General features: G+C 41.1%; 3 protein-coding genes across 3 annotated transcripts in view; all 3 read right to left on the bottom strand.

Moving 5' to 3' along the window:
- The window catches only part of LOC145390633 (pikachurin-like), a 131,492-nt gene extending 121,697 nt beyond the window's left edge, over positions 1–9,795 (bottom strand). The window contains exon 1 of the mRNA XM_080265426.1: positions 9,344–9,795. Coding sequence (XP_080121552.1) covers positions 9,344–9,473 — 130 coding nt within the window. The 5' untranslated portion in view covers positions 9,474–9,795. The remainder of the gene's footprint in view (positions 1–9,343) is intronic.
- Positions 9,796–23,644: 13,849 nt separating this feature from the next.
- LOC145390741 (uncharacterized) lies at positions 23,645–37,463 on the bottom strand. The gene is made up of 14 exons (XM_080265537.1): positions 37,100–37,463; positions 36,060–36,092; positions 35,626–35,845; positions 34,784–34,976; positions 33,511–33,609; positions 32,781–32,884; positions 30,726–30,995; positions 29,663–29,792; positions 28,369–28,461; positions 27,881–28,060; positions 26,967–27,227; positions 25,713–25,817; positions 24,748–24,884; positions 23,645–23,975 (listed from the first exon to the last, which is right to left on the bottom strand). The coding sequence occupies exons 1-14, from the start codon at positions 37,461–37,463 to the stop codon at positions 23,645–23,647; spliced, it is 2,520 nt and encodes an 839-aa protein (XP_080121663.1).
- A 20,140-nt stretch (positions 37,464–57,603) lies between these two features.
- On the bottom strand, positions 57,604–60,409 carry LOC145390635 (melatonin receptor pdcr-1-like). The gene is made up of 3 exons (XM_080265427.1): positions 60,286–60,409; positions 58,947–59,178; positions 57,604–58,299 (listed from the first exon to the last, which is right to left on the bottom strand). The coding sequence occupies exons 1-3, from the start codon at positions 60,407–60,409 to the stop codon at positions 57,705–57,707; spliced, it is 951 nt and encodes a 316-aa protein (XP_080121553.1). The 3' UTR covers positions 57,604–57,704.
- Between the last annotated feature and the right edge of the window lie 6,273 nt (positions 60,410–66,682).

The following is a 66,682-nucleotide window of genomic DNA, read 5'->3' on the forward strand; positions in this document are numbered from 1 at the left end:
AAGGATGGAAGGTAGGGAGGGAGGGAAGAATAGAATAAATGAAGGAAGGAGGAAGAATACATGAAGGGAGGAAGAATAAGGAAGGAAAAAAGGGAGGAAAGAATAAATGAAGGAAGGAAGGAAGGATAAATGAAGGGAGGAAGGAAGGAAGGATAAATGAAGGGAGGAAGGAGGAAGGGTGAATGGAAGAATAATGTAGGAAGGAAGGGAGGAAGGAAGAATAAATGAAGGAAGAATGATGAAGGAAAGAAGGGAGGAAAGAATAAATGAAGGAAGGAAGGAATGATGGAAGAAGAAATGAAGGAAGGAAGAATAACTGAAGGAAGGAAAGGGGGAAGAATAAATGAAGGAAGGAAGGAGGGAAGGACGGAAGCAAGCAAGGAAGGAACGAATGATAGAAATGGAAGACGGAAGGAAGTAAGGAAGGAAGGGATGAAGGAAGGAAGGAAAATTAAGGATGGAGGGACAAGAGGGAGGAAAGAAATAAGTAATATGAGAGGACAGAGAGAGACATAGAAGAAGTGAGAAGAGAACGGAGGAGCTAAATGGAAGGAAGGAATAAAGGAGGGAAGGAAAGAAGGAAGAAGGAAAAGATGGAGAGAACGAAAGAAAACGAAATATGGAGGGAAAGAAGAAAAAAGGGAGGGAAAGGAAGGAAAAGGAAGGAAGGAAGAAAAAGGAAGGAAGGAAGAGAAAGGAAGGAAGGAAGAAAAAGGAAGGAAGGAAGGAAGGAAGGAAGAAAAAGGAAGGAAGACGAATGAGGGAAGGAGGAATGATAATGACTACGAGTAAGAGAAAAACGGAGAGGGAAGGAAAGGAAGTGAGAGAGGGAGGAAGGAAGGAGAGAGAAAAAGGAAGTGAGTGAGGGGAGCAGGAAAGGAAGGAGGGAGGGGAAAGGGGGTAGAGAGAGTAGATGAGTAATGGAGAGGAAGGGGAGGGGAGGGGAGGGGAAGGAGAGAGTGTTCAATGAAATCTAATATTGAAACCACCATCACCATCACTACCATCCCTACCACAACAACCACCATCACTACTGCCACAACAACCACCATCATTACCACCCCTACCAAAACAACCACCATCACTACTACCATAGCTACCAACATCACTACTGCCACAGCAACCACCATCACCACTAGCCTACCACCATCACTGCCACAAAAACCACCATCACTACCACCCCTACCACGATAACCACCATCACTACTACCACAACGACCACCATCACTACCACACCAACTACCATCACTACTGCCACAGCTACCACCATCACTACTACCGCAACAACTACCACCACCCCTATCACAACAACCACCATCACTACTACCATAGCTACCACCATCACTACTACCACAACAACCACCATCACTACTACCTCTACCAAAACACCACTACCATGACAAAGGCACATCCATCACTATTTTCTCCTCCAATAACTAGACTACCATACCTACTAACCAACCACAACTACCACTACCTCAGCTACCACCATCACTAGTATTATCAGTTACCGCCACAACTACCAACATCACGACTACCACCACACACCCACCAGAACTACTATTACTACGACCACAATCATCACTATACCTACTACAAAGACAACCACCATCTAACCACAACTACCACTATAACCACACAGTAGTAGTAGTGGTGGTGGCAGTGATAGCAGCCCAGTAGTAGTAGTAACAACAATAATAGCAGTAGTGGTGGTACTAGCAGTAGCAGTGGGTGCAGTAGTACCGTAGTAGTAGTAATAGTAGTAGCAGTAAGGTAGTAGTAGTAGTACGGTGGTGGTGGCAGTAGTAGTAGTAGCTGCAGCACTAGTAGTAGTAGTGGTCCTCCTACTACTACTACCACTCTAATACTACTACTACCATCGCTACCAAAATTACTACCACCATTAGCTTGACCCACCACTACCCCACACATGAGAGAGAGAGAGAGAGAGAGAGAGAGAGAGCGTGTGTCGAATGTAATCAAACACCACCACACCTACCACAACTACCACAATCACCACAACCACCATTGTCAGGGCAGCATTCATGGCCATACCCACCACAACAACCACAATCCACACTACCAACCACTACCACAATCGATACTACCAACATCACTACCGTTGCTACTACTACTATTATTACAACTACCAACAATACTACAGCCACCAACATTACAACCACAACTACCACCATTACTACCACAACTAATCCCTACTACTACCACAACTACCATCAGCTACCACAACTACCAACATTACTTCCACTTAGTCACAATAACATTCTCTCTCTCTCTCTCACTTTCTCTACTCCTTCCTCCTCCCTCCCTCACTCTCCCCCCCCTGTACCCCCTCCTCCCTCTCATGCTTTATCACTCCCTCTCTCTCTCTCTCTCTCTCCCTCTCTCTCCCTCCATTCCTACGCACACCTCCTTTCATAATTTATCAACTTCTATCACACATTCCTTCGACCAAATGTCAAGGAAAGGTGAGAGAGAGAGAGAGAGAGAGAGAGAGAGAGAGAGAGAGAGAGAGAGAGAGCGTGAGTGGTAGGAAAGCTGATGTGGTTAAATGTTAGTGATGGTGGTAGTTGTGGTAGTTGAATGGTAGTAATTCTGGTAGAGATAATGGTAGCCAATTTAGTCTATGGTAATTTACTACTACTACTACTTCTACTACTACTAACACTACTACCATTCACTTGACACCTTCTACTATCCCATCCTTCACTACCGACAATATATTAATCTCCAAAGTTCTCTCTCTCTCTCTCTCTCTCTCTCTCTCTCTCTCTCTCCAATACGTATCACCCACTCTCTTCTCATTTTCCCCTCCTCTCTCAACGTTCAATATGTTTCACACCCACTTTTCTTGCTCTCTCTCTCTTCCCTTGTTCCACCCACTCATCCCTCTCAACGTCCAATATACATCACCCTCTCTCCCTCTCTCTCTCTCTCTCCCTTAAAGTGCTAAGCAACTCTCAATCAATACATCGCCAGCGCGTTTTTTCACTCCATCTCTTTGTTATTTGACCTTGCCACCAGCGGTACGCGTGTGGTAGTAGTGGTGGTAGGAATGGTATGGTGTGGTATGAAGGCAGGATGTGGTGGTGGTGGTGGTGGTAGGAAGATGATCGTGGTGGTGGGTGGTTGTGATAGTGGTTGGTAGGTAGGTAGGTAGGTAGGTAAGTAGGTAGGTTGGCAGGCAGGTAGGTAGCTAGGTAGGTAAGCAGGCAGGCAGGTAGGTAGGTAAGCAGGTAGGTAGGTAGGTAGGTGGTGGTAGCTGGGTGGTTGTGGTAGGTAGGAATGGTATGGTAATCATGATAGTAGGTGGTGGTGGTAGTTGTGGTAGGTATGTAGGTGGTGGTGGTAGTGGTATGTCACAATAGTAAAAATATGGTAGCCGGATGTAACGTTGATGTGGTAGTACTGGTGGGTGTGGTAGGGGTGGTTATGGTAGGTCCAATACTAGTAGCGATATAGTGGCGCAGGGTGTGGTATAATGGTAGCTGTGGTTGGCGGCGGTGTGGCAGTGATGGTGGTTGATTGTGGTGGTGGTGGAGGTGGTAATTTGATGAATGGATGGAAGGATGGATGGTTAGTTAGCCTGATGGATGAATATTACAAGCTACATGAATGGATGGATGGATGGATGGATGCGTGGACGGATTTGTTTCGTTAAATGGACTGAAATACGGTTATCTATATGGATGGATGGATAGATGGATGGCTGGTTAGAAGAATGGAAGGAAGGAAGGATGGATGGATGGAGAGTTGTCTGACTGGCTAGGGAACAGAAGTAAGGATAGATGGATAGATAGATGGATGGACAGGTGGTTGACTGGTTAAAAAAAGGAAGGATGGAAGGAAAGGAAGGATGGATGGATGGATAGACAGACGGATATGTAGATGGATGGATAGATGGTTGGTTGGTCTCTACAAAATGACTTTAAATGCCAGCATTTCCTTAATCAATTCCTTCCCATGCACAGGAAATGCCAGAGAGAGAGAGAGAGAGAGAGAGAGAGAATTATGACATCACTGGATTAATGTATTCAGAAATCACACGACCCAGTTGTGTGTGTGTGTGTGTGTGTGTGTGTGTGTGTGTGTGTGTGTGTGTGTGTGTGTGTGAGAGAGAGAGAGAGAGAGAGAGAATTATGACATCACTGGATTAATGTATTCAGAAATCACACGACCCAGTTGTGTGTGTGTGTGTGTGTGAGAGAGAGAGAGAGAGAGAGAGAGAGAGAGAGAGCGTGGGCGGCTTAGCAAGAACAGCAGAGGAATATAAGCATGAAATAGGAGCATGAGAGAGAGAGAGAGAGGGCAGCTAAGCAAGAACAAAGGAAAATAAGCATGAAACAGGAGGATGAGAGAGAGAGAGAGAGAGAGAGAGAGAGAGAGAGAGGGCAGCTAAGCAAGAACAAAGGAAAATAAGCATAAAACAGGAGGATGAGAGAGAGAGAGAGAGACTTAATACCCTCTACAGGACTAATATATACAGACATCACACGCACGAGTTGTATTAGAGAGAGAAGTATAATGATTCTCTCTCTCCCTCTACTCTCTCTTGTTTTTGCTCTTCTATCCCTATTCTTTCCTCTCTCCATTTTTGTCATTTTTCTACACACACACACACACACACACACATTATTCTTCTCACTTATTTCTCCCTCCCAATCCTCTCTCTCTCTCTCTCTCTCTCTCTTTCTTCTGTTGTTTTCCTCTATTTCCTATTTTTCCTCCTTCCATTTTTACCCGCCAATTCCTCTCCAAACACGCTCTCTCTCTCTCTCTCTCTCTCGTCTCAAAACACAATTCTGGATTCTGATGCACTAAGTACCCAAATTGAGAGAGAGAGAGAGAGAGAGAGAGAGAGCACTGAAATCATCCTCTCTACATTATGCAACAAATCCAAACACCTGATATGCAATTCCCATATCCCTGTTCATTAACGATCTTGAACTAACATTTTCTACGGTCACGAGGCGCCTACATGTGGTGATACTGTGGCCCTGGGTGGAGCAGCTGCGAGGTCCACCCATGAGCCAAACCCCTTATTTTCCTGCACCTGGCCGTGGGAAGGGCCCTGGTGAAGCACTATCACAAGGGGGCGCCATATCTCTACATGGTATTTACTCTAGTATACTTGCAGGACGGCCACACATAAGCAGTTGTTTCCTGTGGTCAACGGGTCCGCTCGGTCAGATAGATCAAGGAAGATGAGGTAGGAGGAGGAAGAGGAGGAGGAAGCAGAGGAAGAGGAAGAGGAAGAAAACAACGGAGCTGGACAGGGACGCCTTCACGTGGTGTCACCGATATAACTGGACCGGGTCACTATCAAATAATAATAATAATAATAATAATAATAATAAATACAGGCCAGGACTAACTGCAATATAACTACCGGCATGCTATATTCCTGAACTACCGCCATATATATTTTTCAAAGGTCTCCACGTACGGAAATAAAATACCGGGGCAGCACTTTTTTCCCGGCCACCACGCAGACGAAAAAACTACCAGTGTACAATTTTTATTTATTCATTAATTAATTATGGCTGATATATTATGGCAAACTACAATTCAATCATTTTTAAATTAGAAGATTTTTCCGCCCTTTTTTTTGTTTTAGACTATTTTCCCTTAAAGGCAGAATGACACTACAGCTCTACACTTTTCAAAGCACTTCTTCGTGACTATCATCTTGGCCCAGATTTTTCTTCTTGCAGTTTACTTCATGCAGTTCATTTTTTTTTTTCTTTTTAAGGGAACAATTTGCGGGCTCCTGGCCTTTGGTTCCTTCTTCCTTGCATAAAAAAAAAAAAAGTTCAGCAGCAGAATAAGACAATTCTACGGCTCTACTCGTATATCTTTTCCACAGCACTTCTTCGTGACTTTATTTCTGGTCCAAATTTTCGTGTTTTTGCTGCTTAAATCCCGTTGCTCACTGGCAGAGTATGATAACACAACATCCTTTCCACTGCACTTCCTCGTGACTATGTTCTTAGCCTGGATTTTCTTTCTATTTTTTTTTTTCCCCAGACTATTTCCTCTCGCTCAGTGGCAGAATAAGACATTGCTACGGTTCTACATCCTTTCCATAGCACTTCTTCGTGACTATCCTCTATCTTAACTTGGCCCAGATTTTCCTCATTTTGCAGCTAATTCTATGTACAACTACAGTGCCTAACCCTCCTGTTCGAAATGACTCCAACACAGAATAAAACTGTGTGAAGATGGTAAGAATGTAACGACAACGACTGCCAACATTCCCAGGGGAGTGCAGTATGGTCTCCACAAACAAATATCTATCTCATTGAGATGATTGTTTTCATCCCTCCTCGTTAAAGTTGGTAAAGTCTACGGATTTTGTTGCCACGTTTTACTAAACATGTTTGCATGGTCTGACCTTGAACTCCAGAAAATACTTTGAGATGCATACCTACTGTACCTCCATACCTACCTACTTGCCTACCTATCTACCTATCTACAAAGTGTCGGAGGTATCTGTCCAAGGGATAATACCGGTACTGTAAGATACCAAGGTTGTAGTCGCCTGGCAAAGGAATGGAATGGCACCAAATTGAAATGCTTGGAGGAAATAAAGACATAAATATAGTGACGTTTTGGCCATTGTGTACAGATATTAAACACGTGATGGAATGAAAAGCATGAAGGGAGTTGTAGTGAAGAGGTGAAATAGCTAAAATCCATTAATTATCCTTGTATCTTTTCCTGTCTCATTTCTTCCTACAGACAGACGATTTTATCCACGGGAGACGTGACGAAGAGAGGGGGAGGTTAAAAAGCAAAATCTATTCATCCCTTCCCTATTATATCGTCATTATTTTTATCCCTGAGACTGACTTGCGATTTCACTGACCTGGGAAAGTCGTGGGGATGTCAATGTTAAAAAAGTGCTTCCCTTCCTTAAGAGAAAGAGAGAGAGAGAGAGAGAGAGAGAGAGAGATGTGTGGGCGGCTAAGAGGAAAATCATGAAACAGGAGCATGAGAGAGAGAGAGAGAGAGAGAGAGAGAGAGAGAGAGAGAGAGAGAGAGAGAGAGAGAGAGAGGCATGGGCGGCTAAGCAAGCAAGAACAGAGGAAAACAATCATGAAATAGAAGCATCAGAGAGAGAGAGAGAGAGAGAGAGAGACTCAATGTCAAATAATTAAACTAATAAATTTATAATCGTCTAAGCTTCTTTTCGTCTTTAGCCAGTGTTTGCAGTTTTATTATTTACCAAACTTCCTGCCTCTTTTCCTTCTCTCTCCTCAATGCCAATCATCTAAACTTTACACACACACACAACCTTAACACTTTTCAATCCCTCCTTAACCATACCAATCACAGAAGCTCCTACATCCTAACAACTGTTTTGTTAACCTGAAATAATACAAATATCAGATCAGTCCAGAAACAGTGCCTCTACAACAGTGGGTTTTTTAATCTTTGCAATAGGTCACAAAATTTTCACGGCCCACCTAGCTTTTTTCATTACAATAATAATGTAAAAGTGTGTATAGTAACTGTGGTACACTTTGGGAATCGCTGTTTTTAAATAATCTAAGTTTAATGTCATTTTTCATCACATCAATCATATTTCTGGACATCTAGGCAACAATGAAATTCCCTTACATCATGAAAGGGGCATCAAAAACCAAGAACGTTACTTAATTAAAAAATAATAATAGTATAATCTATTTATTTCCTTTTAAATAATTTGAGTTACTTTGTACACAAAAATCTAATACAAGCTAATCAATTATGACGTTTTTCCTTTTCAATAATTTCAATTTTGTGTTAATAATATAACCCCTACCTTTCCTTGAAGACAGTTAACGTAAAAATATCCCAAAATTGTTTATACTTTTTCTCACAAACACTTTTCTAAGCATCTAGGCAGCAACATAACCCTTTACCATGGGAAAAAATAAACGTCAAAGAATCAATAACATTTCTATTATAATCTATCTATTGCCAGACGCTACAATCCCGTAAGGGGTGGCCATTCGACTCCGAGTTATTTGTTTTACAGGGAGGGGCACTAACCCTCCACCAAACCACTTGTTGACACGTAGGGAGCACGTATGGTTTGGTTATATGGTTACCACCCAGCGTTGTAAATGGTTTCTTAGCTTACAGGAAACCATTTGGCTTGTCACTCTAATCAATATTTTACGGTAGGCTTATCTTTCCTTCACAATGTCAAGACAATATTAACCTTTTATATACATATATTTTTTTTAATCGAGGCGAAGATGCACGTGACAGATTGGTGATTATTGGCTGAATCCAACATTACTTCATAATCTAGCATTATTAACTGACAACAAATATCTGAGGGGTAAATTTGGATTAGTAAATATTTTTTGGACACGTTGCATTCAGCCAATCATCACCAACCTGTCCAGTGCATCGTCGCCTCGATAAAAATAAAAATAAAAATAATAAAAGAGTACAGACAGCAATACAACTTTTCCTTACCTTGAAAAAATAGTTCCAAATGACCTACACTTATCACCGCACTAACTTTCCTTTTAAACATAATTTTCTAACATTGTACTGTACTTTACCACATGGGCAGGTCCTTCAAATGTCCTATTCCAGTGGTCTTTTACAGGCTGATTACAATTGGTCTGGGTGGAAGTATTGGTCTGGGGGGAACTGGGGCTTCCAATAAGTGTAGTGGCAGTCCTAGGTGGTTATCACAGTGGGGTGGATAAAATACGGGGTCTGGGGTGATAAAATAAGGGGTCTGGGGTGGATAAAATAAGGGTCTGGGGTGATAAAATAAGGATCTGGGGTGATAAAATAAGGGTCTGGGGTGATAAAATAAGGGTCTGGGGTGATAAAATAAGGGTCTGGGGTGATAAAATAAGGGGTCTGGGGTGGATAATACATGGGGTCTGGAGTCAAAGGTCAGGCTGTTAAGATGGTCAGTTAACACTACTTTGGGCGTTCAGGTAGCTTCCCTAAATACCCTAAAATGGATATAATTCTTTCTATATACTTGTTGTAACCTAAAATCAACAAGCAGTTATATGTTACATATTGTACTACTAAAACCAGTACACAAGTCCTGTATGAGACAGCCCTGGCATGTATTCAATATGGATGGTGGGTGTTAGCGCCGAAGTGGTGACACGTGGAGACTACTGGGCCCCAAGAAGGACTTGGGAATAGGCACTGAAGCCTTTGCCCAGAGTCGGACACGTAAAAAAGAAAAAAGAAAAAAAAAAAGTTACTTTCCTTCATTGTGAGAATTATTGCGCCCTTGTGGAAAAATCTGACCCCTAACTGTAAAAGCATCTAGGAAATTAAGAAAATCCTTCCTTACCTTGAAAAACGGCCTCAAACGGTTTCTTCTCCTTATTTTCCTTGACGGTGGAGGAGGACTGTGTGGGCGACCCGAGCGCCACCACCACCACAGCGGCCAATCCCACAACTAACCGACCACTGTTGCACATGGTCTCTCCTTTAACGCCGCCTATCACAGCATCACCATTATCTAGCCTTTTTTAAAACTCCCGCCTAGTTCCCGTGGAGTTCTAAGTTTGTTTTGGCAGGCTGACTTTACGCCGTGACCGTTATTTCCCGTTAAAACCGTTAGGAGAGGAGGGGTTTGAATTTGAAAAGGGTAGGGTAAGGTTAGGGTGGGGTTGGGTCGGGTTGGGTTAGGTTAGGTTGATTCTGTAGTTCCGTTTTTAATCTCAGTTCTTTCATCTGCTTAATCTTCCTTCCAAAATACTTAGGTTTTCGGCTTATCACTATTTTTCGTTCAGATGCTTAGTTTTTCTCAGAGTAACTGCTTAGATTTCCACACCATTTCCTTAGTTTCCGCTCAATTTCATAGTTTTCTGCTTATTTTTCACTTTATTTCGGTTATTCTCTTCACTTAACGTTTCTTTCCTTGATTATAATTTCTAAGTGTGTTGTTGGAAGAGAGGGAACTTTGAAAATTTAAAAGTTTACATACTAGCCTCCCCTTTCTCTTCGTCACTTTCCCAAATTTCTTCGCCTTTCTAGGGGCTTGGGGCAATTTTCTCCTCCCCCTCTTTCTCTCTCTCCCGGGATGTGAGCGAGGGGAGGGGTGTGACCTCTCTCTATCTCACTCTCTCAACTCCGGTTTTAGGTCACTGTGTTATCGATCAAAAACCAATCACAATGGCCCCCTCTCCCTCATCCAACGGACCCCTTTATATCTCCCTTTAATTTCAAACTCGATTTCCAGTACTTCCAAACCGACACCGAAATTCAAACGTCAAAAATGGGGTTCACGTCGATTTTTGCGTGTATTTCCCAGCCAGCATCCGAAATCTGGGGAATCCGACTCTCTTTAGCTCAGGATCCAACACTCCCTTCGATTCCAACACCCAGGAGTCCGCCAAATCAGATCTAATATTGCTCAGGGGTCACTAGATAGGCGAGGCTAGCGGAGGAGAGACACCCAACCTCCCCCTTCCGTGGTTGGCCTGGCACTGATCGCTTAGGCTATCGAATACACCGCGTTGCCCGTGCCTGTGGTCAAGTTGTCGTACGGCTTTATAAACTTTTCTCCCGAGTTTTGTGGCGATTTTGGAAATACATCTAAAAATCACAAGTACCTGGTCAAATCAAGCCTACTACAATCGAAAAGGTGTACGCAATATACCTAATGTTGATTTCAACACCTGTCTCAAAATCCACATTCCCACGTTCAAAAATCAATACGTAGGAGACCAATCATGTAATAGATTTTAGTCCAGGTTAATAATGAACAAACAAACGCAATGGATAAAGCACGAACACATTAACCCAGAACGTAACTCAAATTCAGGTACGTTGATCATCTTACATCTGGCAGTCGGGAAGATGGCCGCCGGTGTACAATAACAAAAACAAAGCGAAAAACAAAAAGCGCATCAACCAGACACCCAATCACGGCCCCAGATCCCTTATACCTAATCCCGAGGCTCCCTAAGATCCCCAAATACCCTAAAATGAGCCTAAATACCCCTAAAATTGGCGGGAAATTTAAAATACGTGGATGTCGCGCACAGGCATCCCTGCACCACGCATGTGCAGTGGCCATATGTAAGCAATCAATGGGATATGAACATGCCTAGTTGTGAACTCTAGTCTCTCTGGCTGTCAATTACACGTTCATTGAGGAGTTTAATGGTGTAAGTAGGTAGGTAAGTACTCGCGGTAGGTAGGGAGGTAGGTAGCGGGGTGGGGGCGTTAGTAGGTTAGAAGGTTGGTGGGTAAGTAGGGAGAAGAGTAAAGGGGGTGGATAGGTAGGTAGGTAGGTATGGGCTAGGAAGGGGTAGGTAGGTAAGTAGGTGTGGTATGTGATAAGGGAGAGAGACCGATAAGAACGTAAGTAGGACAAAACTGGTAGGTAAGTAGGTAGAATGAAGCAGGTAGGTGGGTAGGTATAGGCTGGGAAGGGGTAAGTAGGCAGTTAGGAAAGTAGATAGGTAGATTAAGTAGGTATACGTTAGTAGGCTGTGTTAAGTTGGTAGATAAGATTAAATATGTAGGTTAAATAGTAGAGGCAAAGGAGATACGTAAGTAGGGAAATGGGCAAGCGTAGGTGGTGAGTAGGTAGGTTAGGAAGTCAAGCAGGTAAGTAGATCTGGTAAGCAGGATTATCAGCAGGCAGAAAAGGAGGTAGCCAGGTGAGATACCGGTAACTGAAGGTAGGTAGGCAAGTACCGTAGATTAGTAGAGCAGGTGGGTAGGCAGGCTGGTAGATGCAGAGAATACTTGTTAGTAGGTAAGTGGGTTGGTAGGTAGGCTGGTTATTAGGTTGGTTGGTAAGTAGGTAGGGGAGATAGGAATAAAAACTAATGGAAATAATAATGATAATTATGAAAATAATAATAATAATAATAGTAGTAGTAGTAGTAGTGGTAGTAGTAATAGTAGTGGTAGTAGTAATAGTAGTGGTAGTAGTAATAGTGGTAGTAGTAATATTAGTAGTAGTAGCAGCAGTGTAGTAGTAGAGAAAAAAAGCCATACGCAAATTGACCGGCGCAAAACTGCCATCTCTCCATCTAACAGGTGATACTCCGAGACAGGACCAGATTGATGTCCTCTGCGGGTAAGCTTTGGCCACTTCAATACTCCCGCTGCGGCTTTGGTATTGAAATGTGGGTTGAAGGGTACGTAGAGTTTTCGAAAACAATTAATTAGATACCGGGCAACTAGTGTGTGAAGGAGAGATTGATGGATATATTTAGACAGAAGATTGATATAGTGCGTCTGCGAGAGTGTAAACTGGTAGCACAATACATACACACATACCATACCTACATTATACATACATACCTACATTCATTATACATACATTTTACATTCATATATACATGCCTACCGTACTTTGCCTACATCCGAAAACGATACATACATACATACAAACGTGGAATATGATACACATGTGCACGTAAGATATACAGTATGCATACATGGGAAAACGGAAGTATTTAGGTGCATTTGCAGGTGATCCAACATTCTCTCTCTCTCTCTAATAAAATCGCGTAAGGAGAGCAAGATTCAGATTACATATGTATAGTATTGAACTGCTAAAGATTGCAACAGTCTCTCTATGAAGCCCAATTAGAGACAGAGAGAGAGAGAGAGAGAGAGAGAGAGAGAGAGAGAGAGAGAGAGAACGCTACGAGGTGTTAAGAGCTGTCTGTCAGCAAGGCTTGTACTGTCATTAGTTAACCTGTCTGATCTGACGGAGAGAGAGAGAGAGAGAGAGAGAGAGAGAGAATTAGTGAGTGAAAAACAAATATTAAAGGCTAAACCCCAACAAGGGAGACAGCGAGAGGGAAAATTGCTGCCAACAGATAGATGCATAGATAGAGAGGAGGGGAGTGTAGTGCTTGTATGTACGAGTGTGTGTGTGTGTGTGTGTTAATAAGTGCAAGAGAATATGCAAGAGTGTATATATATGCAAAAGCTACATGTGTGCGTGTGTTAATGTGTGGAAGAGAATATGCGTGTATAATATATATATATATATATATATATATATATATATATATATATATATATATATATATATATATATGTTCGTGTGCGTGACCATGTTAATGAGAATATGCATGTGTGAGTATATATATGCATAACCTACATATGTGCGTGCGTGTGTGCGTGCGAGGAGTGCGTTAGATAATATAAGTGAGGTGGTTTGCGTATTAATACCGCGCCAACACGACAATCTTCTCCATATAACGACAACGGACGGAATTAATGCAGGAATATGTAGGACAGGACACACACACACACACGATACACACACAAATATATACACAAACGGACACATACACAAACACACATACATACAGAAACAGACACGTTCAAAAACACACACAAACACACAAAAGCACCCACCCACCCACAATAGCTAGTGTCAACTTTTTTTCTTTTATTTTCTTAGTCATTATTTTTTTTTTTACTTTTTTCTCACTCGCTTTTAACTTGCTATCACTTTAAATCTCTCTCTCTCTCTCTCTCTCTCTTCCCCAGTCGATATAGTCAACACGCAAGCAGTAATATTAAGCAAACTAGGAGAGGTCACGAACAGAAGAGAGATTAGGCGATAAAGAACATATACGAGAGTCAGTTTAGATTGGATATATAATGAGTAGGTAGGTAGTCAGGAAGGCAGGAAGGAAGGAAGAAAAAGAAAGAAAGAAAGGAAGGTAGGTTGGTAGGTAGGTAGAAGGAAGGAAGGAAGGAAGGAAGGAAGGTAGGTAGGTAGGTAGGTAGGTAGGAAGGAGGGAAGGAAGGAAGGAAGAAGAGAAGGTCGGTAGGAAGAAAGGAAGGTAGGTAGGTATGTACTGTATGTAAGTAGGTACGTTGGTATGTAGGTAGGCAGGCAGGCAGGTAGACAGGTGAGTAGGCAGGTAAGGTGATAATGGCGGAATAGGAGAAACTGAGAATAAATGGGAATTAGAAAACTGAGGTACGTTAAGTAGGTAGGTAGGTAGGTAGATAAGTAGGATCTTTGACTGGCCTTTGGAAGACAGGTAAGTAGGAACGTGGTTATATAGCCTATGTTGAGAGATTATTCGGTAGGTAGGTAGGTGGGTGGGTAAGTAGGCAGGTAGGTAAATGTGTAAGTACAGCAGATGGGCAGGGTGATAACTAATGGGGAACTTAAGAATAAATCAATACCTAGAAGATAAGAGTATGTATGTATGTACAGTATGTAAGTATGCTTGTATGTATGTATGTGTATGTATGTAGGTTTGCAGGTAGGTAGGTTAGTAGGTAGGGAGGCTGGTTGGCTGGTAAAAAAAGTATAGACAATTAGCGAGGAGAGAGAGAGAGAGAGAGAGAGAGAGAGAGACTATGCCTAATTAGTTCATGTTTGTTTATAAGGCCATTCCAGCTATTACTTTCACGTCCCTATACTGTTTATTTTCTATTTTATTTTATTATTTTTTTTTATTGAGGCGAAGATGCACTTGACAGGTTGGTGATGATTGAACGCAACATGTCAGAATAACATTTACCAGTCCATATTTCCCCCTCAGACATATGTTGTTAATTAATAATGCTAACGAGTAAAGAGATTATGAAGTCATGTTGCAATCAGCCAATCATCACCAACCTGTCAAGTGCATCTTCGCCTCGATTAAAAAAAAAAATGAGTATAGTGCGGAGACGATGTAAATGCGTGAGTGGCGGAAGTGATTAAATGAAGAGAAGGATAAGGAGGAGGAGGAGGAGGAGAAAGAAAAAGACCAATTGAAAAACAGAAATAGAATAGAAAAATATAAAAAAAAGAAAATGAAGGAGGAGAAGGTGAAAGAATACCAAAAGAAAAAGAAATACAAGAAAGTCTGAAAAACAAATGGAATGAATGAGTGAATGGAGGAAGGAAGGAAAGGAGGGGGAGGAGGAGGAGGAGAAAAGAGAATAAAGGAATAATAATCACAATCCTAACCATTTTTCTCACCTAATAAAATTAAATAATGACCAAACATATTTTTTCCTTTACTGTTATTGTCATTAGCGTAACGACACTTCCCAAATTTACATGATATAGGGCACCAGGACTTGCCTCTTTAATCTTACTGCAGCGTAATTAGAGAGAGAGAGAGAGAGAGAGAGAGAGAGAGAGAGAGAGAGAGAGAGAGCTTGTTTGTCTAAGTAAAAACCTCCGGTGATAAAAGGAAGAAATTAGGTCAGATCACGAAAATGGTCAACCTAAATATACCCACCATGAGATACGGCCACATAAACCAGTAATAAATAAATAAATAAATAAATAAATACCGGTAAATGAGCTGCGTCTTTAAAGTTTTGGAAATACATAAGCTACAAACCACTCTCAAGGTAGTCAGTTCTTGTCAGTTCATAATATTCTTTTTTAAACCAATCCTCTTAAATCGTTTTGTCTTTAAATGTATGAAATTACTGCCGTCGCCCCAGTATATCTACCTCAGCTTCCAATCTCGTCGGTTAAGGAAGCTCCCTAACGCCTCTTCCTTAGCGATTTATTTTTAGATAAGGCTGGCTAATATCCTTTTGTACTATGGGTCACAAAAGTATAGGTGTGTGAAACATATTGGACCACAAAACGGTTATATACTGTAATATCAGCATCCGACTTACCACACGTTCGTTAGGTGTAATAAGCAAAATAAATCGCTTAGGAAAACGTGTTAAGGAGGTTCCTCAACCGACGAGAGTACCGGCCTACCTCTCCAAACACCTAATTCACTGGGAAGGTTTGAGAAATTCGTACCAACTTTAGACCGCGGGATATTATTTTCACGGTTAGGTTAGGACCCACTGGCTGTAAGTGCAGTCTGATTACATGACTTCCCTAGCACGTCAAAGTTCCTTATTTCACCAACTTTTTATGCCCACTCCATTTCTCAGGCAGCTTTTTTTTTTTTTAACATTTTAAACAATGATATAGAAGCGGTGCATTCCTATATTTTTGCCCAACACTGTGTTCGGTTAGTACTATAATTGTTTCAGTTTTTGCACACTGCCTCTATGGTGGAAAACGGCTCCCAAGCTGCATACAATCGCCTAAAGGTTGCCAAATTAAAAGCTCAATTTCCCACGTTCTGCAAGTTAGGCACGAGCGATATTTTTCCCGTCAACTCGATCACCCTCATTTTTTTAAATATAATGTATTCTAACCTTAAGTCATAGTTTCATAATTTTAAACAATTTTCCTACAATAATTTCGCCGCAGCATCAATAATAACCTTGATAATGGCTCATATTCAAAACAATTACGGGCTGAAAAGGTACACCCGCCCTCCATGTTTAACTGCCATCGTTGCTTCCTTGTCTAAATTCACTATTTCGTAAGCAAATTCTAATCCCGGCAAAACTCTGCACTATTTAACTGTTTCTACAATGCACAGGGAACAAGTAGGTAGCACCATAGGCAACAAAATGAATATTAATCAACGAAAAACAACTACAAATTACAGACGCCCAGTACTTGTCACATTTTGGATTTGAAAACTGGAACTTACCTTATATATACGCCAATTTTAGCCAGATAAGAGCCTCCATAGCGCCACCGCCTCTCCTGACGGTAGATATAACACTCTTGCACAATCCTCCAGCTATTTCACACCTCCCGATGTTTAAAGTCACTAGAAAAGTCGAAAAAGAATGCTGAGAAATCCACACGCTCTTCTCAACCTCAGCGCGGGTGATGCTGCTCTGAGGCGGTTTGTATCCTGGCCTGTGATTGGTGGAAATTTTGCCAGCCCGAAATTTTAGCCAATCAGAGCACAGGACACAAAACTCCTACTTTCTAAGAATTTCATGAACGTCGGCTTACTTCAACCTATACTGTTCATTAGCCATTTATATTATTTAGAGGGACTATAAGCTGAAAAATGACGCTAACCTTACAAAAGCTACATTGTGCTTTAAGTTAGGGGAAAAAATGACTCGAACGTATGGGGTATTTTAAATTTTGTACATTTTTTACAAGGCTATATACGTTATTTAGAAGACCTTACGTTAACTTTAGCCATTTATTTCGCCTGAAAAGAAAATTAACTTTTTTTTTTTTTTTTTTTAGCTATTTCAATTCAGTGTCAAATTAGTCGTGAAAGCCCTGGCTAGATTTTATAGATTAATGGACGTTAATGCACTACTTAGTGGATATAAGTAAATTAACTTGTGGCAATGAAATCGGAATAAAAAAGACTGGAATCTCTCTCTTTCTGGCTTCTACATACCTAATCCCCAATTTAATCTTGTAATTCTGTGGCAAATACATGTTCTCATACTGTTCCTCACCCTAACTCACCTACAGACCTTCATGCTATTGTATTCAATCTCATCATCATCATCATCATCATCCCAACTTTAGTATTCACTGAAGAAATGGGGTAAGGTAGGATCCTGGGAGAAAAAATAAAACATTTCATCCATCCATCATCCAATCCTATGTTGCCCCATGAGATGCGTAGCAGCCTGGAGCAAGGCAAATTGGTCCTGACATTTAAGATGAAAGTGACCAGCCTCACTCATCCCTGAGTGGCATTACATGAGCAATAAACCCCAACCATCCCTTGGATATAAACCTTCACTGGCTCAATCTGATTGGAGCGCCTTCATTAGCCTACCCACTAAACCACCAGGTGCCATAATTTGGTTATATGGTTACCACCCAGCATAGTAAATAGTTTCCTGGTGCACAGGATACCATTTGGCTTGTCACTCTGTGCAGAGTCGCCCATAGGCAGAAGGAAGAGGAAAGAATGAAGGAAAGAAAAACGGAAGGGGGAGTGTAAAGTCACCCAAAGGCAGAAGGAACAGGAAAGAATGAAGGAAAGAAAGAACACAAAAGCAGAAGAACCATCATCATCATCATCATCACCACCATCAGCACCACCAGCAACAAAGAATGTGAATTTTAAAAAGTATAAGAACTATCAAACATCGTGGCCAGCGAAATAAGTCAAAAACATTATTCACACATTAGGTAATGCAAAAATATACACAACAATCCACAAGCTACATTATTTCCACTTCAAATCTACCTAAAGCATAAAATTCTTCTGCCTTCATCATCATCATCATCATCGTCATGGTCATGTTCACTGTCTTGTCATCACCATCACCATTACCACCACCATCATCATCATCATCATCATCCAAACTTTTTATCCCAATACTGAAATGAAGTGGGTAGGCTTGAGAAATACAAAAATTAAGATGATAAAGTAGAATAATCAAAATAATCACGACTGTGGTTAGCAAAACTGTTCATATATCCCTTCACTTCTAATTCAAAATTTTTAAATCTTCATCACCTTCTACATCCTACCACAACTTTGCACAACCCTGATAGGATGGGTAGGAGCCAGATATATATAAGTAAGGACACAAAAGTAAACCAATTAACAGTGTAGCCAGTTAAACAGTTTAAACATACATTACCATTCACGTCTTGAAACCCTTTATATACACAGAGAAAAATATATATATACGTTGTCCTGGGAGTCAACATGCTGACTTAAGATGACTCTATCTATCTATCTATCTATAGCCAGACACCTTTATCCCATAAGGGCTGGTCACATACATATAACCTCCATGTCAGTCTGTCCCCTGCCATTACGCTGCCCTTCCCCCAACTCATTCCCCCTCATATACTTCTCCACTCCATCCCTCCACCTCATCCTTGGTCTCCTCCTTCCTCTACCTGTCTCTCACATACCTCTCCACTCCATTCCTCCATCTCATCCTCAGTCTCTCCTCCCTCTATGCCCCTCTCTCTCATACCTCTCCACTCCATCCCTCCATCTCATCCTGTCTCCCCTTCCCTCCACCTCACTCACATACACTCTCCTCGTTCATCTTTCACTCTCCATCCTCTCCACATGGCTGACACACACACACACACACACACACACACACAAAAGACTACCAACAGAGGTCAAACTCTCAGCTACAGAATTACAAAGCTATAATTATTGACGATCATATGGGTAAACTATAAAGGAAGCCATTTTAGCCATAGCTCTGTAATGGCTGATACAGTACTTTGATCCGTGGTATTACATCATATTTTACTCAAAATCAGTCCTGGAATCACTCCTAATGTTAGTATGTAATATTCAGAGACACCCTGTATGCTGCAAATACGCTATACACTCATAAACAACATTTCTAATATTTTTTTGCTCTTAATTCTACAATAAATTAAAGAAAATAACCTATAAAGCCAATATATCAGTTTCCCCCAATTTACATAATCAGCTGAGTATAAAACATCAAATATAATACCTGTACAGTAACTCTGAAAACATGCCTACTTATAAAACTATGAATAAATAATGCTTACATAACAAAATAAATACTGTGCATCACAAAAAAGAGGATGGATACAAAACATCAACACAATCTATCAATTTTATTCAAAAATACAAAATGGTACAAAAAGACCACTGTACTCCGACGGTTCTTACATATAACGAAAACCTCAGACACGACACAATTAAAATAAAACTTAACATCATCTATGTATTGTACCTAAGATCTGTTTTTGCAGGAAGGGGAAGTAGTAACAGTACAGTTTAGTAGTAGTAGTAGTAGCAGTAGTAGTAGTAGTAGTAGTACAGTAGTTGCGGTAGTAGTAGCAGCACCAAATTCATCTGAAAAGTAAACCCACTGAACTACAGGCTGAAGCTGCCCTTGTCCAGCAGTCCACCATCCACCTTTCAGTGTTTGAGAGGAAGATGAGGGACATCAGTGAAACTTGGCAGGGAAGCCGCTCCATTATACTAGTGCCACCACATGAAGGCATCCCCTCCAACACCAGGATAAATGAAATAAGAATAATAAATCTTCCCATATCTACTGGAAGATCAAAGGAGGAAAAATGCAGCCTCTTCCCTTCCTAGAAAAACAAATCTTCCTTGAGAGGTAAACTATCACAAGCCATTCTGTACACGTTGCACCATATAATATCACTGTATTGGAGTAGCTCTCAGTAAGCTTGGAGTATTTCTCAATGGCAATGTTAGGGTGAGGGAAACAGGGAAGGGAAGCAGAGGGAAAGGACTAAATTTTCTCACAGGCTTTTCTGCTCTACTTCAGCTGCCAAAGTATTTTAATCAGGCTACATAAGGCCTATTGGAGTGAAGCAGCTGACAGGAGATGGAGGGATGGGGTGGAGAGGTATATGAGAATGGGGTGTGGGGTGGAGAGGTATATGAGAGTGGGGTGTGGGTTGGAGAGGTATATGAGAGTGGGGTGTGTGGTGGATAGGTATGTGAGGTGGAGAATTATATGAGAATGGGGTGTAGGTGGAGAGGTATATGAGAGTGGGGTGTGAGGTGGAGAGGTACATGAGAGAGGGGGGTATGAGGTGGAGAGGTACATAAGAGGGGTGTGTGGGAGGTACATGAGAGAGGGGGGTGTGAGGTGGTGAGGTATATGACAGTGGGGTGTGTGGGGTGGAGAGGTATATGAGCGATGGAGGGATGGGATGGAGAGGTATATGAGAGTGGGGTGTGAGGTGAAGAGGTACATGATAGGGGGGTAAGGGATGGCAAGGTATATGAGAATGGGGTGTGGGGTGGAGAGGTATATGGGAGTGGTGTGTGGGGTGGAGAGGTATATGAGAGTGGGGTGTGGGGTGGAGAGGTATATGAGAGTGGGGTGTGAGGTGGATAGGTATATGAGAGTGGGATGTGGGGTGGAGGTATATGACAGTGGAGTGTGGAGTGAAGAGGTATATAGGACATGGAGGGACAGGGTGGAGAGGTATATGAGAGTGGGATGTGAGGTGGTGAGGTATATGAGAGGGAGATGTGAGGTGCGGACAGGGCAGCGTGTTGGCAGGGGAGGGGGTGACAGAGGTGATTGATTGTAGCCTCCCTAACAGTATTAAGGCATCTGAAAATATAGACTTTACTGGCGGGTCCTATTATACAAAGGGGATATGGTAATGGAGGACTGCACAGATGGTGAAAACTCGTATAACAGACTGAAGAACGGAGTAGTGAAAACTCATATATCGGAGTGAAAAATGGGATAGTAAATGGAGTACTGTACACCCACCCAAAAAAGTACTGGCCCCTCAGTTAACGATGGCTGTGAAAATGACCGAATTCTGCAGACACATATGAAACTATAAATCTGGTGCCACACACCATACACCACCCAGTATGTGATATTCTTTTTCAATTTTGAGTTCTAATAATTACCAAAGATAATATTTTCACTAATTATCACAGGATGCCCCACAAATCACAATGCTTCATCCACGTCTCACAATGATCCGTGACGTACGAGGGCCGATACTTTTTTGGTTGACTGTACATGACTTACGGGAGAAGTAAGGTTAGGTTAAATGACACCAGCAGCACCACTGAATTTGGGTCTAAACTGCCTATTCTTGTATCATCGGTTTCTCATACAGCAGATGCTCATATAACAGAACCCACTTGTAAATAGACAGTTTTGCCAGTATCCTTTCCTATCATTGCTGTGGCCACGTAATCAACACTGCTAGTAACGATGCTGCCTACCCGTTAATGCTGGGGTTTGAACTCACTTCCCCAGAGTTGTTTCCCACCAATCTTCAACCTGCAGCTGTTCAAGTCCGACTGTTACAGATATTTTATGAATGAAGGATGCCTGTAATCTGGTATATGGATTATTTTTTTTTTTTTTTTTTCAGTTATTTTACGAATGGAGGACGGCAGTAATCTGGTGTAGGGATTATTTTTTTTATTCATTTGTTTTTCCTTCCTCTGGTCTGTTAAAAAAAAAATGGAGTTAGCAGCTGATGTCACTTAACTTTCGCATCCATCCACCCCTTCTGAGTTACTAGGTGAAGTGAGTCCCCAGGCTAACACTGAGGGGAGGCATGTGTCGCAACCTGAGGCGGTATTCCGGTGGTTAGGAAGCTTACTATACTTGCAGCACATGACTCTGAGGTTGTCATTATTGTACCCTGGCAACCTACCATTCCAAAGTGAGTCTGATTTCATATAACACCTCTTCCTTACTGGTTTATTTCTGATTCTGCTCCATTACTATATTCTTGTGTGTTATTCGTGCCATCCAGGTTGACACTAAAAAGATATATGAGGAAGAAAGGGCAGTTTGATTTATTATTCTCGTGCATTTAGGAAGCTCACTAACACCTTTTCCTTACTGGTTTATTTCTGGTTCTGCTCCATTACTATAATCTTGTGTGTTATTCATGCCATCCACGTTGACATTAAAGATATAAGAAGCAGAAACGAGGATATTAATGAGTAGTTTGATTTATTACTCTTGTGTGTTATTCATGCAAAGTCAACATAACAAAGATACATGAAGCAACAGAGAGGACCGTAATGGGTAGTAAGGAATATAAATCACTAAGGAACAGATGCTAGGAAGGCTCCTTACCCGGCAAAAATACGGGCCTGGGATGATGCAGTGGACTTGTATCTGAGAGTAGCAAGTGAATAACCTGCCCTTTTTTTTTTTTCTTTTTTCTTTTTTTCTTTTTTTTTCAAGAAAGAGGGAACCAAAGGCCAGGAGCCCACAAACTATTTCTTCCAAGAAAAAGAAAAAAAAAAAATACTACAGTGAGCCAAATTCAAGATCCGTTCATTTCAAGATGCCTGGACACACCGCGTTTGAAAGACTGGAGATCATAGGAAGTGGGAAATACAGACAGAGGGAGACAGTTCCAGAGTTGACCTGTTGCATAAATGAAGGACTGGGAGTAACGGTTAACTCTTGCATACACTGAAAGGCCTAAAGTAATCAAATGAGCACCATGATTAAGCACCTCATGTTGTCTGCTTCATTTTTATCTTTTTTCTTACTCCGGGTGACCAAAAAAAATAGATAGATAGGCAGTGAGAGGAAAAAGTGAGAGAAAAAAGAAAGAAATTAAAAAAAAAAAAAAAAAAACAGACAGATAGTGAGAGAAAAAACAGAAAATGACAAAAAAAAAAAATAGATGGACTGAAAAAAAAAAAAAAAAAAAAATAGACAGACAGACAGTGAGAGGGATAAGTGAGAGAGGAAAGAGAAAAATGAGAGAGAGAGAGAGAGAGAGTGGAGAAAAATGAGAAAATTATGGCAGATAAAATATTACCAACACTACAGTCCCCCTCCTCACTCTGCCACCCACTTGGCTCCTTTCTAACAGCCTGATGAGAGAGAGAGAGAGAGAGAGAGAGAGAGAGACTGATGGATAGATAAAAAAATAAAATAAAAATACTGACACTTCCTTGGTATGTAAGTAGACTAAGCCGGAGAGAGGGGGGTTGAGGAGATAAAAGAGAGAGACAAGAGAGAGAAAAGGAGACATATACAAGAGAAAGAAAAGAGAGAGAGAGGGAAATAAGAGACAATAATAATACTAAAACTTGCTTGGGAGGTAACTAGAGATAGAGAGACAGGGGCCAGAGAGACAAAAGAGGAAGAAAAAAGACAGATGAGAGGAAAATACAAAGACAGATAATACAGATGAATGATGAAAAAAATGCAGGAATGACGACAAACACAGATGAAGGATAAAAAAAATGCAGGAAAGACAACAAACACAGATGAAAGATGAATAAAATAAAATGCAGGGACACAAAATAATATACAGTAGATGGAAGATGATGTACTACCAACACCACAACAGCCCACCTCACTTTGCCAACTCCCTCGCCTCCAACAACAACCTATTTACCAACTCTTGGCTGGGGGTCCATCCAATCCTCTTGCTGCTGGCTGCAAACACACACCCGCCATCCATACCCAGCTCACTAATTATCCGTGAGACCACAGAAGGGCTCGGCACTCGATCTGGCGCCCCCGAGTTTGAGATTCCTTGCTTGGGATGGCGGTGGGAGAGTTGGAACTGGGGTGGACTGTCACAGAGGTAGAAGGGTTCAGCCTCACGTAGTAGCTGGGCCTCAAATTCAAGACGCTGGAGGTCTCGTGCACTTATACCTCTCAGGTGGATCTCCTTCTGTACCCTGGAATATAAGTATCAGATCAGCACATACCCTCCCCCTCACGCTCCCTCCAACATCCTTCCATGCATTGGCCTTGGTCACCTAGTCGCTTCTCCACACGCTGCTTGATCTCCAGCCACCCCATTCAGTCCCCCATCCCTGAGGTCACACTGTATGATATCACTTGGGATAAATAAAAAAATCGAGACAGAACAGAGACCCAGCCAGCACAGACCCAGGCTCAGACAAGGAGAATAGGGACCCACAGCCCAACACCCTGACAAATTCTCACACATACTCCTCCACCTTGTCCCCCTCTCTTAGTCTCCCCTTTCTCTTCCTTCCCTCTATCTCACATTCACACATCCTCCCTCACATATTTCTCCACCTTCCCATCACTCCTTCTCCCTTTCCTCCTCCTTCAACACTCACAAACTCTCTCTCATATACTCTTCCACCTTGTCACTCTCTCCCTGTCTACCTTTCCTTTTCCCTCCACTCTTGCAAACTCTCTCACACACTCCTCCACCTTGTTATCCCTCCATCTCCCTTTGCTCCTTCTTCAACTATCACAAACTCTCTTTACTCCATACTGTTCCTCCCCCTCCCCCCACTCTCCCTCCCTTCCCTTCTCCTTCCATTCTCACAAACTCTCTCTCAAACTCCTCCATACTGTTCCTTCCCCCCCATCCCTCTCTCTGTCTCCCTTTCTCCTTCCACTCCCACAAACCCCATCCTCAGTTACAAATCTCGACACCCACTGCAACTACAAACACTGATCTCCTTTTCTCACCTGCCTGGTATGATGCGAGCCATTTGCAGCAGAAGCGAGGGAAGGCGAGAGAAATCCACATCACCCAACACCGTCACACCCGGGTACCGCCTCTTGATCTCAGACGCTGACGGCCGGTGCAGAAGGTTACGCGCCACCTGCCAATATATACAAAAATAAATAAAGTACAGGAATGTAACTCATCATCATCATCCGGACCTCCTTTCCCACCCTAGGGCAGGGTGAGGAGTGGCAATGTCCAGACAGCCCAAATCTGCCCAGTCCAATGGGCCACGCTTCCATTCACTCACCATCCATGCCCCAAGAATCCTGGCTCTATCAGATATGCCACAAACATTTACCACGTTGTGTAGCTTCACATAGTCATATCCGACAAAGTTAATCCAGACGCTGCCATGTTAAAAAGAGGTGCCAATCCCTGATCATGCACTTCTCCTCACAACAATCATCCAGCCAGCTCGTTCTCTTGTCAGTTCCTAGCCTCACCCTCCAAACCTCTCTTCCTCACACACTCATCCACCACATCTCTCCACCTTCTCCTTGGCCTACCTTGCCTCCTCCCTCCTTCAAATTCGCTCAGATATACCTTCTTCACCACTCTATTGTTATCCATTCTCTCCACATGACCATACCATCTCAATACACTCTCTTCGATTCTGGTGTCCACCGACTTCCTCACTCTGCATCTTTCATGAACCACATTATTTCGTATCCTATCCACTCTGTACTCCACATACATTCCTCAGCAGTCCCATCTCCACTGCTCTTACTCTTGACCTTTCATTTTCAAGCCACACCATAGTCTCACATCCATATGTTAAAGTTAACACTAACACTCCCTCATGTAAGCCTCGTGCAGCTGCAACAGTCAAGCCTCTGTTGCTTATCAAGGCCTCCATTCACTCACCATTCAAGCGCCCGAAATCCTGGGTCTTTCTGACAGAAACCTCATAATTTGTTATTACCTTTGGCGGGTGAAGGTTTTGTGAGGTGTGGCCGGCGGGTGTGATGGTGACCTGCGTGTTGGTGGAGGACGTCACCAGGCAGATGTCGATTGGCCCACCCTCACCCTGGACAAGGAGAGAGAGTCTGTGTACCTTTATAACTAACACAATACACCCTCACCCTGGACAAGGGGAGAGAGTCTGTGTACCTTTATAATGCACACATGTAATACAGCACCCAATACACCACAAGCACATCATACACCCACACCCAGTACACAGAGAGATAATTTGAGGTACCCTTATAAATAACACTGTCTATCCATACCCTTATAAATAACACTGTCTATCTCTCTATCTATTTATAACCAGATGCCTTAATCCTGTAAGGGTTGGCCACAAACAAATTGCCTCCATGTCATCCTGTCCCCTGCCATTTTGCTACCCTTCCCCCAACCTACACCCACCTCTCTCATATACTTTTCTGCTATAACTAACACACATATAACACATCAGTACACAGTATACCTCTATAATTTGTGTGGGGTATATTCTTAACACACACACACATACACACACACAAACACACACACACACACACACACACACACAAATCCTTATCTCAACATGGATGTGCATAATATAAACTTAACATTTCTCTTAACAAGGGAACATCACAGGCTGTATTTAGTATAACCAAATGAGGGTGTATAAATGTAATTAGATATCGGTATAAGAGAGTGCATGTAAGTGAGGTGGAGGGAGGGAGAGGGAGGGGGACACCGAGGGTGAGGTGAAGGGATGGAGTTGAGAGGTATATGAGGGAGGGGGGAGTGAGTTTGGGGGAGGGCAGTCAAATGGTGGGTGACAGAGCGACTTGGAGGCATTTTGTCTGCGGCCACCCTTTGCAGGATTAGGGCATCGGGCTATAGATAGATAGATAGATAGATAGATAGATCCATTCGGGGCCAATTATATGACAAATTACAGTCACAGCCTCCCTGTTACATCGAAATATATGATAACAGTAAATATAAAGAAATATATATAATAAAACATAAAAATAATAATAATAAAGATGGACTACACAAGATGATGTGTTAAATCAAGTACAATGTCTTGAACTGGCAAGAATGATAAATATATAAACAGATAAAATAAAAAGAAAGAAAGAAAAAAATCACTGGACTGAAAAAAGAGAGATAATTGCTGGACTGAAGAAAGAAACAAAGAAAGAAGGAAAATCAGGACAGGAAAAATTAGTGTGTTATATGCACTCACCTCCTCCGCCCTCCTTTTGTCCCCTCCCTTCCTTAAATGCTGTACAAGTGAGTTTAAATTCGCCTGCGCTGCTTCCGACAACATGCCCACCATCCCCCTGCCCTCGCTCCCTCTCTCATGGGGCGGTGTGGGATGAGAGGGTGAGTTTTCTGTGCTTGGGGATATGGCCTCGCTCTCTGGCTTCGCGTTCAAGATTTCAGCCTCTGATGAGTTTTCTGGTGAGGGCGGTTCTGCGTCCTGGTTGTTGCTGCCGTCCTGGAATATGGTACGTTTTTGTGATTTCTTGGATGGTTTGGGCATGCTGAGAGGATGAAGAAAGACAACTGGGTGCAAAGGGTGAGAGGTGTGAATGTTGGGGGTAGAATTACAAGAGACTGACCAAAAAAGACCTGGGATGAGGCCACAGAGTGCAACCTCACAGATAAGGGACTGAATAGGGAGACTGCAAGAGACTGAACAGCATAGACAACCACCATCAAGTGACCTAGGTAGATGCATACAAGCACACTGAAGCCTTTATAAACAATATGATGCAATAGTGTCATGCCACCAAGGAGAGTAGGCTGGTCATCTACCCTTATATATACTGGACTATGACAGCTTAATCCCAGGCCCAACACCAAAATAGCCTAATTTCCCTCTTGCTTCCTCCTATCTGGCACACCCTGGCCTAATCCACCTGGCTCTATGCTAATATTCCGCACCCTCGAGTTTCCTGACCCCACCCCACCCTCAACTTGACCCTAAAAGAAAGCCCATTTCCTTGGCTTTTTTCTCAAGACCCACCCTGGGTTTGATCCTAAAGAAAGTCCAAAGAAAGACCATTTAATTACTCATTTTCTCACAACCTACAGTGGACTCAACCCTAAAAGAAAGTCCATTTAATTGTCCTTCTTCTTACACCCCACCTTGCACTTGGGACCTAGAAGAAAGTCCAGTTCCTTGTCCTTCTTCCTGTGTTTCTCCTCAAAGACAGAAAGGTAGGTGAGGAGCTGCACATCGGTGAACTCTGCCGCCTCCTTGCGACTCGTAGGGACAGGGGGGCTTGGGGGTGGGTCTGACTGGAGGTGCTCTAGGAAGTTTCTTACCTGTCAGGGAAGTTTGAGAGACAGTGAAGGTAAAAGTGAGACATGCAGCTTATCATCATCATCATCATTATCATCATCGTCGTCACTGTCATCATCGTCACTATCATCATTACTGTGGTCACTGACATCATCATCATCATCACTATCATCATTAATGTTGTCATCGTCATCATCATCATCATCACATAAAAGCATTTCATTTGACACCTTCCACTGTCACAGCCTGCAGAGAAATTTTGGTGACTTTTGGCTCAATGGGGTAAAATTTGATGTGTATGCTGGCAACGGGTACTAAAATAAACACTGACACATTCTGGCGTCTTCCACGCTTCACATCCCAGCTCGAGGTAGGTACGCATGGCAGGACTGTACATTGTCTCCATAAACTCCAGCTCTTCCTCCTGTAATGGTAAGAAACATTTATTGATATGATATTATTTAAGGTCCAATTTGTATTTCCGTAGTCACCATTATGCTTATTATTGCATCACCTGTATCGTCTTCATTACAATCAATATTAATTTTTTTTATTACTACCTTCATCACCAATATCATCACTACCATCATCAACTTTATCAAAATCGGTATTTCTATAGGAGTGATGCTGAAAAACATGCAATAGGGACACCCTCATTTTGCAGTGAGGATGCAACTGAAAAAATCCATTACAAAACAAGTTACTGTATTATTTCAATGGGGATATAATTTTGGGAAAGAGTCACCCACCTAATGAAGTCTAATTATAAAATTTATTAAAGAAATTTGTCCTCAGTACCCTCCTGCTTGTTACTGATGCAAACTATGACAATATAAATAATGTACATGAGAGTCATTTCATTCATTCATTGCCAGACGCCATGTATCCCAAACGGGGTGGCCAAGGCTTAGAGTTAATTGTTTTACAGGGAGGGGGCACTAATCCTCCACCAACCCCACTTGACACGCAGGGAGAACGTTATGCCAACAGCATCTGGTGTTCCCAGGTGGTCACCCATCCAAGTACTAACCAGACCCAATGTCAGATAAATTGCAAAGAAAGAGGTGCTGTATACAAGAGAGTTTTAGGTGTAATAAATTAGATAAATTGCAAAGAAAGAGATGTTATTTACAAGAGAGTTTTTGGTGTAATAAATCAGATAAATTGCAAAGAAAGAAGAGCTATTTACAAGAGAGTTTTAGGTGTAATAAATCAAATAAATTGCAAAGGAAGAGGTGTTATTTACAAGAGAGTTTTAGGTGTAATACATCAGATAAATTGCAAAGAAAAAGGTGGCATAGAATTACCTAGAATCTATAGAACACAAATCTATATAAGCCACTGGAGCTAACATAAGTTATTGTTTGTTTCCATGCCCCTCTCCCCCTCGCACCACCACTCACCATGCCCCTCTCCCCCTCACACCACCACTCACCAAGCCACTCTCCCCCTCGCACCACCACTCACCATGCCCCTCTCCCTCTCGCGCCACCACTCACCATGCCCCTCTCCCCCTCGCACCACCACTCACCAAGCCACTCTCCCCCTCGCACCACCACTCACCAAGCCCCTCTCCCTCGCACCACCACTCACCAAGCCACTCTCCCCCTTGCACCACCACTCACCTTGGCTTTGGTGGTGATAATAACAGCAAACGACATCTGGAGGTTGTTTCTATGGTGACAGCTGAGGAGGAGGTGTCGGATAAGCAGTTCCAGACTCACAAACCCAACACGCCCACACAACTCACAATATCTGGGGAGAGAGTGGTACGGTATAGGCATTGTGGCAGAAATAGTAGCAGGAACTGGCAGGGGGACAGGATGACATGGAGGTGATTTGTTTGTGGCCACTCCTTACAGGATTATGGTGTCTGGCTATAGATAAACAGACAGAAAAGGCTTGGGACAGGGTGACATGGAGGTGACTTGTTTGTGGCCACCCCTTACAGGATTAAGGTGTCTGGCTATAGATAAACAGACAGAAATGGCAGGGGACAGGGTGACATGGAGGTGATTTGATTGTGGCCACCCCTTACAGGATTAAGGTGTCTGGCTATAAACAGAAAAACAGAAACGGGAGGGGACAGGGTGACATGGAGGTGATTTGTTTGTGGCCACCCCTTACAGGATTAAGGTGTCTGGCTATAGATAAACAGAAGGAAATGGCAGGGGAAAGGGTGACATGGAGGTGACTTGTTTGTGGACACCCCTTACAGGATTAAGGCATCTAGCTGTAGATAAACAGACAGAAATGGCAGGGGAAAGGGTGACATGGAGGTGACTTGTTTGTGGCCACCCCTTACAGGATTAAGGTGTCTGGCTATAGATAGACAGACAGGCAGAAATGGCAGGAGGAGGATGACGATAATGATGATGACGATGATAAACACGAGGAAGAAAAGGAAAACAAGGAAGAAATGAAGCTAATGCAGATGACGCCAACAACAACATCCGAACCTCACCTCTGCGTCACATCCTCTTTTGGCAGTATCTCCTCTGCGTTAGGTGAGGCGTTGTGGTACTGGTGGTGGTGGGGGTGAAAAGGAGGAGAGGCAGGATGATAATGATGATGATGACGATGACAACAATGATGATGATGATGATGGTGACAAACACAGATGAGAAGGAGAACAAAGAGGAGACGATTCTAATGCAAATGACGCCAACAATAACAACCGCACCTCACCTCTGCGTCACATCCTCTTTTGGCAGTATCTCCTCTGCGTTTGGCGAGGCGTTGTGGTACTGGTAGAGGTGCACAATGAGCGTGTTTTTCTGGCAGTAGCCGCGTCCACAGTGCGTACACACGTAGGACCGCAGCTTGGAGTGGGAGTACAGGTGCCGCTTGAACTCGGCGTACAGCACAAACTTCCGGTCGCAGAATTCACAGAGGAACGGCCGGCACGAGGAGGCCTGCTGTCGACGTAGCAGGTCCTCAGGTTTTTGCCGGCTGCGTCTGGAATGGGAAAGATCTTGAATTTGGCGCTCTTTTGTGTTGTTTTTGTTTTTTCTTGGAAGGAATGGTATTGTGGGCTCCTGGCCTTTGGTTCCTTCTTTCTTGCATAAAAAAAATAAAAAAAAAATAATGAAGTACTTGCCTGTTTGTTTATCTTGTTACCACTGCAATTTTATCTATGGTAAGACTGACTGAAGAGTGAGAAACTAACAAGGAGAGTGTTTTTGTTGGCTGCCTCTGGAATGGGAACGCTGCGAGTCCAAACAATAATGAAGTACGTATGTTTGTTTATCTTGCAGTTACGCTGGGTGGTAACCATATAACCTTTTAAATAATCTATCTATCTATCTATTGCCAGATGCCTAAATGCCTTACACGGGGTGGCCACAAACAAATCGCCTCCACATCACCCTGTCCCCCACCATTTCACTGCCCTGCTCCCAATTCACCCCCCCCCCTCTCTCATATACCTCTCTGTTCCATCCCTCCATCTCATCCTTGGCCTTCCCCTCCTTCTCTCCCCCTCCACTTATCTGTTTGTTTATCTTGTATTCACTGTGCTGGGTGGTAACCATATAACCAAATTTGATGCCTGGTGGTTTAGTGGGTAATTAAGGTACTCCAAATGGATTGAGCTGGTGAAGGTTTATATCCAAAGGGTGGTTGGGGTTTACTGCTCATGTAATGCCACTCAGGGATGTGTGAGGCTGGTCACTCTCATCTAAATGTCAGGACCAACTTGCCTAGCCCCGGGCTCCTACACTCCTCAGGGGGCAACACAGGGCTAGATGACGTACGTATGATGTTACCACTGCAATTATGACTAAGGTACGACTGACTGGAGTGTGAGAGACTAATAAGGAGAGTGTACTTAAGGGGAGAGGGAGGGGGACACTGAGGATGAGATGGAGGGATGGAGTGGAGAGGTACATGAGAAAAGGGGGGAGGGGAGACCAAGGATGAAATGCAGGGATGGAATGGAGAGGTATAAATATGAGAGAGGAGAGGGGGGGAGAGGGAGGGGGAGACCGAGGATGAGATGTAGGGATGGTAAGGAGAGGTATATGAGATAGGGGGGTGTGAGATGGGGGAAGGGCAGTGTAATGGCAGGGGACAGGGTGAGATGGAGGTGATTTGTTTCTGGCCACCCCTTACAGGATTAACGTGTCTGACTATAGATAAGTAGATAGACAGATAGATAGACAGACAGACAGACAGACAGATAGATAGACAGATAGACAGACAGATATAAGACTTGCTGTTGTTGTTATTGTAAGAGATTGTTGCTGTTTTTACTGCGGCCCTGGTGAACTACTGGTGAGAGTTGCACAGATAGATAGATAGATAGACAGATACTGGTAGATAAACAGACTTATGGATAAATACATAGATACACATCCTCCCCATCTACAAACCACCAAAACACTCAACTGCAACTCAACTCTTCCTTTTGTAATTTGAGAACAGCTTTGATAGACAGACAGATAGATAGATAGGTATAGACAGATAGATAGAGAATGATAGATAGACAGAGATAGATAGATAATGATAGACAGATAGAGACATGGATAAGTAGATAAGACAGACAGACAGAGAGAGACATATAAACAGATAAGATAGATAGACAGATATATAGACAGAGACTTAAATAGATTAGATAGAAACATAGACAGATAGAAACACAGGCAAATAGACAGACAGATAAATACATAGACAGACAGCCAGATAGAATCAAAGAGGCACAAAAATACAGCGACAGACAGACAAACAGACAGATATGCTCACTTCCGCTTCTCACTGCTTGTAAAATTCTTGGCCATGTTGATCAGCGTACTGTGGTTGAGGAGGTGGTGGTTCAGATTGTGTACGCTCACCGTTACTCGACACACCTGCGAAAAATGAGGAACGTGTTGGCTGGGTGAAGGGACGCATATGGGGCATCCATCCATGAACCAAAATCTCCACACTCTTCCTATGGTTGCTTATCTATGGTTAATGGGTCTGCTCAGCCAAACAGTGAAGGTTATTTTACTACTACTATTGCTATCACTGCTACTGCCATTACTATTACTACTACTGCTATTATTATTACTCCTGCTACCACCATCATTACTACTATTACTGCTACTACCACCACCACTACTACTACAACTATACTACTGCTACAACTATACTACTACTACTACTACTACCACCACCATTGCTACTCTTACTACAGCCATCACCATTATTACTACTACTACTACTACAACCACCACCACTACTACTACAACTATACTACTGCTGCTACTACTACTACTACTACCACTACAACTATACTACTGCTACTACTACTACTATCATCATCATTACTACTGCTACTACTACAACTATACTACTGCTACTACTACTACTACCACTACAACTATACTACTGCTTCTACCATCATCACTACTACTGCTACTACTACAACTATACTACTGCTACTACTACTACTACTGCTACTACTACTAGAGCTGCTGCACTAACTACTCACACAGCACTGCACTGACGCCTCCCCCGGGTGCTCCTCTCTCAAGCAGCCGGCCAGGTGTTTGTAGAGTTTGTGTTCCTGATCCACCGAAATGCCACACAACTGAAACACAAACACAATGGTTAATTTCCTGCTGACACTAATTCTCTATGCATAATAACAATACACCAGGAAACCATTTACTACGCTGGGTGGTAACCATATGACCAAATTATGGCACCTGGTGGTTTAATGCCACTCAGGGATAAGTAAGGCTGGTCTAACTTGCCTAGCCCTGGGCCCCTACACTCCTCATGGGGCAACACAGGATTAGATGATGGATGAATGAATGAATAAATGAATGAATGAATTTATAAAGCAGTAACATCTTCTTGCACTTACCTGGCACTTAAAAATAAAGAAGGTAAAGTCTAGATGTTGTGGCAGCAAATCTGTCATTGTGAATACCATCAGAGAGAAGGGGGTTTGTGGGAGAAGGATAATAAAGACAGAACAGCAGTGGGAAGGTAAAGCAATAATGTCTCTCCAACTTACCTGACACTTAAAAATAAAGGCAATGTTGAGGTGTTCATGCAGCAAGTACCACCCTGACAAAATGGGTATGTGGGTACTGAAGAGATGGATAATAAAGACAGAATTGCAGTGAGAAAAATAAAGCAATAACATCTCAACCTTACCTGGCAATTGCAAATAATAAGGGTAAAATCTACAGTAGGTATTCATGTTGCAAATCTGTCTATCTATCTATTGCCAGACGCCTTAATCCCATAAGGGGTGGCCACAAACAAATCGCCTCCATGCCGCCCTGTCCCCCGCCATTTCATTACCCTGCTCCCAGCTCACACCCCCCTCTCTCATATACCTCTCCACTCCATCCCTCCATCTCATCCTTGGCCTCCCCCTCCCTCTCCCCCCTTCCTCCTCACTCACATACACTTTCCTCGTCAGTCTCTCACTCTCCATCCTCTCCACATGGCCAAACCACCTCAATGTGCTTCTCCTAACGCTTCCTATCACATTCACATCCACACCACAACGCTCCTTCACATGTTTCAAATCCATCACTGCAAATACCACCTGAGAGAGTGGGGATATGGGCAAGGGGGGGATTGTTAAAAATGAAGAACTGTAGGAAAAATAAAGCAATAAGAAGCAAATAATGTCCTTTCCAACCCACCTGCACTTAAAAATAACGATGGTAAAGTCTAGACACAGAACAACAGCTGGAAAAACAAAGCAATAAAAAGTAAAGCAAATCATGTCCTTCCCAACCCACCTGGCACTTAAAAATAACGAAGGTGAAGTCTAGGTGTTCGTGGAGCAGATCTGTCGTTGTGAAGACCATTTGGCAAAAGGGGCAGGCGCGTGGTGTGGTGGAGTTCATGCCAGCTGTGGGGAAGTGCTCTGTGTACGCGTGGTAGGCCAAGACCTCACACGACTGGCAGCTGCGACCACAATACGTACAGTTCCTTTGGTGGGAGGGAAAGATGGGGATGTTAATGGCAGACAACAACATACACTGTCTTTTGGGGAGGGAAAAAGATGTGAGAATCAGCTGCTTTTGTTTTTATCATATTTCACCACCATCATTATTGCTACTGCTGTCATCATCATCATGACCATCATTATCCTCTCATCCTACTTCTTCCCAATTAAAGATAGAGTGAGGTAGGATCCAGAAGCAAGAAAAGAGAGAGTGCAAGAGTGAGAAGCTATACTCTTTTCAAACTCAACTTGTCATTTCTCCATCTGAATGCTGATTTGTAACAACAGATTAACACTAGAATCTGATGCTAGTCATAGAGAGAGAGAGAGAGAGAGAGAGATTATGTGTGTGTGTGTGTGTGTGTGTGTGTGTGTGTGTGTGTGAGAGAGAGAGAGAGAGAGAGATTGTGTATGTGTGTGTGTGTGAGAGAGAGAGAAAGAGAGAGAGAGAGAGAGAGAGAGAGAGAGAGAGAGAGAGAAACATCCACCCTACTAACCTCTCCACACAAGAATATAGTCATGGAGCAGAATCTGAAATAAATAGCTAAGGAAGAGGCGTTTGTAAGCTTTCTGAATCTGAAATAAATAGCTAAGGAAGAGGTGTTTGTAAGCTTCCTAACTGTTTAAGAATACACAGCTAACCTCTTCCATGGCACAGATGCTTCGTTGGAGCAGTCGGGTATGTAGTGCAGCCGGTGGTAGCGCAGGTGGTTGTGTGCAGATGGCCAGTTGCGCAGTTGTATTCCGCAGCTGCTACACTCGCCCACCGCACCACTGCGTTTGTTGTCACCCAAACCACCACCACCACGCACACCGCCCTTACCTGATTTGGTGACCTGCAACTTATCACCATCTGGAAAAGGAAAAAATCATTCTCAGTCATCTTTTTTTCTTTTAACCTCTATCTGTCTGTCTGTCTCTTTCTGCCTGTCTGTCTGTCTCTCTTTCTGTCTGTCTGTCTCTCTCTCTGTATCATCACTCCTCTCTTCTTGCTCTCACCTCTATTCTAATCTCTCTCTCTCTCTCTCTCTCATTGTCACCTGAACCACCACATTTGCCACCCTTACCTGATTTGCTGGACTGTGACCCTACATCAACATCTGCAAAAGGACGTAAAGAAAGTAATAATTCTGACACTTTTTTCTATCACTCTGTCTGCCTGATGATGATGATGATGATGATGATGGCAATGGCAATGATGACAATGATAAAGATGATGATGATGATGATGATGGTGGTGATGATGATGATGATGATTATTATAGCAATGATGATTATAGCGATGACAATTATGATGATAATGATGATGATGATGATGATGATGGTGATAATGATAATGATGATGATGACAATGATAAAGATGATGATGATGATGATGATGAAGATAATGATAATGATGATGATGAAGATGGCAATGATGATGATGATGATGATGATGGTGCAACATAAAGTAACATGAGAGGCACAGACCCCTGTTGAAGAGATCACTTATGTCCATCTCTTGTTCATCTATCTATGTATCTATTGCCAGACACCTTAATCACGTACGGGGTGGCCATAAACAAATCGCCTCCATGTTGCCCTGTCCCCCGCCATTTCACTGCCCTGCTCCCAGTTCACACCCTCACCTCTCTCATATACCTCTCCACTCCATCCCTCCATCTCATCCTTGGCCTCCCCCTCCCTCTACCCCCCTCCACCTCACTCACATACACTCTCCTCTTGTTCATCTGGTCCTTATATACTGGTTACACTTATTGGTGTAAGTGATTCAAATTTACAGTCTCCTGTTAATGCTCGTTTTGTTTTGAATATTTTATGCTTTTTCATGTTTGTGGCCGCTAATGGATGTTTATATAACCAGGTAGTGGATCTGTATGGTTATATCAGTGCCACCCCATGTAGGCACCCATCCCTAGTGCCATTTACTATGCAAAAATAAGCTTATGTGTGTGAATGTTACTTATTAATATACCAAGAATTGTATATGTTTCAAAATCTGTATGTGTGTGTATATATGTGTGTGTGTGTGTGTGTGTGTGTGTGTGTGTGTGTGTGTGTGTGTGTGTGTGTATGCTTATATTCTCCTGCACCAAGACCCACTGACCTTCCTCATGCACCACCTCCTCCTTGAGTGACAGCTCCTCATCCTCATGCACCACACCCTCCTCCTCGTCCTCCCTCTCCACCACAATCTCCAGCTGCGCCTCATCATCCGATACATCCCCACCGTCCTCCCCTTCCTCGTGCCCCATCGCCTTAGGGCTGCTGGTGTCGTTACCCTTCTGCTCGTTCCCTGGACTGGCCTCCTCAACGACAGGGCTGTTTCCCTCCTCGTCGATGCTCGTACTCATCATCCTCGCCTTCTCCTCATTCTCCAACTCCTGCTCGATGTTGGCCAGCTGCTCCTCGTCCGCTACGTAGTCCTCCCACTTCTGAGGCTTCCGGGATTTTCGTCTTCCCCCGGACATTGCGCTTACCTCCTGTAATGATTGTTATTGTGGTAGAGATGTTAAAAGTTACTGTGGTAGAGATGTTAGAAGTTACTGTGGTTGAGATGTTAGAAGTTACTGTGGTAGAGATGTTTGAAGTTATTGTGGTAGAGGAGTTAGAAGTTACTGTGGTTGAGATGTTAGAAGTTACTGTGGTAGAGATGTTTGAAGTTATTGTGGTAGAGGTGTTAGAAGTTACTGTAGTAGTGATGTTAGAATTTAGTTATTGTGGTATAGGTGTTAGAAGTTACTGTGGTAGAGATATTACAAGTTAGTTATTGTGGTAGAGGTATTACAAGTCAGTTATTGTGGTAGAGATGCTATTAAAAGTCAGTTATTGTGGTAGAGATATTACAAGTTAGTTACTGTGGTAGAGATATTACAAGTTAGTTACTGTGGCAGAGATACAACAAGTCAGTTATTGTGGTAGAGATATTACAAGTCTGTTACTGTGGTAGAGATATTACAAGCTAGTTACTGTGGCAGAGATAATGCAAGTTAGTTATTGTGGTAGAGATATTACAAGCTAGTTACTGTGGCAGAGATACAACAAGTCAGTTACTGTGGTGGAGATATGCCTTACCACATCCTTAAGTGGGAAAAGGGGTGCAAATGATGATGACCACGATTATGAGATTTTTACCACACATACACACCAATTCACCACTCACCACTGTAGGTATGTCTTGAGTGCACAACATCATGAACTGAATACTGTACGGTTCTGTAGTACTTTCACCTTAACTTGGCCCAGGTTCTCGTCAATTTCCAGCTTATCTCACACGCCTCAGTGGCAGAAAAAGACATTGCTAAAACACAACATCTTTCTCATACCACTTCTTCATGACTAGTATCTATTTCTAGTGTTTATACAACTACTGTCACAGCTCAGCATTCAAGATGGGGATACAGCAATTTTAGGCCAAGTTAGAGTACAAAGAGCACAGCCAACTTTCCAACCTGACGAAAACTGTGCAACTAATTTCAAAAAGAGGTTAGGGATCTTTGGCTGCTATTCTCGTCGGATAAGGAAGCTCCCTAACACCTCTTCCTTAGTGATTTATTTCTGGATATGGCTGGTAAATATCCCTTTGTACGTTATTTATGCAGAGTGTGGCAATATTGGAAGGATTTATGTAACATGGCAGAGGGCAGTAAGGTGTAATAAAAAAATTAATTGCTTAGGAAAAGGTATTAGGGAGCTTACTCAAATGACAAATAGACCAGCCTTTGTCAAGTGAGAACAAACGCACCACAGCTAACTCACCAGTGTATGTCTTAAGTTTTCAGCCGCTTCGGTACTGTTGACGTGGTGGTGATGGAGTGATGGGGGATGACAGCATGCGTCCTACAATCACCTCAACGCAGTAGACAATTACCCCAACGCAGCCCACAATCAAATCAATGCAGCCCACAATCACCTCAACACAGCCCACAATCACCTCAACACAGCCCACAATCACCCCAATGCAGCTCACAATCACCTCAACACATTACAATCACCTCAACACATTACACAATCACCTCAACGCAGCCCACAATCACCTCCTCCGGCCTCGGGTTTTGCCATGTGCTTCTCCCATCCTGGACTGGGGACAAATGCAGGAATGAGTTCCAGGAATTTTCACAGATGCTAATAAAAGGTCCAGTGGCTAACCTATAGATCAAGGGGTCATGTTTTCCAATTTATCCTTGCCATTTCTTGATTATTACTGTATATTCAGCCTGGATATAATTTTCACAACCCTATAAATGAAAGGGGGCTCACTTGATGTACTGCTGTTTACTTCTTCCTTCACCTTTATCATTCTTTTTCTGTCTGCTCTCCTTTCTTCCTACTACTCCCATCTTTCCATCACTCATTATTAATCCTCCTTCTTTTTCAGGTGACTTTACACTCAGCGTTAACCAAGAAACCATTTTCAACGATGGGTGGTAACCATATAACCAACCCATACATGTTCCCTGTGTTAACAATTGGGTTGGGGGAGGTTTAGTGCCCCTCCCAGTAAAACAGTTTACTCAAGGTAAAATGGCCACCTTTTACTGGATTATGGCATCTGGCTATTGAAAGAGAGATAGAACCTGGGACTGGATATTACTGTAATTGATCTGAAAATAAAACACACCAACCTAACCTAACCAAACCAAGCTGGGAACAGCACTGCAGCTTACAACAAAACTGTAACCATTACTTCTACTAAAGATTTACAGATGATAGACAATTAACTGCTTTAACACAATGATATCGTTTTGTAATATACTATTTAACAGAAGGGGTCTTATGAAAATATGGTACCAATATATGTATAGAAAAAAGTATTTTTTTTAAACCTAACCTAAACATAACTTACACACCCAACTTCATGTATCTACAGTAGGGAGGAAATAATAATTGGTGAATACCATCAAGAGGTAAATACACTAAACAAATACTAATATGAGCAATTCTATCAAGCAAAACATGTAAGAATACAATCCTAAAAATATATAATGGAAATATAACAAATAATGTATGGGTAGCATATCATGAAAATATACCATAAATAGGAAAATAGGCCAATGAATCACTATAATAATAATAATAATAATAATAATAACAATAATACCGTTAACAATAATACTGCAATGTGGAAAACAAACATGAATTAAAACATACAGAAAACAGAAAAAAAATGAGAACTAAATCAAGTAAAACACAAAAGGGTAAATTAACTGAAATAGCCTATGAAAGAATCCACTCATATGGAAATTATATAAAAAGAAAATCATCAACTGCAACAAATTCTGAAAAATATAAAACCCACCAGTGTACAGTCTCTAGCCTATATGGTAAACTGCAGGTGGGATCAATTTAATATATACTTTTCAGACTGATAATGGGAATAATGCTATATATTCTTAAAAGTCCAATGATATGCTAGTTTATTTTGATCCTATAACCAGACTGTTTTATAGGATCGTTTGGGTAGAATAATTTTTTTCCTTCCTCTGTTGATATGTACAAAAATAAATAAAAAATCTGTACCCAGCCTGTTTCCACTTTTCATTAGCTTATAACAGTGTGTAACTCATATAAATTTCATTAGTATTACCATTTACAACGCTGGGTGGTAACCATATAACCAAACCATACGTGCTCCCTACGTCTCAACAAGTGGGTTGGTGCCCCTCCCTGTAAAACAACTAACTCAGTGTCAAATGGCCACCCTTTGCGGGATTGTCGTGTCTGGCAATAGATAGATAGAGAGATAGAATAGTATTTATCAAACTGGGAAATATATGATGTTCTAACTTTATACTGCAAGTCTGATAATGCCTACCCAAACTTACTGTATAATTAGGCTATACAGTAATACATAAACTCATACAGTAAGCTGGTTAATGTTACAGTTCTTTCACCTTAACCTGGCCCAAACTTTCATCCTCTTGCAACTTATTTCATGGAGTTTACTGACAGAGTAAGACAATATTATGGCCTTACATCCTTCCACAGCACTTCTTTGTGACTAGCATAATATTCTGTGCCGATTTCTGTTATAACTCAGCGTTCAAGGCAGAGATACGGTAATTTTAGGCTAAGTTAGAGTACAGAAGGCCTAACTTTTAACATTACTGTATCATTTTTATCAGTCAGTATCAACACCAGTCTTTTAGAGGGGTTAAAATGCATATTAAATTAGCCTGACTGACATATATCTCTTGGTTTTTTATCCTCATTTTCACCACATGCCCCTACCACACAGCCACCACAAACGGTGTCAAAATCCTCTTACCTCACACTAGGAAGCCTTCAAAACACCTTATATATACACTGAACAACCTTAAATCTTTGAAAATGACACTAAAAAATCGTCGAGGAGGCCTAGAACCCTCAATAAACGACTAATAACATCTAAACAGAAAAAACTGACATTGTTTTCTTGGGCGCCGATTCATGACCTGTAATTAACCTCGTAAGACCCAGCTCAAAATATAACATCACTTCTATGGGAAAAATAATATAAATTTGTGTGCCTCGAGCCCAGATATATTAAAAACAAGCCAGAAACTTTATCAGAACTGCTAAATAACTCCTGTCACGCCGCTGATGCCTTTAAATACTCGAATTTTACCTGCCTCGGCCAAGCGTGGATGACGTCACGGCGGCGTCGCTTTTTGTTTATTACCCGCCGGGCTAAAAATATTATTCAAGTGCTAGTACTGTACTTTGTATAGATATTTTCATCACAGTACACGTTTAAATATTGTAGTAAATCAAACTATTCACTTTCTTTGTGTCAGACTGTATTTGAAATATTTTAGGCCTTACAGTTACCGTATGTCACCCCCTCCCTTTTATATTGGGTTTTCTTCGCTAACGCAGTTACCTGAGGCTCTATAGAGTCTCTAGCAGTTACATGTGATAGAATGATTTTACTGAAAACGAATGTGATTCACAAATTGACTGTAGTAATCTTCATATGTATCTAAAATACCAATGATCATTCGCATTTGCGTGCGATGTACGGTACAATACTCATTTATGATAACTAAGCAGAGAGTTCACATACCTGGGTACGGTGATAGAAGAGAGAAAAATGTGCCAAAGAAGTGGAAAGTAGAGTGATACAAGGAGGGAAAATAGCTGGTGCAATGAAGGCCTTGATAAGAAACAGGCTTGAGTGTTCCAGCTGCACGAGGCTTACATGAAGGAGTGTTAGTACCAACTTTAACGTATGGATGTGAGACTATGGTGTGGCATGAAAATGAAAAGTCAAGAGTGACAGCAGTGGAGATGGGACTGCTGAGGAATGTATGTAGAGTTCAGAGGGTGGATAAGATACGAAATAATGTGATTCGTGAAAGATGTGGAGTAAGAAGTCTGTGGACACCAGAATCGAAGAGAGTGTACTGAGATGGTATGGGAATGTGGAGAGAATGGATAACAATAGAGTGGTGAAAAAGGTATATCCGAGAGAATCTGAAGGAGGGTGGAGGCAAGGTAGGCCAAGGAGAAGGTGGAGGGATATGGTGGATGAGTATGTGAGGAAGTCGGTGAGGCTAGGGAACTGTCAAGAGATCGAGCTGGCTGGATGAATATTGTAAGGAGAAGCGCATGATCAGGGATTTAGCATCCCTTTTTTGACTCTATCGGACACGTTTATGTGAAGCTACAGAACGTGGTAAATATTTTTGGCGTATCAGATAGAGCCAGGATTCTGCGGGCTTGAATGGCGAGCGAATGGAAGCGTGAACCATTGGACTGGGCAGATTTGGTCTGTCTGGACACTGCTACTCCTCACACTGCCCTACGGTGGGAAAGGAGATCTAGATGATGATGATGATGATGATAACTATGCAGGGATTATCGTCCTTTTGTAATTTATTTTCTGTAGCTCCGAGGCAGAATCAAGCAATACTATGGATCCACATTATTTCCATAGCACATCTTCGTGACTAGCACCATATTCTAGTAGCAATGTCTTGTTATTGGCCAGAGAGATGGCAATTTTACGCCTAATACCGTCCAACACAAATGATGCTTGAATTCACATTAATATATATCTTAAATACGATGAGCAGACTATAGGCCTAAACGTCCCTCAGACCCCACCCTATCCCCCGAAGAGAACATGGTGGCCTACAGAAGGGTAGACTTGGCCTGCAGTCCACTGGGTTCATCTTCAAATGAGCTTTGGGTAGCACTACTACTACTACTACTATTGTTGTTGGTACTACTACTACTACTACTACTACTACCACTACTGCTACTACTACTACTATTACTACTACTATTGTTGTTGCTGCTGCTGTTACTACTACTACTACTACTACTGCTGCTGCTGTCAATGTTGTTGCTACTACTACTGCTATTATTGATGTTGTTGTTACTACCACTATTACAATTACTACTACTGCTACTGCTACTACTGTCACTACTACAATTACTACTACTACTGCTACTGGTAATCATGTCACACTTGTTACTGATGACAAAAAAGTCTTCTCTTCACATTAGTCTCTCAGTCTCCATAGCTCTCTCTCTCTCTCTCTCTCTCTCTCTCTCTCTCTCTCTCTCTCATTCAGGCTCCTATGACTCAGATGAACAGAATTGGTTGACAGTTGGAGGAGAGAGAGAGAGAGAGAGAGAGAGAGTAAATAAAACAATAAACGAGAGAGAGAGAGAGAGAGAGAGAGAGAGAGAGAGAGAGTAAATAAAACAATAAACGAGAGAGAGAGAAAGAGAGAGAGAGAGAGAGAGAGAAATAAAACTAGCTCAATTGCTGCTCATCTTTATTGAAATCAGTTCCCTAATACAAACTCGCCGGCTTTCAAAAAATCAAAGAATTGGGATCCACATTCAAACGTAAAGGTCAGGCCACGTGGAGTCCAAGCTGCAACCGTCATTCCATGGTTTTTGAAATTTAAATGGGGCTCAACGGACGTTATTCCCAGTTAGGTAAGGGTGAGGCTAGGAGAGATAAGGTTAGGCTAGGCTAGGTTAAATTAGGTTAGGTTAATTTGTTAGTAAAATTAGAGGAAATAGGTTGCTAAACTAGTCAATCTAACATCTAGAAGTTAATCATCTTAGTAACAGCAAAATTAACATACATCAGGTTAACTTATACACAGTAACCTATTTCATTTTTTGTTACGAATGAAATAAAATGGTGCATCTACCTTATTTTCTAACAATTAAATGCCTAAAATTAGTAAACCAACTCCCAATAATTATAAAAACTCAAAATGTGTGACGAAAACGGATATTAACATCGAGAGTAACGTTTTTTTGAGCCACGGGCGATTTGAAATTTCCCGCGTTCTGATTGTCTGCTACGATGCACTATGACGCGTTCACTGGCCCCTACGTAGCTCGAAGTGAACGCTGACTGGTCCATCCACGGAAGCCTGATATACCGAACAAACCATTTATTTATTTTTATCCTGATTTCTCGTTATTGCGTTGAGTTTACCACCTTATTTAAACGTTCAGTTATGTATCAACACTTTCGATATGACAAGCAAAATAAAGAATATATTTTTAGTTACTGTATACGTTATGGGCGTTAGCGGACGTAACGGAAGGAGGTTTTAAAAAATAATGGTGATAAAAATAATACCTGGACATACAAATCATGGTCAGAAATCTGCTAGGCAATAATAATAATAATAATAATACAGTAATAACAACCTACTTAGCAAACATGACAATAATTCTGAATAATTCACTTAAATCTATGTATAAAAACTTAAATTATAGAAACCTGATATAATAATGATAATTGTAATAGAAGTAATATTAACACTAGCAATCCTTATACATATTTACAACACATTAAAATACAGTAAAATTAATAGCATCATTACCATTATACATATGGACATTCTTAAATACGGTTAATTACGGGGAAGAATTATACAGACGAAGGACAATAAACCAAATTATTACCGGGATAATTATACAAAAAAATTTAATTCACCATAACTCAGAAAATAATTGATAAATGGCCAAAATAATTACTAAGGGATAATTAGAGAGATCCATTTATTCGTTACAAATTAAAATACAAATTAAGAAATTATCACCTAAAATACCCTTAACCCTTTCACCACAAGTACCCACCAGAAATTACTCTCAGAAATTACCCTTAAGAAGTTACCTTTCGGAAATTATCCCTCAGAAATTACTCTTCAGAAATTACCTCAGAAATTACCCTTCAGAAGTTAACCCTCAGTAATTACCCTTCAGATGTTAACCCTTAGAAATTACCCCCAGAAATTACCCTTCAGGAATTACCTCAGAAATTACCCTTAAGAAGTTACCCTTTAGATATTACCACAAATTACCCTTCAGAAATTACCCCAAAAATTACTCTTCAGAAATGATTTCAGAAACTGCCTTTCAGAAATTACCTAAGAAATTACTCTTCAGGAATTAACTCAGAAATTACCCTTAAAAAATCATCCTTCATAAATTACCTCAGAAATCACCCCAGAAATTACCCTTTAGAAATTACCTTTAAGAAGTTACCCTTCAGAAATTACCCCTCAGAAATTACCTCAGAAGTAACCCTTCAGAAATTACCTCAGAAATTGCCCCTCAAAAAGCAGCCCTCAGAAAATACCCTTCAGAAATTACCTCGGAAATTAACCTTCAGAAATTATCCCCTAGTAATTACTCTTCAGAAATTACCCCTCGGAGTGAAAGGGTTACTGGTCATTAGGCTCGAAATTATCAACAATTATATAAAAGGTATTGTCGCCGTCAACCTGAACAGTTCCCTGGCAAAATAATAATAATAATAATAATAATAACAATAAAACATAAACTGGGCCTCCTTATGCATAACAGATCAGCAATTATTATACAACAGGAATAATTAACAACAATTCCTCTAAGTTTAGTTCGTTCACAAAATTATCGTAGCGTTCACATTATTACGAAATTATATAAAAAAAAAAAAAAGCATTACCTCTGAAATCTAAACATATATATAAAGATAAACACACATCACGTTGACGTCCAAAAAATGATCATATTAACCAAAACACAAATTATAAGTCATCAAACAATTATCACGTTCACAAATAATTCCAGAAGTTAATAAATTTAACGTACAATAACCGTTAACGTTCAATTTTCAAATCAATATAAAGTTCATGAAATCAGCCTGTAAAAAAAATGCAGTATTATTGAAACATCTCCATACAATTATCGTAACTTCAAAAAATAATCGTAACTTCACACAGAATTATCGTACAATTATCCTAACTTCATAAAATCACGAAAATAATCCCACAATCATCGTAACTCCACAAAATCATCGTACACTTATCGTAACTTCACATAATCGTACAAATATCGTATCTCTCACATTTAAATATTCCTCCTAACAACGGCTTTTACCAGGGGAGGGAAGCAAGCTATTCTCTCCCCTAACACGCCCAGCCATAGAGCCTACTTTGACGGCGTTTGATTTTCGGGTTTGCGACCTTCTTGCTGTGGGTGTGCGCAGACGGGCTGATCCGGACATTTCGGGGTGCAGAAAGTGGCATGGAGGCTTTGTAACTCCTCTCAAGCGATTTATTTTTTTTTTATGTCAGGAAGAAGGAACCGAAGGACAAGCCTAGGACAGAACAGTGATTTAAATAACTCAAATGTTGTGTTACATTTTATGTAGGAATAAGTCTAACGAAAGGATTGTAATTCAAAACTCAAAATTTAAATCCAAAATAAACCCGGAATGCGAGAGCCAGCCCGTTCACACACATACACCAACGGTCAAAAGGTCCACCTTAATAAAAACGTCATTTCAAACTGGCAACTCCAAACTTTTTATAAATCCCTCCTCTGTTATTCTCAACATGCTCAAAATGGCTTAGAATAAACGTATAAACAACGGCAATAAACATATAAACATTTCGATTCAAACTGGCAACCCCAAACACAACCTAACGGAATATTTCAAACTTACCTCAAACACTTTTTAAAAATCCCTCCTCCATTATTCTCAACATACTGAAAATGGCTGAGAATAAAAGCACAAGCAGCGGGAGTAAACATATAAGTAAACAAGCACAATGAACTCCCTGAGAAACGGTTGGGAATTATTAAAAAAAAAAAAAAAAAAAAGACGGTTGCTCTCCTGCCTGTTTGAATCGCCCTGGTGTACTTTTCTTTTTTAAAAGATTTGAGTTTGAAAACTGAACTCTACCCCAAAATGAATATATATTTGGTGTCCATACTATATATTTACCCGGTTTAAGCAGATACGTAAATTTTCAAAAGCAATGAAGGAAACAATATACTTTGATTTAACTTTGCCATAATCTTAACATATATATATATATATATATATATATATATATATATATATATATATATATATATATATATATATATATATATATATATATATAGCTTAAACTGCTACAGCCTGAACAACGGTTGAACGTTTTCCAATTTACGAAACGAAAAAATTAAACTTTATATATATATATATATATATATATATATATATATATATATATATATATATATATATATTCTTTAATATGCAGCAGGTAAGTCTAGGATGAACTAAAACGAAAAAAAACATTTCTTGCAAATTGTGTAAAAACTTTGTTTTTAATTTCGATTTATATACATACAGTACATGTACTGCCAAGGGACATGTACCATACGGACACGCAATATATTCATCTCAGGGTGAAATATAAGTGAACGAACAAAGATGACACAAACATATCCATAAGCACAGGTTTGTAAGCGATTTATCTGCATACAATTTACATCCAGCTCCGTTTTCTTTTTATACTAACTCATTATCGTGCCTACCTTCACTACACATTCTTTTATACATACATATCCACAAGCACAGTTTTTTAAGCGATTTATCTGAATACAATTAAATACAGCAACGGTACACATATCTTTCATTTTTCTTTTTAAATTTCTTTCTCTCAGGTATAATTAATTTTTTGACATTCGTATTCTCGTCAGATAAGGACTCCCTAGCACCTCTTCCTTAGCGATTTATTTTTGGATAAGACTAGTTAATGTCCTTGAGTACCTTATTTATGCAAAGTATGGTGATATGGGAAGGATTTATGTATCAAAGAATAGGAGAATATGGTGTAATAAGCAAAATAAATAGCTAAGGAACAGGTGTTAGGGAGCCTCTTCAACTAAGGTTATACGAGGCTATGTAATTGTTTTTAAGCACGTATTCTCGTAGCGTAAGGTAGCTCCCTAACACCTTTTCCTAAGCGATTTATTCTGTTTATTACCCCTTACTGTCCTATACTGTCTCATAAATCCTTCCAATATCGTCATACTCTGCATAAACAACGTACAAAAGGATATTAACCAGCCATATCCCAAAATAAATCGCCGAGGAAGGGTGTTAGGGAGTTTCATCGCCATACTCTGCATAACGTACAAAAGAATATTAACCAGGCATATCCAAAAATAAATTCTTTTTCTTTCTTCTTTTCTCTTTCTGCATCATTTTTTTCTTCCTTGGCTCCTCCTCTTTCCCCAACTCCATTTTCTTTCCCTCTTCCGTTTCCCTCACTTATTTTCATTTACATCCCCTCATTTCTTCCTCTATTTCACTCCTACTTTGAAACTACTTTGAAAATCTAGCTCTTCTAAACCGTTCCGAGTCAAATTCCTACCCAATGCCGTGACACTGATTCTAATAAGCGAAAATACGTCAACTGTCCACATTTCCTGAACTACCAAATGCTGAAAAAGAATATGGACAAAAAAGCGGTTAGTGTTTTGATAGGCATCTCTAAATATCGTAAGGTACAAGTTTAAATATTCAAATTTAAATATTCAAAAGTTTAAATATTCAAAAGTTTAAATATTCAAAATTTCAATTATTCAAAAGTTTAAATATTCAAAACTTCGAATATTCAAAACTTCAAATATTCAAACGTTTAAATATTCAAAAGTTCAAATAATCAAAAGTTCAAATATTCAAAAGTTCAAATATTCAAAAGTTTAAATATTCAAAACTTCAAATATTCCAAAGTTTAAATATTCAAACCTTCAAATATTCAAACCTTCAGATATTCAAAAGTTCAAATATTCAAACCTTTAAATATTCAAAAGTTCAAATATTCAAAAGTTTAAATATTCAAAACTTCAAATACTCAAAATTTCAAATGTGCAAAAATTTAAATATTCAAAACTTCAAATATTCAAAAGTTCTGTTACATTTCAAATTTGCTTTCCAGTGACAGTTGTATTTTAGTTGGTTCTGGAGACTTCGTGATGCCTATTCTTTCTTTAAATATTTACGTATAACACTAATAAATTATTTTGCATGATACTTTATACATTTTATTTAATCTTTCAAATCTCCAGCGTCAATCAAGAAGTTAATTTACAAACAAACAATCACCTCTAAGTATATGATTTGTTATTGCAGGACAGACTACGAGGGGACAAGGTATCTTTTCCACGTACTTAGTCCCTCCTGCAGAAACAAAGAAAGAAAGAATACTGGAAGGCAATGGTTGTGTTTGTTTGCTAATTTCACCTCAAAATACAACGAAAATACAATATATCATTCTGGCAAAGAGTGCAACCATCTCTGCAAACAATGGAACGCTCACACAAGGTAAACAAATCACAAATATACCATCAAATCAGAAATAAACCGTCATGGGCGTTAGGACCGTTAGGAAATCAACTCAGATCTAATTTCAAACTTCGCGGTCGCCGGAAATCAACTCAATTTAAATTTCAAACTTCGCGGTCGCCCAAAGATTCGAAAGTTTTACAAGACATACGAGGTTTCTTTCAGGGGACCGCGGGAATTTGAAATTTCAGTTATATAAAAATTCAAATTGCCACCCACTGCACTGAGTATAATTCGCTACATCCTTCACAAACAGTCTATTAATGCACAATCAATAATTACAGTACATATTAGTATTAGTAGTACTTTTTTTTATTATTACTCGTATGCTAACACGTCAGTACACAAAGTTGGCGTGCAAATTGTCTCTACACACACATGCCACCTTAGCTATAGAGAAATTAACAGTGGAACATTCACAAATCGTTAAAGGGGAGAGAAATAGTACATTGAAGAGGAAACGGCCATCTTCGTATTACCCAAAACAAAGGAACGCCACGGAAAGACTTCTAAAAAATATATATATGTAACATCCTCACATGAAACGCTTATTTAAAAAGACTCCATTATTATTATTATTATTATTATTATTATTATTATTATTATGTTCCTGGACGCTTCTATAAACACTGATATGTTATGAAATGCTAAAGCCTGCCTAGCACATTCCAGCAAGAACAGCACGATAGACAACAATATTAACCCATGCACCCTCCCTCCATAAGGCCTATATTGCCGTACCACTGAAGCTCCCTAACACCTCTTCCTAAGCGATTTATTTTTTTAAAATAATTTTTTGAATTATTATACACATTTTCCTAAGCGATTTATTTTATTATTTTTTTATTATTACACCTTACTGTCCACCTCTTCCTAAGTGATTTTTTAAAGATTGTTATTACGCCTTACTGTCCTCTTCCGTGATAATTCCAACATTACCATGCTCCTTAACACCTATTCCTAAACGATTTATTATTTATTTTATTATTGCATCTTACTATCCTCTTCTGTTATAAATACTTCCAACACCGCCATACTTCCTAACACCTCTTCCTAAGCAATTTATTTTACTATTTTATTATTACACATTTCTCTTCTGTGATACTTAAATCATTCTATTATCACCATTTTCTGGATAAATAACGTGCAAAATTATACTAGCCAGCCCTATCCAAAAATAAATCGCTAAGGAAAAGGTGTTAGGGAGCTTCCTTACCTGACGAGAATACGAGCCAAGAACCCGTATTTTCGTGGGCTATGGAGGCTCCCTAACACCTAATCCTATCTATTGTCAGACGCCTCAATCCCGTAAGGGGTGGCCGCAAACAAATCGCCTCCATGTCGCCCTGTCCCCCGCCATTTCACTGCCCTGCTCCCACCTCACACCCCCTTCTCTCAAATACACCTCCACTCCATCCCTCCATCTCATCCTTGGTCTCCCCCTCCCTCTCCCCCCTTCCACCTCACTCACATACACTCTCCTCGTCAGTCTCTCACTCTCCATCCTCTCCACCAAGGCCTAAAGATTACTCTCCGCATGGCCTCATCCTAAGCGATTTATTTTATTATCCCTTATTGTCCTCTTTTGCTACATAAACCCTTCCACTATCGCCATCCGGCCATATCCAAGAATAAATCGCTAAGGAAGAGGCGTTACAACTCATTCACTTTAACTTGGCCGAAATTTTCATCCTTTTGCAGCTTATATCATGTAGCTCAGTAGCGGAAAAAGCACTTCTTCGTGACTAGGATCATCTAGTATCTACAATAGTGCCTCTACATCCTTTCTATACCACTTCTTCGTGACTAGCATTATATTCTAGTGACAATATCTTTTTATTGCACTTCTTCGTGACTAGCATCATATTCTAGTGCTTCTATATTCTTTCTATAGCACTTCTTCGTGACTAGCATCATATTCTTGTGACTACATCGTTTCTATAGCACTTCTTCGTGACCAGCATCATATTCTAGTGTTAATCTATGGGTACAATTACTATTCAGCATTCGAGATGGAGATGGCAATTTTAGTCTCTATATTCTTTCTGCAGCACTTCTTCGTGACTAGCATCACATTCTAGTAGCTCTACATCATTACTGCAGCACTTCCTGACTAGCGGCATATTCTAGTGTTAATCTACTGTTACAACTCAGCATTCAAGATGGAGGGATGGCAATTTTAGGCCAAGTTAGAGTGAACAGGGTGGAGGTGACTTCTGAACCCTACAGTTAGTGCGTCTACACTCTTCTTTGCTTCCTTCTTTCTTTTATGCAAGGAAGAAGGAACCAAAGGCCAGGAGCCCGCAAATCGTTATGCAAGACACGGAAAGCCAACGAAAAGAAGGAAGTTGAAGAGGAGTGTGTGTGTGTGGAGAGAGAGAGAGAGTATACAGTATGTCACAATGGAGCCTTCTAGTGCCACGAGCAAAATAAATCGCTTAGGAGGAGGTGTTTGGGAGACTCGCCAGCCCACGAGAACACAGGTCATGGAGGGAAGGGGTTAAGGCGATATTCTGACATGAGGGAGGCTTCTTTACCACCATAAATAAATGAATATAAATAAATTGTCTCTTAACTGTTCTTTTTTCAGTTCATAAATAATAATAAATTCTCTCAACTGTTTTTTTTTTTTATGATGAACAAGACAGGAATATTTTACTCTCACGTCTTCTTGTCGTTGTTTTTTGTTTTTCCAGTATAAACAGGGCATAGAAAGCGTTACACCGTGCTATCCTTGTCTTATTCTACGGTGAAATATAAAGACTTTTCCCAGTATGAACAAGGCAGTTACACCGTCCTATCCTTGTCTTATTCCACGATTAAATATCAAGATTTATTTTTTCCAGTACGAACAAGGCAGTTACACCGTCCTATCCTTGTCATATTCTACGGTGAAATATTAAGACTTATTTTTTCCAGTATGAACAAGGCTGAATTACACCGTGCTATCCTTGTCTTATTCTACGGTTAAATATAGCATGGTTGGTCTCTGCCCTCCTACTGTAGTCCTTCCTAGAAAACGAAATCTCATATTACAGTGTGACCCAATATTTAGTCATTTATTCATTTATTATTATTATTATTATTATTATTATTATCATCATTATTATTTTCATTGTTATTATTATTATTATTATTATTATCACTATTATTATTATCATTATTATTATTATTATTATTATTATTATTATCACTATTATTATTATCACTATTATTATTATCATTATTATTATTATCACTTATTGTTATTATCATTATTATTATTATTATTATTATCACCATCATCATCATTTTTATTATTATTATTATTATTATTATTATTATTATTATTTTGTAACTCCGAGTCACTTGCCCAGAAGCCTGACTGACGAAGTATAACAATGACACCGAAAAAACGAATGTGGAGAGAGTCAGTTATTTCTTTTTTCTTTTTCTTTTAGTACATACAGTAGATGACAGACTGATTATGCCTACTCCAGTTTGTTTGGATTTGAAAGTTTGCTTATGTCTTTTCCAGAAGATACGTTAAATTTGAAATGTCCGTTACGATTTGTTTGTCTTCTAGAAGAGACGTTAAATTTGAAATGTCCGTTACGATTTGGAAGTTTGTTTATGTCTTTGCCAGCAGATACGTTAAATTTGAAATTTTCTGTTACGATTTGAAACTTTGTCTTCCAGATGATACGGTAAATTTGAAATGTCTGTTACAATTTGAGTTTGTTTGTCTTTTCCAGAAACAGTAAATTTGAAATGTCCGTTGCTATTTAAAAGTTCGAACTGTAACGTTTTTAGAAGATTTACAAAGATTTGCTATGACTTACGCCTTGTTAAAGTTCATCTAGGTTGCTCAGTTAGTCGACCATTTTCTTTCAATTAATCAGGAAGCTGTTGCCTCTCCCTCCATGCTAAGGGATCTTTATATGCAGCACGTGTTGGGAGTGTAATGCTGTATGGTAGTGAGACCTGGGCTGTAAAGGAAGAGGATATTCGCAGGCTCAAACGTACAAAAATGACAATGATTAGGTGGATGTGTAGTGCGTCCTTGAATGAGAGGCCTGGGGAGGCTAGGTTTACGATGGAAGAGTTGAGAGGAAGGATGGGACTGGAGTGTATTGGTGTTGTGATGAGGTGGGGAAGAATGGATGGGACTGGAGTGTATTGGTGTTGTGGTGAGGAAGGGTTGAAAGGATGGGACTGGAGTGTATTGGTGTTGTGGTGAGGAAGGGTTGAAAGGATGGGACTGGAGTGTATTGGTGTTGTGGTGAGGAGTAGAATGGATGGGACTGGAGTGTATTGGTGTGGTGAAGAGGGGTAGGAAGGATGGGACTGGAGTGTATTGGTGTGGTGAAGAGGGGTAGGAAGGATGGGACTGGAGTGTATTGGTGTGGTGAAGAGGGGTAGGAAGGATGGGACTGGAGTGTATTGGTGTTATGGTGAGGAGGAGTAGGAAGAATGGAACTGGAGTGTACTGGTGTTGTGGTGAGGAGGGGTTGAAAGGATGGGACTGGAGTGTATTGGTGTTGTAATGAGGAAGGGTAGAACGGGTGGGACTGGAATGTATTGGTGTCGTGATGAGGAGAGGCGTATAGGAAGGATGGGACTGGAGTGTATTGGTGTTGTGATGAGGTGGGGTAGAATGGATGGGACTGGAGTGTATTGGTGTTGTGATGAGGAGGGGTAGAATGGATGGGACTGGAGTGTATTGGTGTTGTGATGAGGAGGGGTAGAATGGATGGGACTGGAGTGTATTGGTGTTGTGATGAGGAAGGGAAGAAAGGATGGGACTGGAGTGTATTGGTGTTGTGGTGAGGAGGGGAAGAATGGATGGGACTGGAGTGTATTGGTGTTGTGCTGAGGAAGGGAAGAATGGATGGGACTGGAGTGTATTGGTGTTGTGATGAGGAAGGGTTGAAAGGATGGAACTGGAGTGTATTGGTGTTGTGGTGAGGAAGGGTTGAAAGGATGGAACTGGAGTGTATTGGTGTTGTGATGAGGAAGCGTAGAATGGGTGGGACTGGAGTGTATTGGTGTTGTGATGAGGAGGGGTAAAATGGATGGGATTGGAGTGTACTGGTGTGGTGAAGAGGGGTAGGAAGGATGGGACTGGAGTGTATTGGTGTTGTGATGAGGAGGGGTAGACTGAGATGGTTTGGGCACGTGGAGAGGATGAAGGATGACAACTGGGTGCAGAAAGTGAGAAGTGTGAACGTCGGGGGTACAGTAGCGAAAGGCAGACCGAAAAAGACCTGGGATGAGATCATAGTTGACCTCAGGGATAAGGGAGTGAAGGGAGGGGCTGCCAGAGATCGAGCAGCATGGAACGAGGTAGGAATCTTTATAAACGAAAATGAAGCAGTCTAATTCTTCGTCAGTCAATCTTCTTCCTCGCGGTGTTTACATTCACACCAAGCCTTCCCCACGTCAAAGAATACCGCCTCGGGAGCATTATTTCCACGTGTAGTCGATCCAGGAGCATTGATTTTGGCTTGGATTAGGAGAGAGAGAGGTGGGGTTAGGCAGGCTGGTGGGGTTGGAATGGGTTAGGGGTCAGGAGAGAATAGGACAAGGATACAGTGGAATGGGATGGGATGGGGTGGGGTGGGATGGGATGGGGTGGGGTGGAGTTGGATTGGGTGGGGTGGGGTGGGGTGAGGTGGGGTGGAACAGTGTAGGATAGGGTGGGATGGGATGCCTAAATCGCCTACACATGGTCAACACGCACCCACTCGATCAGGGCATGTAGGATACTAACTCCCGCGTTCCGCTGCGTTGTGGAGGACCTTAGCGCTTTTCCCTGACCGATTTATTCCACGTAGAACACCCCCACACTCTCCTCCATGCTACCTAGCTCATCCTAGCATCTAAACAGTTCGCGATGGTCACACACGAGAGAGATCAGAACCGCGATCAACACAGGAATAAACCGGTGAGGAGAAATGGTTAAGGACCCCCCCTAACGAAAGAAAATGGGAGCCTAACACACTAACATTCACCGTAAAAGATTGTCGCGTACAAAAACGAAAGAAGAGACGAAAATTAATGACAAATCTCCCTTTTTTGTTTTTTTGATGAATTGCAGCACTGAGAGGGGCGACAGTAAACCCACCAGCTCTATTTTTAAACCTCCAAGCTCTATTTCTAAACATCGAGCTCTATTTTAAACCTCCAAGCTCTATTTTTTAAACTTCCAGCTCTATTATTAAACATTCAAGCTCTATTATTAAACTTCCAGCTCTATTATTAAACTTCCAGCTCTATTTTTAAACTTCCAGCTCTATTTTTAAACTTCCAGCTCTATTTTTAAACTTCCAGCTCTATTATTAAACATTCAAGCTCTATTATTAAACTTCCAGCTCTATTATTAAACTTCCAGCTCTATTTATAAACCTCCAGGTCTATCTTTAAACTTCCAGCTCTATTATTAAAAATTCAAGCTCTATTTTTAAACATCCAGCCACCTTCCAGCTCTATTTTTAAACTTCCAGCCCTATCTTTATACCTCCAAGCTCTATTTTTAAACCTCCAAGCTCTATTTTTAAACCTCCAAGCTCTATCTTAAACATCCAGCTGTATTTTTAAACCACCAGCTCTATTATTAAACCTCCAAGCTTTATTTTTAAACCTTCAAGCTCTATTTTCAAACCTTCAGCTCTATTTTTAAACATCAAATCCATGGATGCCAAAGAGGTACTGTGCTCCTGCCATTTCTTTCATTATTATCATTATTATTTTTTTTGACAACAAATTCCACTACGCATATTTTTTTACCTTTTCGGAATGCAAGAAATTTTAAGATGCTATTCCAAGATGCCAATATGTCTTCACTTAGCCTGAGATTTACTTTCCTTAATTACAAAAGCAACAGGGAATACACTAGCAAAATACTTACGACAAATTCTAAGACGCTATTTTCCGTCTTAAGGGGAATTTATACAGGCTAGGAGTCGCTTCCGATCCTCTTATAATTCAAAACAGATTCCATTAACTCATTCTTAGCCTGAGATTAACTTTTTCTCCTTATAAGAAAAGGAAAAACTACCCAAATACCTCTTAAAACAAATTCCAAGACGCTATTTTCCGTCTTAAGGGGAATTTATACAGGCTAGGAGTGGCTTCCGATCCTCTTAAAATTCAAAACAGATTCCGTTAACTCGTTCTTAAATTTTCAAACACATCTGATTCCAGTTCCTTCTCCGTTTTAATTTAATTCCAATTCCTTCTCCTTTTACCCTCATTATGGCTACAGTGACAAGCGTTTTAAAAGTCACTATAATCCGTTCACCATAACTTGGCCGAGATTTTCTTTTTTTTTTTTGCAGTTTGCCTCACGTAGCTTGGCGGGAAAATAATTATAGCGACATTTATATATACTACAGCTCTGCCTCCTCTCCGCAGCACTTCTTTGTGACTAGCATTAATATTCAAGCGTTAATCTCTCGTTCTAGCTCAGCGCTGGATAGGGAGAGATGGCAGCTCTGGGCCAGGTTAGAGTGAACGGGGTATAGACGTGTAATGAAGCCAAGATAGAATAATTTCTCGGAGGGTTTACTGCGTGCCTCTCAGTGCTAAATAGATTGAGCAGTTACAAGCAGATATTTATTTATTTATGTATTTATTTATTTTAGTTCATCCTATCCACCTCCCGCACTAGAACACGGAATAAACTGTTCTAAAAAAGCGTCACGAGAACAACAACACATGGAAGAAGTTATACGCGGAAGTCCTGTTTCAAATAACTTTTTTTTCTTGTTTTTTTTCAGGATATGGCGTTCTTTTCCCGCCTCACTTGCATTTTTTTTGTCCTATTTTAATTTTTCCCGTGAACTGTACAAAACAATTAATAGTTCCAGTAATCCATTGAAATCCTGTTCATGAAGTTTTATTATTCTCTTTTTTCAGAATTTCACAGAAACCCTGATCCCTCACTCTACATTTTACATCACTTTTAATCGACACTGGCTTTCCCCTGACGGTCTCTTTCCCACAGGACTCCCTATTAGTACCCCACCGGCGGCCATTTTGCTACCCCACTGGCGGCCATGACTCCACTGCCTCAATGTTTACTATCACACTGGCCGCCATGTTAGTACTCCATGATCAGTTCTGTATTTCTGGCCTTTCGCTGGCAACACAGGGAGAGGCAGAAGAGCTTCAGTCCCCGGCGGAACTTAGGGCTCATGGTGATGTAGATGATGGACTTCCAGCAGGAATTGAGCGCGCCTAGCCAGAAGACGGCGAAGTGGAGGAACCTGATGTCAATATGGCGGCCGGTGAGGTACTCGTATGTCCGTACCCCGACGCAGGGCCCCCACGACAGCCAGAAGGCAAGCACTAGCACGAAAGACATGGCGTGATCAGGGTTGGCCAGATTTGACATAAGCGCCGTGACGAATTCCTTATCCTGGGCGATCACACAGGTCTTGAGGCGACGCATAGTGTTGAAGATGTAGCCGTAGGTGTAGAAGAGCGTGATGAGCGTGGGTCCCAGCACCATCGGGATTAGCGTGAAGGCGTACGCGATCATGCTGCCCCAGTCCAACCAGCACACGAAGGCCTCAGCGTCCCAGTGCGAGGAGCTGTTGAAGCCGAGCAGCGGAGGACAGCACAGCATCATAGAGGTGATCCACGTGAACACCACCCAGCACTGGCACCGCGTCTTGGTCTGCACCGTCTCGTACCTGAACAACCAAAATGTGCGTTAGTTGTTCAGCATCGGCACTGTAACTTTATTGCACCGTCTCGTACCTACATCAACACGGTGATCATTCGTCATCATCATCACCCTTCTTCTTCTCATCATCATCATCATTATCACCAACACCCTCCTCCGTCTCTTACTTGTCATCATCATCATCATCCTGCTTCTGCTCCTCGTCATCATCATCATCACCACCAACATCCTCCTCCGTCTCCTACTTATCATCATCATCACCTTCTTTCTCATTTAAATGTATGAAAACATCATCATCATCTGTATTTTCCGCTAATATATATATATATATATATATATATATATATATATATATATATATATATATATATATATATTTATATATATATCTCTTAATTCTACTTTTCAGTAAAAAAAGGTATGTGGGTATTACACACACACACACACACACACACACACAATGAAATGAATTACGTACACAACCAGCAGCAACACAAACAAAACAAAAGTCAACGAGAGAAAGTGCACCACCCAGACAGACATATTTATAAACAGACTGATAGATAGCTAGATAGACAGACAGATAGATATATTGGGACAGACAGATAGATAGGTAAAAAGATAGACAGACGGATAGATTAGACAGACACATACCTTAGGGGCTTTCTGATGGCCAGGTATCTGTCTACGCTAATCCACATGAAGGTGCAGAGCTGAGCAAACCAGAGCGTAGTTTCCAGGTAGCCCGCCAGTCCACACACCGTATCCCCGTAGACCCACCGCTGCACCAGGGCTGGGTAGACACTGAGGGGCACCACCACCACGCCCGCCACCAGGTCACTCACGCCCAAGGACATTAAGTAGTACATTATCACGTCCTTGGGGCCTGCAAGACGAGGGGTGAGATTAGGTTAAGATGTAGATGAAGATTACCCCTTCAAGTTAGGTTAGGTTAGGTCATAATACTAAGCCACAGTATCACGTCCTTGGGCCCTGCAATAGAGGTTATGATTAGGTCAAGGTGTAGACAAAGAGTACAGTGTAGGTTTAGGTTAGGTTAGGTCATTTCATTAGGTCACAAGGGATTACGAGTAAATGTGGATAAAACAAAAGTGATGGTATCTAGGGCTGGTGGCGGTACTGTCAAAGCTGAGGGAGTGTGGCCAGTAGTAGTTTGTCACAAAGGTGTGTGGGTGCATAAAAGATGTAGTGGTATTAGACGTAGGCTGCGAGATAATGCTAATTTCGTGTGTGTGGTGTGTCGGGGAGAGCATGAAGAGATTTTCATGAGTGAATGGACTGATCTTTATGGTGGGTTTCTTGAGAGTGTGGAAGAGTTTTGCTACATGGGAGACATGTTATGTGTTGGTGGGGTTGGAGCTAGTTCTGTGGCTAGGGTATGGAGTGGTTGAGGAAGTTCAGGGAGCTGTTGCTTCTCGTAACATTGAGAGGACTCTCCCGCCATGCTAAGGGATCTTTGTACGTGGCATGTGTTAGGAGTGTAATGCTGTATGGAACTGAGACCTGGACAGTAAAGGAAGAGGATATTCGTAGGCTCAATCGTACAGAAATGACAATGATTAGGTGGATGTGCAGTGCATCCTTGAATGCAAGGCCTGGGGGGAGGCTAGGATTACAACTGAAGAGTTGAGAAGATGGATGGGACTGGAATGTATTAATATTGTGATGGAGGGGTAAATGGGATGGTTTAGGCATGGTGAGAGGATGGGGCATGACACTTGGGTGCAGAAGATGAGAAGTGTGAATGCTGGGGGAGGGGTTGTGAGAGGCAGACCGAAAAAGACCTGGGACAAGGGCATTGAGTGCGGCCTTAGGGATAAGGGACTGAACAGGTAGGCTGCCAGAGATCGAACAGCGTGGAAAGTCGCCATTAGGTGACCAAAGCAAATGCATGAAACACATTAGAGCTTTTATAGACAACAGGAAATGGAGTCAGTGATAAATTATAGTAGGAAATGATACAATGACCCACCCGGCATAGTGATGAAGGTTGCCAGGATGATGATATTGGAGATGATGATGGCCACCCCGATGACGAGGATGACCGCCGCCTGGGCCAGGGACTCGACGGCCACATGAGTCCCGCCCGCCACCATGAAGGTCTCCCCGGTGTAGTACCCGGTGGAGGACCCATAGCCGCCGTACCCGAGGACCCTGCCCGGCGCTCCGTTGGGGGTTTCCAGGACGGGGATGGAACCCAGCTCCAGTTCCTCCGCTGGGTTAGTCGGTATGACCCCCCCGCCGCTGCCCGCCATTACCAGGTTGAGGACCGTCGTTGGCTCTGCGGCATCTGGCTTACCGGAGGCTTTTATTTTGCAAGTTTTCGTGGCATCTGGCTTATCCGGCGCCTGTTATTTTTAAAGTTCTTGTTCTTCTTCTTCTTCCCCCGTGGATAGGGCCGATTGTTCTTCTGTTATCTAGGGGGGTCTTTGCTCCCTCGCCCCCCTTCCCTTCCCTTCGGCATCACTAGGATTTGTTTACATTATCGTCCGCCAGGGAGAGGGGCCGTTTTTTTAAATCCGAACGTTTGATTTTGGCGGGAAATTCAAATGATAAGTCTCAACCGTCTTTCGTTCCTATCTCATGCCTGCCATCTCTTTTGTAATAAATAATTTTCTGTTTATGTTTATTTCAGGTTTTCTATATTAATTTTCTCACTGTTTATCACACTGTGGAAGTTAAATATTTTCCAGGTCTGTTTATCACTGCCTCTCTATTCAAATGTTCTTTTTCTCCGTCCCTTATCGCTGTTTCTTTATCGATTTATCCTTATTTATCGGCGCTGTTCTCCCCCGGTTATCACACTCATTTATTATTCCTGAGGTAGTTATGAAAATCACTTTATTCGTTATTTTATTGCGAATTATCATTTATCCACGGCCTCCCTCGACTCCCTTCTCGTCCCCTCACCATCTGCGGACGAAAGAAAAAAGGAATTAGGAGAGGGAGAGAGAGAGAGAGTTACATACACAGAGAGACAGTGGCAGACAGGTAGATAGATGAAGTGAGAGAGAGAGAGAGTGTTACATACACAGATAGACAGTGGCAGACAGGTAGATAGATGAAGAGAGAGAGAGAGAGAGGGAGAGAGAGAGAGAGAGAGAGAGAGGAATATATCAAACTCAAATACCCGGTACCACGTAATATTAAAAAGAGAGAGAGAGAGAGAGAGAAAGAAATATATATATATACCAAAAAAATTACTGAAAACCTTTGAATATTTTGAACATTGAAAACACACTGATAGATAGATATAGATAGATAGATAGATAGATAAGGGTACAGCAGTTGGAAGGGCGATAGATAGAAAACTGATAAACGTGAATGTAGGTTAGAGCTTCTGGACTGATAGATAGAATTAGATAGATAGATAGATAGACAGATATATAGATAGATGGATGGGAAGGGTGATAGATAGAAAACAGATAAATGTGTACCGTATGTAGATTAGGGCTTGTGGACTAATAGATAGAATTAGATAGATAGATAGATGGGAGGGGTGATAGATAGAGAACAGATGGGTATGTAGGTTAGAGCTCCTGGATTGATAGATAGAATTAGATAGATGGATAGATAGAATTAGATAGATACGTACAATATACTCGTTTAGGTTTTGACAGATAGATATATAAATAGATAGACTGACTGACAGACATAAATACACACTGATAGATAGATGGATAGATAAATAAAGATAGATAGAAAGATAGATAGACACTAGCACTAAGAAATATAGAGAGAGATAGACTGAGAGACTAACACTAATAGATAGATAGATAGACAGACAGATAGATAGATAGATAGATAGATAGACACAGATAGACAGATACAGATAAATAGATAGATAGATAGACAGACAGATAGATAGATAGACAGATAGATAGATAGACATAGATAGATAGATAGACTGAGACTTTAACACACCGATAGATAAACAGATAGATTGATCAATACACACAGACTGGTAGACAGAGATAGATAGACAAACAAGAGAGAGAGAGAGAGAGAGAGAGAGAGAGAGAATGGAGAGCAGGGAGGGAGTTGGGGAGAAGGAAGTGGAGAAAGGTACAAGGATAGATAGATAGATAGAGAGAGAGAGAGAGTATAGGTGATCACTTCTGTCTTGGGTGCCATTGTTCAAGAGAGTGGACGTTCTCTCTTCGTCTCCCTCTCTCTCTCTCTCTCTCTCTCTCTCTCTCTCTCTCTCTCTCTCTCTCTCTCTCTCACGGTTTTTCAGTACGCATTATGTTACCTGTTTTAATATTTATCTATCTACCAGTGTGTTTTATCTATCGATCAGTGTTTATCTATTTATCTATCTATCTATTAGTGCATTAGCGTCTCAGTCAATCTATCTATTTATCTATCTATTGGTGTGTTAGTGTCCGTCTATCTATCTATCTATCTATCTATTGGTATGTGTCAGTGTCAGTGTATCTATCTATCTATCTATCAGTTAGTGTTAGTGTCTGTCAGTCTATCTACCTATACATCTATCAAAACCAGTGTATTATATCTATCTCTCATTCTATATATCAGTCCACAAGCTCTAACCTACATACACTTTTATCTATTTTCTATCTATCATTCTTCCAACTGACACTCTTATCTATCTATCTATCTATCTATCTATCAGTGTTTTCAAAGTTAAATGTCAAAAGGTTATCTGATTTTAAAATATTGCGTGGAATTTGAGTTTGGTATTATTATTATTATTATTATTATTATTATTATTATTATTATTATCATTATTATTGTTGTTATTACTATTATTATTATTATCATTATTATTTTTATTATTGCTATTATTATTATTATTATTATTATTATTATTATTATTATCATTATTGTTATTATTACTACTACTACAACTACTATTACCACAACTACTACTATTATCATCACACCACCACCACCTCCACCACCACAAGTAGCCTACTTCTACTACCACCATTACTACCACAACTACCACCACCACCACCATCACAAGTACTACTATTACTACCACCATTACTACCACAACTACCACCACCACCACTACTACTACTAACACCACCACCACTACTACTACCACCACCACCACCACAACCACCATCATTACTACCACCACCACCACCACAACCACCATCATTACTACCACCACCACCAGTACTACTACTACCACCACCACCACAACCACCATTATTACCACCACAACTACCACCACCACATTCCCAGCACGCACCAACCAACATTCATTCTTATCTCTTACATACACGCCAACCTGCACACACACACACACACACACACACACACACACACACACACACACACGTAAATGTACACACAATAATATATACAGTAAGAAAAAACACTTACATGGAAACACACACACACACACACACACACACACACACACACACACACACACACACACACACGTAAAGATACACACTGAAACACATACACTAACAAGACACACACATACATACACAAACATTATGATTATGAATATGATGATGATGATGATGATGATAATGATGATTATTATTATTATCATTATTATTATTATTACGTGAACACACACACACACACACACACACACACACACACACACACACACACACACACACACACACACACACACACACACACATCCTCACCACACAAACACACACACACATACCCTACACACATCCTCACCACACACACACACACACACACACACACATCCTCACCACACAAATACACACACACATACCCTACACACATCCTCACCACACACACACACACACACACACACACACACATAACTACTACTACTACTACTACTACTACTACCCTACTTTTCACTACTAAGGCTTGGACTAACCTATTACTCTACTTATACTCTTCTACGGCTTCCCTTCCCCTTCCTTTCTACCCTACACTCCTTAGCACTTCTTCGTGACTAGCATAATACTTCTTTCGCCTTAACTTGGCCCAGATTTTCTTTTTGCAGCTTATTTCAGAAAGCTTAATACGGTTCACATTCTTTCCATGGCACTTCTTCGTGACTAGCATCATATTCGAGTGTTAATCTATTGTTACAGCGCGCTTGCAAGATAATGCTACGGCTCTACGTCATTTCCACAGCACTTCTTCGTGACTAGCATCATATTCGAGTGTTATTCTACGTGTGTGTGTGTGTGTGTGTGTGTGTGTGTGTGTGTGTGTGTGTGTGTGTGTGTGTGTGTAGGGAGGAGGGCTGTGGATGTGTGTAAAGGTGTGTGGGAAGGATGTGTGTGTGTGTGTGTGTGTGTGTGTGTGTGTGTGTGTGTGTGTGTGTGTGTGTGTGTGTGTGTGTGCGCGCTGTTGAAAAGTGTATATTGCATGTGCGTGCAAGAATGTGTATGCTGTGTGCGTGTGTACGGTATGTGGGGATGTGTAGCTGTGTGTACGTAACGAGAGAGAGAGAGAGAGAGAGAGGGAGAAATCATCCATACAGCCGCAACGACGATAATTCAGGAAAAAACTGATAAAAACGAAATATTTCAAAACATCCCTATCTTTCTGAATCGCCCATATCTTTTGTACGCCATGTTCACAATGTATAGTGTTTTTCAGAAGTGTTCGTTCAGGGTTTATTTTAATGTGTGTTTATGGGAGATACGAGGCTGAGAGAGAGAGAGAGAGAGAGAGAGAGAGAGAGAGACAGAGATTCAGCCATACCAATGAGACAGACAGACAGACAGAGATTCAGCCATACCAATGAGAGAGAGAGACAGACAGACAGACAGAGATTCAGCCATACCAATGAGAGAGAGACAGACAGACAGACAGACAGAGATTCAGCCATACCAATGAGAGAGAGACAGACAGACAGACAGAGATTCAGCCATACCAATGAGAGAGAGAGAGACAGACAGACAGAGATTCAGCCATACGAGAGAGAGAGAGAGAGAGTTAGAGCTAGCACACTTGTTGAAGCACTAAGGGTCTGGACAACTTCCAAGGGTTACGAGGATTATATAGAAGCCTTTTTCCTCTCTCTCTCTCTCTCTCTCTCTCTCTCTCTCTCTCTCTCTCTCATAGTAATCACATACACTTTAAACCCCATCCATATTTTTTATTGGTAATGTATTATTATTATTACTATTATTATTGTGGTAGGTGGGGGCACTCACCATCCACTCACTCGATGCATCTGCCCTTTCCTCTCCTCCATCCTTCCATCCTCTTCTGTCTTTCTTTCCTTCATTCTTTCCTTGTCCTTCTGCCTACGGGTGACTTTACACTCCCTCTTCTGTCTTTCATTCCTTCATTCTTTCCTCTTCCTTCTGCCTGTGGGTGACTCTACACTAAGTGACAAGCCAAATGGTATCCTGTACACCAGGAAACCATATACTACGCTGGGTGGTAACCATATAACCAAATTATGGCGCCTGGTGGTTTAGTGGGTGATTATTGCACTCCAATCGGATTGAGCTGGTGAAGGTTTATATCCAAGGGATGGTTAGGGTTTATTGCTCATGTAATGCCACTCAGGGATGAGTGAGGCTGGTCACTCATCTTAAATGTCAGGACCAACTGCCTAGCCCAGGGCTCCTACGCTCCTCATGGGGCAATGTAGGACTGGATGATTATTGTTATTATTACTACTACTACTACTACTATTACTGGTATTATTATCATTATTTTATTATTATTATTATTATTATTATTTTTACTCCTATTACTACTACTACTACTACTATTACTACTACTACTACTACGACGACGACGACGTCGACGACTACGACTACTACTACTATTGCTACTACAATACTATCATTATTATTATGATTACTACTACTACTACTACGACTACTACCATAACTGTTGCTACTATAACTATTATGTGATTTGAAAGTAGACGTAGATAGTACCAAAGTAGATATAGATAGTACCAAAGTAGATAAAGATAGTACCAAAGTAGATATAGATAGTACCAGAGTAGATATAGATAGTACCAAAGTAGATAAAGATAGTACCAATGTAGATAAAAGTAGATAGTAGATATAAATAGGAGTAAATGTAGATAAATGTATAGAGGAGTTTGTTGTTGTTGTTGTTGCGTATGCCAGGTTCGTCCGATCGAGCAGACCCGTCGATCGCAGGTAAGAAACCACCCCTATGACGCTCTCCCACTGGTTGCCCCCCACACCGATGATCTGTGCGTGTGTGTGTGTGTGTGTGTGTGTGTGTGTGTGTTCCATTAACTTTTGACGTGTTAAGCTCCTATGTTATGTTATTTGTATGTCATGTGATGTGATGCTGTTGTTATGTTATCTGTATGTTATGATGTGACGTTATGTTATGATGTTACGTGATGTTATTTGTATGCTGCTGTGATGTTATCTGTATGTTAT

This window comes from Coenobita brevimanus, chromosome 15, assembly GCF_032717465.1.
Source record: "Coenobita brevimanus isolate Jiangsu-jjx chromosome 15, ASM3271746v2, whole genome shotgun sequence".
Classification (NCBI taxonomy): domain Eukaryota; kingdom Metazoa; phylum Arthropoda; class Malacostraca; order Decapoda; family Coenobitidae; genus Coenobita; species Coenobita brevimanus.

Coding starts and splice junctions, on each gene's coding strand:
- LOC145390741 (XM_080265537.1), bottom strand. CDS start 37,463: ATGTCCGGGGGAAGACGAAAATCCCGGAAGCCTCAGAAGTGGGAGGAC. Junction 27,228..27,880: donor TTCTAGGTCCCAAGTGCAAG/GTGGGGTGTAAG, acceptor ACCATATTCCAG/GACGGCAGCAACAACCAGGA. Junction 24,885..25,712: donor AAAACCTTCACCCGCCAAAG/GTAATAACAAAT, acceptor ATATATTGGCAG/GTGGCGCGTAACCTTCTGCA.
- LOC145390635 (XM_080265427.1), bottom strand. CDS start 60,409: ATGGTGGCGGGCGGGACTCATGTGGCCGTCGAGTCCCTGGCCCAGGCG. Junction 59,179..60,285: donor AACCTTCATCACTATGCCGG/GTGGGTCATTGT, acceptor CTCGTCTTGCAG/GCCCCAAGGACGTGATAATG. Junction 58,300..58,946: donor GCCATCAGAAAGCCCCTAAG/GTATGTGTCTGT, acceptor TTGGTTGTTCAG/GTACGAGACGGTGCAGACCA.